This window comes from Lactuca virosa, chromosome 4, assembly GCF_052849685.1.
Source record: "Lactuca virosa cultivar CGN04683 chromosome 4, Lactuca_virosa_CGN04683_v6, whole genome shotgun sequence".
NCBI lineage: Eukaryota > Viridiplantae > Streptophyta > Magnoliopsida > Asterales > Asteraceae > Lactuca > Lactuca virosa.
In genome coordinates, this window is record NC_136429.1 from 40,606,601 (window position 1) to 40,678,689 (window position 72,089).

General features: G+C 39.6%; 1 long non-coding RNA gene and 2 pseudogenes across 6 annotated transcripts; all 3 read right to left on the minus strand.

Annotated features, from left to right (window-relative positions):
- Positions 1-7,582: 7,582 nt before the first annotated feature.
- Positions 7,583-17,871, minus strand: LOC145104324 (F-box/FBD/LRR-repeat protein At1g13570-like; annotated as a pseudogene). The gene is made up of 11 exons (XR_013707064.1): positions 17,796-17,871; positions 17,077-17,278; positions 16,668-16,933; positions 16,481-16,591; positions 16,244-16,399; positions 15,856-16,161; positions 12,086-12,139; positions 11,890-12,007; positions 10,007-10,084; positions 8,813-8,884; positions 7,583-7,695 (listed from the first exon to the last, which is right to left on the minus strand). The product of XR_013707064.1 is annotated as an F-box/FBD/LRR-repeat protein At1g13570-like (transcript).
- Positions 17,872-18,822: 951 nt separating this feature from the next.
- On the minus strand, positions 18,823-21,515 carry LOC145104325 (uncharacterized; annotated as a pseudogene).
- Positions 21,516-25,832: 4,317 nt separating this feature from the next.
- LOC145109686 (uncharacterized) lies at positions 25,833-47,929 on the minus strand. 5 transcript variants are annotated; one of them, XR_013709143.1, is made up of 8 exons: positions 47,579-47,929; positions 47,275-47,445; positions 47,129-47,187; positions 46,962-47,033; positions 46,713-46,794; positions 46,305-46,397; positions 45,746-45,823; positions 25,833-25,992 (listed from the first exon to the last, which is right to left on the minus strand). It is a non-coding gene; the product is annotated as an uncharacterized LOC145109686 (long non-coding RNA). The 5 variants fall into 5 exon arrangements; XR_013709142.1 differs by lacking the exon at positions 25,833-25,992 and adding an exon at positions 26,113-26,637; XR_013709141.1 differs by lacking the exon at positions 25,833-25,992 and adding an exon at positions 45,066-45,613.
- Positions 47,930-72,089: the final 24,160 nt, after the last annotated feature.

Below are 72,089 nucleotides of genomic sequence, written 5' to 3' on the forward strand. Positions count from 1 at the left end.
GTAGCATCACAACACCCTACTGCGTCCACTAACTCATGCTCCGCGGACCAACATAGATAGGTGCTCACACTTATCCAAATTATGCATCACAATTCCTGACGGCAACCGTCATGACCAAACCCCTTTTCTCACTGCAATCCATTTCCTTAAATAACCTCACTTGCTGCCATTAGCCGAAGGGCTCCCACTGGAACCATAGATACTTGATACACCACTTGCCGTCTCAAACTCAAGACCCAAAATAATCCGAAATTCAAGGCATAAAACTCGGATACCTCGGTACACCATCACAGAACCTCACGATGTCTTGCCTCAGCCACTGATCTCCTATTTACGACATCATACTCTGATACGCAGCGCATCCCTGCAGAATTCCTTTCACCACCGATCTTCCTGTCACACAACCCGAAATTTCGGAATATTCCAATTCTCAATTTGAAACACGGAGAAATGGTCAATGACTCAGAAAATGTTGACGACAATCCGAAACTCCCTCCTATAATGCTCAGAACTCATGCAAGCATACTCATAACGATCCGGAAGTTGGTTGCCTAATCAACTTTTGCCCTTCCCAACTGCAAATACCAGCCCATACATTGCACCATAAATTCTCAACCGCCGAACTAACCTTACGGGTCAACCCCCTCGAATTCACCATTATAACCTTGAAGAATTCCTAACCACCACAAGGTCTTCGACCAATAGCCACCTGCCGTGGAGACACTCATCCTTTCTCGAACACGTACAACATGCATTACCTTGCTCTGCACCTTGCTTCGACCACCAATAACCCTGGTCTCATGAATCCGTTCCGCAGGTCTCTATATCCAGTTCTCCAACCGCTCTTGAAAATCTCTGATCCCTTCAATAAAATACCCGGTTCTCCCCTACTTAGGGTTCGACCCAACACCGATTGGTGCATTAACATTCTATCCCACAGACTGTTTCTACCAGTAACATCGCACCTACCCTAGGAAGGTGCTGCACAACGCTCGATGATCTCCCCACTAGAGATCAAGCAACTCCAAATACCCCGAATCTCAGATGAAATCCTCAGAAACTTCTCATCATGACTGCCTTTAGCCATTCAGAATCTCTTACCATCCCATTACCGGACATCTCAACTGTCCAGTAGTAACCATGACTCTCAGTATGGAAATAATGAACTATCATACTCCTCATCCTCGACTCCTCAACCAACTTTCCATCACATGAGTTATCATAAGAGCGGAGACCTCATTACCACACTCGATACCCATCATGGACAATAAGAGCCACCGCCCCGATATACTCCTCTTGATCGTCCGACGCTGCAGCTAATACATGCCCTACTTTACTCATATATAGTGCATCCTTGTCCTTGACTATCTCAGTCCCCACTGACAACCTGCTCATGCTATATCGTTACCTCGCGGCAGACATACTGCCCAAATACTCTGGTGGAAGATCACCATCAATGCTAACCCTCAGGGGTTACCCCCAAGCTCAGAAACCGAAATCTCAACACCTCTTATGTTTTCCCACAGGAAACGGAAATAGCACCACTCAGGTCACAGAAGGTGACTTCTCCACTATCGGCTGATTGCTCAACTCAGACCGCAATCCTCCATAAACGCCATCACTACTCATCCTTGAGTCTTACGACTTTATCTGACATCTCACCAAAAATACCTTGGAATCATCTCGACTTCCCTCACAAAGGATGCTTCATGGAAACTCGTTCAACATGGCCCTCTGACCTCATACTCTATCGCATCCGATTTCCACCTAATCAATCACGACGGAATAACTGGAAAAATACAAGCATTATCTGTTACAAATCATAGTACTCGAACCACGACATCACCTCTCAATCTGCTACAAAGCATGGTACTCGAACCATGACATCACTTCTCAATCTGCTACTTAGCATGGTACTCGAACCATGACATCACTTCTCAATCTGCTACTTAGCATGGTACTCGAACCATGACATCACTTCGCAATCTGCTACTTAGCATGGTACTCAAACCATGACATCACTTCTCAATCTACTACTTAGAATCTCCGGAATACCCCCTATTTCGAGTATGGGTCCTCTGCTTTCGGTCGTACGGGCCCATACTACTTGCCACATCTACCCATACTTTCTACACGGACCATCCCAGAGTTTCTAAGTAGCTGCTCAACCTTCTCGACCACCAATCCCATCACGCGTGCTCGCTCCCCAGCGAAATGCTCTACTCTGTCAGCGTACTCATCTGACTAAGGTCACTCCCTAGGCTCTTCCTAGGTTCTCACACTTCTCCGCCATCAGCTGCTGAGAAACTCCTATGATGCCAGTCATCTACCTCCTGAATATCGTCACATTCACTTGGTAGATGACTCCTATCATCGGGAGTTCCACAAAGCACAAAGCAAGCAACATTCGGGCATCGAATAAACACGTAAAACCCACTCTAGGTTACAACTCTATTGCTCTACTCATACTTAACAGGTGTCACCGAACTCAAGCAACTCTACCCCACGCGGGCATCTAACTACTCTCTCAGTAGGCTCTTCCAATGCTCATCTAGGTGTCTCACCTAGATTACTCCTCTACTCGAAACTCTATCTCTGTAATATTCCTGCCTGATACTCTTACTCAGCACATACTCGATAGCACATAACAGATAACAGCAACTCCTAGGCTAAGGCATCACAAATCAAGCCACTCTAGTCCTAAAATATGAAATACCTAGCCTATCCTCTAGCATGCAGAATATCACAAAATATCTCATAACACAAAAATAGGGTATTTTGGGAAATAGGGATGAGTTATAAAACCGGAAAACCGGACCGGAACCAGAATCGGACCGGAACCGGTATAACCGGAAAATGCTTAAACGGTCCGGGTATTGGGTTTCAAATTTACTCTTATCCGGGTTTCGGGTATTTCGGGTATGGGTCCAACGGGTCCGGTTAATCCGGGTTTTTGAACCGGTTTTGTTTAAAAAACCGGAACCGGGTTTAATAGATCGGGTCCGGGTTTAGTGGGCCAAGGAACCGGTTTAGGTTTATTGTCCAAGGAACCGGTATAGGATCAAGAACTGGAATACGACTGGTTGCTTTTCTCTTCCCGTGTTGTACTTGCACGACGACGACAATCCCCAAAACATCAACGAATCGTTTTTTAGTCTCTAGACTCTCTACCTCACGTGAAAAAATTTAGTCTCTACCTCCTGTGACAAAATTTATATCATTTGGTATCTGAATAACATATTGATTTTTTATTACTTTTATTTTAATCAATGACGGATGTTTATAACTTTTACATAATAATAATTTTTGACTTAGTCAACTTGTTCTTGTTACTTTCGCATGCATGTTATCAATGCCTTTGGTCATTTTAATAATCATTTTAATGAATGTTTCTTTTTGATCCATGTTGTGGTAAAATAAGAGTAAAAAGAACATAACACAAGCGAAGAAAGGGACAATGGTTGGGTCCAAGTTCACGTACAGTACATACTCTCAATTCTCATTACATTATTTCTTTAAAAAAAAAGGAATTAATGGTAGATATAACTCATCCCTATTATGAAATATAAACGTACACTACATATTACATAACCTTTTAATTCTCATTATGCATTCCACATTCCACAATAACATTAAACCAACTTTGATATTACATTACTTTTTTTAAAAAAAAAATCAATGTCGTCAGTAACGTAAATGTAATTTTTTGTTTATTAATTTTTTTATAACGGTTGAAAGATTATGCGATTGAGGTAATTACAAAAAAAAAATCCGGGTTTTCCGGTTCTAAACTCATTTTACTCTCTTCCACATTACCCACTTTGCTATTTCCGGGTTTTTCGGTTCTAGACCCACTTTACCCGTATCGGAACCGGAACCGGTTCTTATATACCGGTCCGGTTTCCGGTTCTAAAAAATCCCTTTAACCGGTTTCGGGTTTTCCGGGTCCGGGTTTGGACCCACTTTCATCCCTATTGGGAAATCACCGTTCAGGCTCTGGCTGATTGTACACACTACTCCTTCTCGTTTTCTCTCAGAAACTCTTGCTCGTTTTAGAAAAATCATTTCTTTGAAAAATTTTCTCAATTCCTCAGTTTGAGTCCAAATTTACCCGAAGGTGCATCCGAATCCCTCAAACCAAGGCTCTGATACCAACTTGTAACGACGTGAACTTTCAAAACAAAATTTTCATTTTTAATCATATAATCTTCATAACACATTTCTTAAAACATCATTTATTTAGTTACATAACATAACTTCGAGTTTAATCAGTTCATAATTCAGGATCCTCGAAACATAATTCTTTCTCTGGTGTGTACAATCAAGTCGGTGCCGTCCCGCGATCCTGAGAAAACCTGAAACACATAACACATAACACGGTAAGCACGAAGCTTAGTGAGTTCCCCTAAATACCACGCACAAGTAATTAGCCACTCGAGGCTATAACTCTGTAAGACCTTCCGGTCAATGTGTCTCAGTGGAACCCTCCAGTCCCATAGCTCGTTGGACCCTCTGGTCCGGTCATAGCTCGTTGGACCCTCCGGTCCGGTCTAGCTCGTTGGACCCTCTGGTCCGGTCTGTTTGAGAGCCTTCCGGCCTCATAGTTCGTTGGACCCTCCGGTCCGGTCTATATAGCACATAGCATAAAATCACACATACAAAATGCATAACTCAAGCAAGCACATAAGACCCTCTGGTCACACATAATTACCACTCTAGGTAAAGTATAGTGAGAAGACTCACCTGGTGGCTAGTAGGTAATAGACAACACTCGAAAATCTTGGACTAGCCTCCGCCTACACATTAGACAAGAATCTCAATCATTATTCGCCTTATTATTCATTTACTCCATAAGTCCTCTTTTCCCTTTTTACCCTCGGGATGGGTAAAAGTCTATTTTACCCCTCCTTGGTCCCTCCTACCCCATATTGACTCACCCAGGAAGTCAACAGAAAGCCAGACCAAGTCAACAGCCAAGATTGACCTGACTCGCCGAGTGCACACCTGTGACTCGCCGAGTCCACTCGTATTCTACACGTTCTTCCTAGGGTCCACTCAGCTCACTGAGTTGACTCCCAACTCGATGAGTTAACACTGGGTCAAGGCTACGAGGTCAAACCCACTATGACTCGTCGAGTCACCCCATGGACTCGGCGAGTTGGCTCCATCGGGTTTCTCATTCAGTCACCTGAGGTCAGATCTATAACTCTAACTCATAGATCTAACCTCCTAATACTCAAAAGTCATGTAAAGGTCCGATCTTGATATCCATGCATGGTATATTACACTCTATATGCCATTGAGACTCCATTAAAGCTTCATGGTTTCAAAACCCCATGGTTGCACAACAATGGCTTCCTACTTTCTGACTCTCTGGACCTTACAAGGTCCGGATCTATGGCATACTCAGAAGAGGGGGTTTGATGCGCCCAAAACCCCACACAAATGATATGAGCCCTAACTTCTTATACTCAAGGGATCTATTCAATAAATTAGAAAAGGTAAAGACTTCATACCTAGATTTGATGCTGAAGATGGAGATGAAGTACATCCACAGGCTCTCTTCTTGATCCTTACAACACCCTTGATCTTCTTCCCAAGGAATGACCTCAAATGAGCCCCTTTCCCTCTCTTGCTCACCAATGACTCTAGGGTTTCTCTCAAGTGACGAAAGGCACTTATAGGAGAAAATATGGAGGCTATAAGTGCCTTTAAATAGGCCCAGGCCCGAGAAAATTAGGGTTTCTGCCAACAGCGCTGACTCGGCGAGTCATCCCTCCGACTCGTCGAGTCCATTCATTTTCCATGTCACCAAGTCGCGACCCTACTCGACGAGTTGAGGCACCAACTCGTCGAGTCACCCAAGCCAACTCATACTTACATATAGAAATGTTATACCTCGGAAATCAGGATGTTACAGTTCCTTTGGGGAGGTGACGAAGAGAAAAGGAAAATTAATTGGGTGCCTTCGGATTTAGTAACTAAACCGAAGGAGATAGGAGGTCTCAGAGTTGGATGCCTTGATTCATCTAATTTAGCCCTTCTCGCGAAGTGGTGGTGGTGTTTAAAAAATGAGCGTGATTCGTTTTGGTTTTCCTGCATTAAAGCAATCCATAACCCTTTTCTTATTGATGGTAAGTTAATGGCTAAAAAGTCTATTAAAGGTGTGTGGCTGGATATTTCACAGATTAGCATGGATCCTGATCTTTATGATATCTATCTTTGTAGTCTTTTTAAGCGGGTCGTTGGGAAAGGAGACTACACATTCTACTGGAAAGACTCTTGGTGCGGAGATGGTGTTCTAAAATACATTTTTCCTAATCTCTATTCCGTTGAAAACAATAAGAATTGCTTGGTGATGGACAAGATCATCACTGAGGTTGATATGAATGTTCAGTATTGTTGGGATTGGAAAAGAAACCTGAAAAGGGGTCTTGAATCTAATCAATTCTCACTTATGTACAATCGTCTTGCTAACTTTCGTTTTACTGTGAATTGTGAATGGTGACAGATGGCTGTAGAAAGATGATAATGGTGATATTTTCTCTGTCAAATCTCTTAGAGATCTGATTGTTGTGAGATCGAACACTGATAATTATGAGGTTTTTAAGTGGGTTAAGTGGATTCTAAAAAAGGTTAATTGCTTTATTGGCGTTCATTTAAAGATCGAATTGCCATTGCTTCAAACCTAATTAAGAGGGGTATTATCGTCACTTCTACCTGCTGTTCGTTTTGTTGTGAGGTGGAGGAAGATATCGATCATTTTTTTCACTTGCAAGTCCTTCTCTATGGTGTTATGGAGGTGGCTGTTTGACTGGTTTTCAATCCTTGTTAATCAGCCATGTTCAAAGGTTGACCTGTTGGAGATTATCAATTCGTGTACCAGCAGCAAAAAAATGCATAAACTTAGATTGTCTTTGGTATACACCACTCTCTGGTTAATTTGGAAGGAGCGTAATGCAGTTGTCTTTAGTAACGTCATGCATGCTACCACGGTCACAACAGATGATATTAGTTTATTTACTTTCAATTGGATTAAGCATAGATCTAAATGTACTTCTTTAGATTGGGCTATTTGGAGCCCTTCTCCCATTCTAAATTGTTTCTTGTATTTTTTCTCGATCTTCTCGCTTGAGTTGCTTCTTCTTTTTCTAATATATTGCTTTTCGTTCCAAAAAAAAACATATATATTGGTGTTTTTCTGGATTAAATTTCAACTTTATTTTTTCCCAAAAAATCCATATATTTTTACTATTTTTCCCAATTTGGCCCTTACTATCGACTTAGCCCTTACATTTTCAGTTTTTTTTCTTTCAATTTGGCCCTTATATATTTCTATTTTTTGGGATTAAACTTCAACTTTGTTTTTTTTCTAAAATAACCCTTACATCTTTGTTATCTTGGAAGATTTCGACATTTGGTTCCATAATTTCATGGCAGATGCTCCCAGCTTCACTTCATGATGGTTTGGAGTAAATCTAGAGAGATTGTGTTGTAAATCTATTGTTTGAAGATTTCATAAATTTATCTTTCTTGTGGCATCATCGATGTAGTGAAGAACATTGTAGGCGCATGTAATGATCTAGAAAATTTCAACACCAGATACGTAACAATCACCAGTTTCATCAAGGGTTATCGGCAATGAGTTTTTGAAGTTGGTTATAGAGAAGAAATGGTGAGAGTTGTTATTGTTAGCTTCATTATTTCATTAGGAGACATAGTGTTCAATGATAAAAGAAGAACAACCCATCCCATCTTCTTCTTCTCGTCAATGGCTGATATCCTTTTTCCCTTCTAGTTTTTCTCATCTTCTATCACAAAAACCTATGACTCCCTAACGATATTAAAAAAAGCCAATAAGAACAACTTTCACCATTCCTTCTCTATAACCAACATAAAAAAAACCCATCAATGTCGATAACCCTTCATTGGGTTGAATTTTTCCATATCATTACATGCGCCTACAATGTTCTTGACCAATCATCAAGCCATAGATTTACATGACCATCTCTCTAGATTTACTCCAAACCATCATGAAGTTGGGAGTATTTACCATGGAATTGCTAGAAATCTTCCAAGATAACAAATATGTAAGAGTTTTTTTAGAAAAAAAAAAGTTGAGGTTTAATCTGAAAAAATGTATGGGCCAAATTGAAAAAAATGAAAATTATAAGGGCCAAATCGAGAAAAAAAGGACTATATATATATATATATATATATATAGGCTTATGTTATTTTGTTTTTACTAACTATTGTGTGCCAGAATACACAGATCTGGACCACTGGATGAATAGAATCAACAATCATGATCTGAGGGTCTATGATATTATCATAGGGTAGCATGTATCATATAATCACACAAATTTTAGCAAAAAGGTATTTTGGTCAATTAACCTATTTTAAAAAAGGAAATTTTCGGATTTTAAGGGATCATTAATTCTCTTATTTTTTAAAAATATGAATTTTTTAAATTAATTCTAATTAAATTTTAATATTATTTTTAATAATAACCGATTTTATTCTGTCAGAATGACAAAAAGTCAACAATAAACTAGTAAATATATTTGCGGTTTTATTCTTGCAGAATATTGATTCATTCAAGATACTTTTTATACTAAACATGCTTAAAGAATTATACAACATATTATCAAGAATAACGTGTTCTAAAGAATACGTATTACATTTATTCTTAAAGATTAAAACTAAAAATGGCTAAAAAAGAAAAAAAAAACATCAAAATCTAACAAAAACACTAATCTATTCCAAAAGAATATTATTGTTAAGAAACACTTTATACATTTTAGCATAATACATTTTGCAAGAATACACTCTAGTTCTCCATGTTTTTCCTCTTTTTCCACATCAATGACAGTCTCTTCAAAACCTAAATCCACAAAAAAAACATAATCAACTTTCAAATATTAAAAAACTCGGAGCATTCTAAAAGAATAACAACTATAAATTCTGATAGAATGTAGTAGACATCAAACAATTGTAATTTATTCTAACAACATGCATTACTAGTTATTCTGCTAGAATATACTATCGTTATTCTAATAACATGCATTACTCGTAATTCTGCTAGAATGCATTACCAGTTAAACAAATATACTTGTTGTTAATAAAACATTCTTAAAGACTTTAGAATGCATTTATATAAATAAATTCTGACAGAATACACACAAGTTTTAACTTATATTCTAATAGAATTTACAACATCTTTTTTTTTATAAAATAAAAACATCAAAATAACATAACTACACATATTAACATCAATTCTAAAAAATATTTCATTTCTATTTGTTGCTTAAACTTCAATTCCTTAAGAAATCTAACAAAATATTATCTACTTTACTTCTAACAGAATATTTCAACACAAGTATAAACATGTTACCTTAACATATTCTGACAGAATCTTCCCAATAAGTCCAACATATCAAACTTGTCTCTTTTACACAAAACTTTCTCTTCTTGACATTATATCAAACACTTGGAAGGCATGTTTTATTATCAAACTATATCACACTATTAATTTAATTTGGTACCAATAGCTTGGTCTTTAGGTGCTAGAGAGGGAATGTCTTCAAGAACTAGTGGCTTTCTATAACCTAAGGAAATTAAAGGGTTAACCCAAGAAAATACCAATTTGCTTAAAAAAACTAGGCTCTTTTAGTTAAGTGACAAGTTCTTTGCCATTTCTCAGAGCACAGAAGAAAAGAGAGAAGCTTGCTATCCATTCTATAACCTCCAACAGTAAGATGTTGTGTTTCTCTACTAAATTCTCAATTTATGTGGTGGATATAAACACAAATAGTAACATCAACCAAACAGAGACTAAAGTTTTGATGAATTTTGATCTTTCTACAAGCAATGAAACTGTCAAAGTTAACCATATAAGTACCCTACCAATGTTCATTACCTAATTTGAACAATTGAAGCTCCTGGTTCTAGCAATCACTTCTAATAAACAATGGCCAAGATACGCATCGCTGGTTAAAAAACCAACAGATAGCGACTGATACAGAAATTCTGTCGCTTCTCCTGTATCGATTCTCTCCTACTCCACATTTCTTCAGATAAACAACTAAAAAAAATCGAACAAAACAGTATGACAAACAACAAGTTCAACAAATCTAAGAAGATTCGTTGACTTCCTGGTGATTCCAAACCCAACGAGTTCATATAACTTCAAAACTGATCAAAAATTATTTTTTAGAGGAAAATTTCATTTAGGGTTTCCGGTGAATAACAAAAACAGGAATGGAGTAACAAGAAGACGAAAAACTCAAAATCGGATTTGAAAATCTCACAGACGGGGTGTGTTGGCGGATGACAGCGCATGAGGTCGGTGTCACTGGCGAAAAGGGGAGGGAAGCACCGACCATATGACGATTGTGCTGATTTTCTGGGTGCTCGGGCAATGGTGAGAACAATTGGTTGATCGATGATAGGTTTATGGAGAGGATTCCCGATGAATTTTGGTGGATGTTGCAATGAATTTTGGTGGAGGCTGCAATGGGAATGAATTGAGGAATGAAATAAATTAAGGTATCGATTAATGAGTTGAAAACGAGATCGGCGAGGAGAGGAAGTGGGCAGCGGTGATGGTGATGATGTTGATGCCGATGATGAACGTGTTCTACCACACACACGACTAGGTAAAATATATTTACTTTATTTCCTTAATTGCAGGATTTCAATTAAATGATTTCCTTAATTGAAAGTACAAAATGTCCACAATACCCTTAAATGATTTATTTAATTATTTGTTATTTCTTGAATTCTCATTGGTGCATTTAGGCACACAATAGTTGCTAGAAACATTCGAACCTATATATATATATATGTATATATATATATATATATATATATATATATATATATATATATATATATATATATATATATATATATATATATATATATATATATATTAGTTTAGGCTTGCGAGCCCACTACTTGAAGCTCGGCTCAAACTCGTTTAATAAACGAGCCTCATATTTAGGCTCGAGCTCGTTTAATTCGATCTCGAGTCGAGATTTTAACGAGTCGATCCCGAGTAGGTCACGAGTAGCTCGGCTCACTTACACCGTAGATACGAGAGAGAGAGAGAGAGAGAGAGAGAGGAAGTATTATATGGTCGATCTCATTAACAATATATGTCTCAGTGATTCAGTGATACATATACAAAGTTCTGATATCGGACCCTGACCCTGTATAGCAACAAAAAATGGAATATGGCAATGACAAGCTTATATTTTTTGACAACTCCCATATCAGATGATACATTAATGAGCCTGTCATCAAATACAAGTTTTGGCTTGCTTGTCGAGGAATACCTCCATTTTTTTTTTGACAAAATGATTATCTTCAATGCATCTCTGATTGGCATAAAAGTCAAAAAAAAAAAAAAAATTCAATTATATCTTGATGGAGAGTGCTGATTCTATCCAACTTTGCTGTGGATGAGCTTTCATGTCTTAACAAGGTTCGATACTTCACAAGGCTGTAAAGTAGAATTAAATATGAATATTTGCTTCAAATGTATATGAATTGGTTACTTCAAACCAAGATACAACTAAAAGAACGAAAAGACAAATATACAAATGAAAAACAAACATGCACATGATCAGTAATACTATCTTAGATATATTTCGTCTAACTACTAGAGTTCTAAATTCCTTATTATACCCATATGATATGGTCACCACAGTTTCAATATCTGTATTACAATACATAATTCCCAAATTACCTATCTATCCCTCAGAAGCATTATATAATTGCTATAGCATGTGATAGGGCTAAACTTTTGCGTTTTCTTTTAAATGGTCACTAAAGCTTTTTTTATTTGCAGTGTGGCTCCTTAAACTTTCAAATTTCGAGTTAAACAGGGAAATATCCCAAGTAAAGGGGTCGCCTGATAATCTTGGTGAGCTAGCTTTGAGATGGCTTTTTGGTTAACTAAAATGGTCCATGTGGCGCTGACATGACATCCATATGGATTTTTCTGTTAAATGTATTTTTTATATATTAAAAAATATTTTTTCTTGTTCTTTTCCCCGTTTGAAAAATAGTTTTTTAAAACCATAAGTCCCACCATCATCATCACCACCATTGTCCACCTCCCACCACCAGCTTCCTTTAATCCATCATGAACACACCAAAAAAACTCAGAAAAATATGAAGGAATTCAATGCATAAAAAAACCCACAAAGTAACTTGAAATGTGTTTACCAAATAAAACAAAATCAAAAACTTGGCACTTGATGAAGATGGAGGTTGAAAATGGAAGACCTCTACAAAACAAGTGAGCGCTTCTTATTCGGAACGATCCAACTTATTTTTATCCAAAATTTCTACCAATTTCAACATACAACATAAATCCCTACCTTATTCGAACCCTAGCTACACAATTTTATTTCCTACAGTAACCAAAAGAAAAACAATAGGTTTTACCTTCAATTTCGGTCTCGATATATCTTTCTCCATCTAAGACACTGCAGCCTCGATCTTCTCTATACTTCGTGTTTATGTTTGGCGACTAGACACCTAGACCTGGCAAAGCATGACATGACACGAGAGCCCGACACGAAATTAGCGGGTTAGGGTCAGAGATTTCGACACGTTTATGTAAACGGGTTGACACGACACGACACGATAATTAAACGGGTAGGGTTAGGGTCAAGACTTTTAACTCGAAGATGACTCGAATATGACCCATTTAACTATATATTATTTATTATAAATTTCATATTCTTATAAACATATTACTATATGTTATAGACTTGTAGTGGACCAAACTCAAGAATTAGAAATAATATTCAAATTTTCAAAGTTACTTAATTTTACTCATCCTCACCACATATCCTCTTTGCTGCCCAATTTTAGCTCTTTTCGTTTTGCCTTCTAAACTTACTAAATTTTTTGTCATTCCATCTCCTAACTCCATTGTTTCCCTTTTTCATTTTTGCATCCATAACTCCTACTTTCCAACCTTTAAAATGTTTCATGCGACATGACACAATATATTTACAAGGTCTAAACCTTAACCCGAAACTCGACACGAAAATAAATGGGTTGACACGACGCGACACGATAATTAAACGGGTCGGGTTAGGGTGAAGCCCTTTCAATCCGTTTAATGTATTGACACGACGCTATCCCGACACGACACGACACGTTTGCCAGGTCTATAGACACCCCAGAAACACCCAAATGCTCTCTTTTCTTCCGATCGACTACTCTCATGATCTCCTCCCTCTGTTCGATCTCTGTTCCATTTAAGTTTTCTTTTAATTTTTATTTTTTTTAGAAAAATGAAAAAGAAATAAAGAGATCTCTGTTCCATTTAAGTTTTCTTTTAATTTTTATTTTTTTTAGAAAAATGAAAAAGAAATAAAGAGATCTACGTGGATGTCCATGTGTATAAACGTATAATTATACCAACTAAATTCTTCTCAATCGCATATAAAATTCAGGTTATTATTAAATTGGGAAGAAAGAATTCATATTATTCTTTATTTTATTCTTTTCATATGTAATTTAAACAAAAAGACAAAAGTTGTTAGACTATACTAACAATTGCTCCAAATTATATGATGTCATTATTATCATGAACGTCTAACACACAATTACACAACTATAAAGAGGATAACGTTCCTCTCTCTTCATGATTAAAAATGTAAATGTTTGATAATATCTACCAATAAAAAGTGATGAAATTAGGTTCGGTAATATAGTAAATTCAGATATAATATTGAAGTGAACATGTTGGCTATATGCCTATATCATAGTAATAGAAACACAACATAGTTTGTCATCAAATGTGATAACAAAACCATGCAAAAGTTTTTTTTTTTAAGATCAATTGCTAATTTGATTTCGCTAACTCAAATCTTTATCATCTACCTTCACAAAAGACGAAAAACTTCATGTTTTTGGAACTGAGTTAAACGAAGAAGCATAAGAGGGGTGTATGTGAGACATCATGGAGATTGTCCGAAATGTTCATTGGTTCATCATCTCATGAATTTCTTTTTGCAAAGAATAAAAAACATACATAATAAATATCAATATAAATATTAAAATAAATATTTATAAACAAACAAATATAATATAATAAAAAAAATACCACATGCCAAATAAGCACCAAAATTGGTAGTTGTAGCCGGTAAAAATGGTATATCTAAATAAAAAAGTTGGTTACTCAAATTAACATATAACAACATACTTTTATGATATTAAACTTGCCATTTCGGGCAACTGCTTAGTAATTTTATTTACGAAAATTTGTATTCAGGGCATGTTTGGCAATGAGTTTTTTGGCTGCTTTTAGGAGCTAGAACCTTAACTTTTTTTTAAAAAGCTCGATTTACAGGAAAAAAAAATTTGTTTGAGAGTATGAGTTTAAAATTTAAATTTAGAACATAAACCTTTTAATTCAAAAGTTATTTCAAGTGACTTTTAAAGTAACGTTTCAGCCTATTATAACAATAGTACTATGTTACCCTATAACATCTTTAAATGTTATGTATCTTTTATTCGGATGTCATTTTATATAACTTTATATTTTTTTAAAAAAATTGCAAATATTTTTTGCTAAACATTTCTACACAAATAAAAATACAACTTCCCGTTAAAAATCAAAGCTACATATTCTAGCTTCCAACACTAGCTTCAACTTTAACTCCGGCTCCAACTTAAGCTTCATCTTCCTCCAACCATATTTTTACCGAACATATCATTAGTCTATCAGAATATTTATTAGATGATGAAAAATTCGAAAAAGAATCCTTGGTCATGTTGCAAATGGCATTGTAAACAATTTTCCGTTAACGGGGCCTTTTAGACAATATTTAAGGTCGCCGTGATAATAAAAGTTTTGTGTAGCCGATTAGCATTCATCTAAAAAGACATGTTTTGACTTCAGCTGGATGGATTTCCTTATTCTAAGGTGTTTTGTTTATATTTGAGACCAAGCATGCATATGCATTTTCATTATGGAGGAATTCTAATAAAACAGAAGAAACACAAGGTTGGGCCCCTATATGAGAAGCCTGGGATTGGCCTATTTTTTATAAGCTACACACGCAAAAGCAGAGTTGTCAGCAGCACGAAACGGCAAAACAAGGGACTGACATGTGCATTCATGGTTTGCCATTTTTGTAAATTTAAGATCAGAATCGAAATAACGACATTGTGTTTACTTGTTCAAAGCAACAAATGTATTATATTGAATATCAAACTCGACAAAATCATGACATAAAACAAAACAAAGCGAACAGGATCAATGAAAACTTCAACAAGTTGCATATTGTACTCCAAATTATTGTTTTACAATCAAGTTAACAGATATATTACAAGTATAAAAGGAATCATAATCAGAGGAAGTGCATGTAAGTTTTTGATTTTGAGAGAAATAAGACAAATAATTTACCTCCAATCTTCTTTTCATCTTCTTCGATTTGGGACAGACCAAACGGATTTGCAATAGGATAGAAAAGGTTTCTGGTTGGTTTCAGTAAATGGCTAATTTATAGTTTTGGTTCCATCATTTCAAATTTAGACTGCATTTACACTTAAATTCAGTTTTTGATTTTTAAAAAAGGGGGGGAGGGGGGGGGGGGGGTATATGACTTATATCATTAGAAAAAACAGTTTTATAGACATGTAAACTCTTGTGTTTATTGGTCGTCAAGCATCAAAATAGAGGGATACCATGAATTTGGGAATTTAAAAGTATTCATAATCAATCCAAAAGACATCTAAACAGGTTCAAAATAGATAATAAAGGCATTGTGTTTTAACAATCCTTATATTTTAACAATTAAACTTGTATCACTAAAACTTAATTGCCTTTGCAGGCAACGTTTTCGGGCGTTCGATAATTAGCTTGGCTTCTGGTGATGCACGTGGAAATTGCAAGTATACCAAATCTCGAAGCATCTTAACTTCTTCGTCAACAGAAACAGATGTACTGAGCTTGATTCGTGCTTTCTTAAGCAGAGGCGACTTACCCATTATGAGCTTTACAAATTCCATCTCAGAAGCATAGTTATGGAAACTTGTTATCACCAGTTCTTTAAGATGATCCAAGTTAAGCCCCAAATAATCTTGAGGATCAAGCAAAGTAGTGCAAGTTTGTGCAACATAACGAATCAACTAATCAGAAAACATGTCAAAATTGTCAATAAAATTATGAATATTCATTACCAACATGTGATAACATATAGTTTTCATTTACCCTCAAGTTAATTTTCTCTAAATTCGGGGAGCTGTTGATCACACATAGAGTGGAGGAAATCTGATCTTGTTCATGAAAACACACTTGAAGAACAAGTATCCTCAAGTAGACTAGTGAAGTGGGGAGCTTTTGTGATATAACACCTGCATAGAAGTCCTTTAACCAGATCCCAGAACATTAATGATTAAAACAAATATTCTTGCATGAGATAAAACAATCAAGTTAAGTATGTATTACCCTGTTGTCAAACCAAGAGATGTTCACAACTTGAACCGATGATAAACACGTAAACAACTCAATAAATGTACACTTGTTTCCTCCTGTAAAGTCTAAACAATCATATCCAATCTGCATAAATACATTTGTAAGAAGATATTTTACATTACGAAACTGCATGAGTCGTAGTTCTATGGACTTTATTTACCCATGTAAATTCCTCAAGTAGTGGGCAACTGATAAGGAATCGCTGCAGCATAGTGGCAGTGATGTCAACCTCATAAAATTTCAGGCTCTTCAACATACTAAATCCATTAAACGTTGATGGAACCTCAATTACACAATATTTGAGAGATAGGTGTTCTAATCCTTGCAATGAAAAGAATGAACACGGTAACTTGTAGTATTCATCGTATTGATAAGCTTCAAAAATAAATTTCTTGATATTTTTGCTCCATGAAAATGAAGTATTATCTGGTCAATCTCATTAAAAATTTCTTCATCTGAGATACAAATACAAAGTTCCAATATCGGACCCCTGTGTAGCAACAAAACATGAAATATGGTAATGACAAGCTTATATTTTTTGACTTCTTCCATATCAGATTATGCATTACTGAGCCTATCATCAAATACAAGTTTAGGCATGCCCTTCCAGCAATGCCTCCATTTTTTTTGACAAAATGCTCGTCTTCAATGCATCTCTGATTGGCATAAAAGTCAGAATTTTTTCAATTATATCTTGAGGGAGATTGCTGATTCTATCCGAACTTTGCCGTTGAGCTTTCATAGTTCCTAAAGGTTGGATACTTCACAAGGCTGTAAAGTAGAATAAAATATGAATCTTAATTTGCTTCAAACGTATATGAACTGGTTACTTCAAAGCAAAATACAACTAATATATAGAAAGAGAAGACAAATATACAAATGAAAAACAAACATGCACATCATCAATAATACTATCTTAATATATTTTGTTTAACTACTACAGTTCTAAATTCCTTAGGTGATCACCAAATATATCTTATATCTATGTTACAATACATAATTCCCAGAGTTACCTGTGTCTATCCCTCCCAAAGCATTATATAATTGCTATAGCATGTTATATGACAATTAGACAATTAGACATCTATGAAGAGGATAACGTTCCCCTCTCTTCATGATTAAAATTTTAAATGTTTGATAATATCTACCAAATATATAAAAAGTGATGAAATTAGGTCCGATGTTTATAGTCAATAAAGATAATAACGAAAAGAACAACGTAGTTATATCAACTGTTAACACAACTAAACTTCATGAAGTTGAGATAATCAAAAGTTTGAAAGGAAACCTGAATGGTTTAGCTCTAGGCCCTAGGGTTCCGGTGGGTGGGACTTTGGGAGTTGAAGTCTTAAAAGACCGCCGATGACAAGAATGGAAGCAAAGATAAGGTTATATGGCGGGGTTTTTATAAATGTCTATTTTGTATATTTGATCCCTCCTTTTCCGATACTGAACTAAAAAGGTCCCTTTAAGTTTGCCCCTTTTTTGTATTTCTTTTAGAGTAAGACAAATTAAATTGTCTTCCATCTTTTAGCCTACAAATATTCCTACCCATTAAATTGAATGGATCATATAGTTTGGCCAAAATTTCACTTTTGGTCCTAGTATTGACTTTTTGTCATGGTGGTTCATGTAGAGGGTTTTGGTAACACAGTGCTCCGTTACCTTCTATATTCCACCATTAAGAGGGTATTTGGATAAATTAGCTTATAGCTTATAGCTTATTAGCTTATTGTTTATTAGCTTATTGCGGTGGGAATGAGTAGTTTTTGCAAAAGTATTTGGATTAGCTTATTGCGGTGGGAATAACCAATAAGCTGATAAACATTTTTAAGTGTTTGACAAACAAAATAGCTTATATGAGTAAAATGACCAAAATGAATTCCTCTTATATGTTGAAATATTTTTCTTATTAAAACAAAACAGTTTTGTTTTTGAAATAATAATAATAATAATTTTCTTATCCATAGGAACTAAAAAAACATTTACCACCCTATTTTTACACCTATTTTTTAATTGATCAATACATCTTTCGAAATAATCAAGAAACATGAGACCATAATTTTCTTATCCATAAGAACTAAAAAAAACATTTATCATGCAAACCTATATTAGACCACATATTTCATTCTAAATCCATATTATCCATCACACATAGTTATAACCCATTCCATATTATCCAAAATAGTTTCATGCTACTACATTAAATCATAAAATGAAAATATCAAAGAGTTTCAAAACAAATCATACGTCATTGCGTGCACGAGTGTTTGACTTTAAAAAAATCTGTCCCGCAATCATATTGCGTACTGCACTCATATACATATCGTCATATACATATCGTCATTTCTACGTTGTGCACTTAATAGTTCGTCATGTGGCTCAATACCATCATCGGGTTCTTCATCATTGCGTGGAATATAAGATTCTTCTTGCGCTATTTGAAATGTTGCATCACCACTACCGCTCATTTTAATGTAATTGTGAATCACCATTGAAGCTAGCAAAATTTTCACTTGGGTTTCGAAGTCGAAATTTACATGCATGTCTCTTAGTAACACCCGTCGAGCCTTCCAGACTCCAAAAGTTCGTTCAATTACATTGCGAAGTGACGAATGATAATAGTTAAAAAAAATTGAAGCCTTTCGGTTCCCGCGCAGCACGAGTCTGTCCACGTCTAAAATCAGGAATATGATAACAGATGTTTGAACCTTTGTAGGGAACAAGATAACCTTTTGTATTTGGATATCCGACGTCTACAAGGTAAAACTTACCTATAGAGGTACAAATAAAGCATATGATTGTTATTCATTTATACCGTTTGAAAATATAAAACTTCTATTAATAAATAATAATACTAACCATCGGCTGGAAATGTGAACTTAACTTCACGTCTCCTTCGCGCTTCATTTAAAATTCTCATGTCGTGTGCGCTCCCCTCCCATAAAGCCCATGCAAAGGTAAAGCACATTTTAAAATCACATGCTACCATAATATTTTGAGTAACACAATTCTTTCGTCCAATGTATTTGATTTGGTCACGTTGCGGAACAGAGGCCTTCATGTGTGTTCCATCGATAGCACCAATACAATCCTACAAATTCAAAAAATATAATAAGTTACCAATTATTTTTACAATTATACAAATTCACCAAATAACATAACTTTGCAATAAAATAAGTACCTTGAAGTATGGATAATACCGAGGGTTATTTAAAATATGTTCTGGTATAGTTTTGTTGTAGTTAGCATTTGGTTTGATGATGTCATTACTTAGGTTAACCACAACATCCAAGACTTTATGAAAATGCCTCTGGATTGTTTCCCCAAAATGGTTAAAGAACTCTTGAACTAACCGATTTCCACATCAATGCGCTAAGCACAACAAGAAAATACCAAGGGACTCTTGAATAGATATACGACGTGATTTCTTTAACCCATAATGTGCAACAAGATCCCTACATAACATGTTGAAAACCGGGACATGTAATCTGAAAAGTTCATAACATCGTCTCTCATGATCGTTAAGTATTTCATTGATAAGCATGCTTCCTGTGCGCGAAGATGAACGACGACGTCTACATACGTATTTCGATTTATGAGTCAATAGTAACCCTTTGACAGCAAGCCCACATAAAAGAAGCGTTTGAATCTCTTCATTTTCTTCAATTTCATCACAAGAGTCATCACTGTCATGAGTCGTCACTGGCCATGAAATAACCTGTTAATAAACGAAAAGGAAAAAAGGGTAATATGGAGATTTACCACCTACTACATAAAATCATGGAAAAGGAAACAAAAGCAAAATCATGGGGCAAGGGTAAAATTGACCCCAAAACAAACATGCAACATGATTGCATTAAAACAAACACAAAACAACCATTCAAAGTCAACGCAATAGATAAAAGGATAAGTCTAACACATGACAATCGTTTAAAGTCAACCTAATATATAAAAGGATAAGTCTAACACATGACATCAAAGTAGAGTATGTATTCAACTACTTCTCTTTCTCTATAAGCCTCTTGAGAAACTTCATCTTTGTTTCATCAGTCTTTGGAACCATAAAATTATGGCGATCTGGCTTCTTTAGAAAGACCTATAATGCTTCCAACTATCCTATTGAGCCTTCTTCAAAATCCGGGAAAGTAGACACAATTGTCATGCAATCTTCTATTGTCGGTGAGTGTGTGGTTTGTCTTGAGGTCTGAGTGCTCCTTGTTAACAAAACATCAAAAACAGTGTCCAGCTTCTCTTCATATAACGAGCTTACCATACTTTTTCCATCAAATTTTCTTTTGTTGTCATGCCTGGGAGTTAACTTCTTTCCCCTCCTTTTCTTACTAGAACTAAAAGGATCAACATCATCAAATAAGAGGACTTCGTCACTAGCTTCTTTTCCATCCGTAATATCCACAAATTATACATCATCCGGAGTGCTACTGTCGCCAAATTCGCAAGGTACCTTAGCCTTGTCTCCAACAGCTACGGTATCCCGAAATAAAGCCTCGCAATATGTCTCATATACCTCCAAATTCTTATCCTTAAACTTAGCATACTCTTTATCTTCCTATATGTAGAAAATGAGAATGTCACAAAAAAACACAATACAAATAATAAATTGCTAGATAAAATTTATAATTGTTACCTTTATTTTCTCATCCCACCATTCCTTTGATGCTGAGATTATATTTCTCACAGGATCAATTGAAATTCCCGTTTCTAGTCTTGTTAAACGGTCATAATATTTGAAGTCTTTCCACATAATGTCCCATTTGTTTTTCATTTGATTTTTGTCCAAATCTTTACCTGTTCATTCCAAAAGCCTCTTACATATATTTTGGCATGCGATCTTATTGAAATAAGTACCCGGTCTATTCCCATTTTTTAGCTCGTTCATACATTCCTCAAGAAACACCTTGAATGTATGAGGATCCCAATTAAATCTATTTGTAACTTTCAGTTTGGGTGTATCAATACCCACATCATGAACATTGACAACTTCCATTACCTATATTGAATCATGGTAACGAATGAAGAAAATTCTGAATTTTCACCCCTAATGTTGAATCAAAACACGTAGAGGAATTTGTAAATGCAAACAAGAATCACTAGCATCAATAGCAACAAATAACAATAAGAATCAAGGATGAAGAAAAAAAGAAGCATCACAAGGGCGAGTTTTCTGTAGCAGCAAACAGATAGAAGCAAAAGAAAAAAGAAACACACAGAGGAATTTGTAAATGCAAACAAGAATCACTAGCATCAATAGCAGCAAATAACAACAAGAATCAAGGATGAAGAAAACAAAGAAGCATCACAGGGGCGAGAAGGGAAGAAGCAAACAGGTAGAAGTAGAAGAAAAAAGAAAATCACAGGTGCGATTTATGCAAGATGAAATTTTTTTTTTTGATGAAAACACAAACCTGATCGTCGATGGTTTCCAGGTAAGGGTGAGCAAAAACCGCACCGCACTTAAAGATAACCGAAAAATCCGCATAAACCGCAACCACAACGATAACCGACGGTGAAGTTTTCTGTTTTTCAAATGCCACAAATTTGCGGTGCGGTGCGGTTATTAATTTTCAAAAACCGCAAGAAAACCGCACCACACCACGTATATTATAATATTATATACATTTTTTTACTTATTAATATATTAAAAAAAAATAACTAAAAGTTGAGTCTTTGAACTGAATGGGACTTCTCAAAAAAAAATTCCATAGTGTTTTCCCTAGCCTCACTCACGCACTCATACTCAAACAATAAATATTGCCTCCTGCTTAACTCGTACTTTAAGATATTTATTGTTAATTACTAATGATTTGACGTTTTTAAGATATTAGTTGTTTGTGATTTAAGTTAATTGTATTATACGGTATGTTTTTTTATTATTATTATTACAAGTAACATGTTTGAACTCTTAAAACCATTTAAAAAACTATTAATTATTCATACGAGTCATGCAAAATCATAAATGGTTAACTGCGGTTAAAATCACACAAAATAACCGCACTAAATAACCACACCAAATCCATGCGGTTAATAACCAAACCACAAATAAAAAAACGCACCTCAAAAATAACCACATAACCGCACAGCAAAAATGACCGCACCGATTGGTTTTGAAAATGAATTAACTGTATTTGTGGTTAGCGTTGAAGTTTTCGCCAATAACCACACCGAACCGCACCGCACTCACCCCTACTTCCAGGGTCGATGGCAGTTCTTGCGAGAAGGGAATAGCGAATGGCAGAAGATTGTGAAGGATTTGATCGAGAAAGGGTTTATGGGTTTACGTATCGTTATTTTAAAAGGATTCCTATCCAAACACTTTTGCTTATTAAAATCAGCTTATTTAGCTTATTCATACCAATATAAGCTGATTTTTAAGGATTCCTATCCAAACACTTAAACTTAGCTTATTGTGGTGGGAATAAGCAATAAGCACCCTCTTTTTTCCCTATCCAAACACCCTCTAAATAGATGATAAATAACAAAAATACCCTCACTTTTCGTTCTTAAACCCTAAAAATCGATTCAACGTCAGCGTCGATGCTGACTCCCTCCATCCGACGACAATTGCTCTCTCACATTTCACTATTGCTCTTGCACCACCATCCTCTCCGATTGGAACAAAGCTTCAACTATCGACTCCAACGCCTCCAGTCGGAATCCACCTCTCGCTCATGGAAACATTAAAAACCCCTTCTGCCATTGGTGGTGGTGATTAACCCCTTCTGCGATTAGTATTATTTTTAGATTACATTTTGTTGTTTTTCCGACATATCTAATGATGGTTGGTAACAGTGATGGTGTTGATTGGGGCTGGTAATATCGATGGGGCTAATGGTAATCGGTGATAGTGATGATGGTGATTACCAGTGGGGTTGATGGTGATTGGTGAGATAGTTGTGTGTTGGTTGTTAGTGGCGATGGTGGTGATTGGCGGTGGTGATGGTGATAGTTGGCGGTGTTAATGGTTGTGGTTCCCCCAAACCACGTACATACCCCTTCACGATTCTACATACCGAAATCGATTCATAAAGAATGGAATCAAAATTCATCACTTTTATTTTGAATTGATTAATATCGCAAGGAAGCTCACCACAATTTTAAGGATTGTACTTTTTTTCTTCTTGGCTATTTTATATATGTGTATCACATCCCCTTTATATAAATTTGAATTTTTGCATTCAGTTGATTGTTTTCAATTGGTTATCATCTAAAAATTTTAGGGATTTTTCTTGTCTATTAGATGTTTGATGAAATGGCACTATGAAGCATGTCCCGAGTCCATTAATTGTGTCAAAAAAAGAATTGGTCATTTGTTTCCACCACCTGTTATCTAAATGCAATACATTGATTGGATGAGAGAAAACATGAAAGCAACATTTGGGGACTGAGGGTGCTTTTTGTTGATTTGGGACGACGGCCAAATTGTCATTTTTAATAATCAACAGCCACAATGTTAATATGGTTAGGTTTAAAGATCAAAGGTGTTACCAAAACCCTGTATATATAACACTCATGACAAAAAGCTAATAGCCCAATACAAGGACTAAAAGTGCGATTTTGGCTAGACCTTACCATAATTGTATCTTACTCTATCTTTTATTATAATTATTAGACTAAATTCAAAAATGGTCCCTATGGTTTAGCGAATAGCACATTTTTGGTCCATGTTTCATTTTGTATCAATTTCGTCCATATAGTTTCTAATTATTTTAATGTTGGTCCAACCCACTAACCTCATCTAAATAGAACCGCATAAGGGGATCAATGTTTTGCACATGTGGGTTTCTTCGTCTGATTAGGTTATAACTTTGTAGATGTGTATAAAAATGTATATACATTTAGAGATCAAAGGGAATTCAATCCATCACATGCCCAAAAGGTTCAATCAGTACATCGTTACCATCAATTATCTCTAACCACATAAACACCATTTTTCTTCATAACCAAACATCAACACCACCAAGCCATCATCATCTTATCACAATCACTTTCACTTTCGGATCGACCACCACCGAGATCCATCTCCATCACCGCATTCACCACCCACTATCATCGGAGCCACACCAACACTACACTTCATCACCATAAAACACCACCTGCGATCACCTTATTCCTTACATCAAACAAACCCCCACATATTCGGGATCTTCAAGCTATGCTTAAAGATATAATAGAAAGGAATAATAAAAATAAAGAAATAAATTAGAAAGATATTTATACTTTGTGATATATATTTCAAATTGTTATTATTAAAATGAAATAAATAAAATATTTATCTTTTACTTTTGATTTTAACAGAGTTATTTAGGGGCAGGGTTTTGTATCATCCTAAAGTTATAAATATAAATTGTTTTCTGTATTTGTTATTTTTTTTTGTTTGAAATTTTCATATTGCAGTCAAACTAAACCCAATCCTCTAATCTAATCAATAAAACCATTTTCACCACGTGGCATTTACTCAGCCACTCCGGAACTTATTTTCTCGCTCACTTCCCTCAACTGCAATTACTAAACTACCCTTCTAAACTTCAAATTAGTCAACGATATTCATAATCAATCGCGTTAATTTTGCAACAAATTGATTGACTAAATATCATCTGCATAAAGAAGATACCCAGTTTAATTATCGGTTTAACCTATTAACTCCTTTATTTACGCTTAAATTTTCTCTGCTAATGAAACTTAATCCCAATATATCTTCTTAATTTTTCAAAACCACGATCCTACAAAATCAGGGACGTAATCGAAAGAAATCACATACATATCTTCTTCCTTTCTCTCTCTCTCGAACACCTGGATGGGGAGTTCTTCGTTTGTGTTCTATTGCTCATAATTTGATTTGATTTATTGTTGCAGGTCTAAGTAATTTGAAGAAGTTTGGTCCCGATGACATGAAACCGTCGTTAAAACAAACAAATTGTAAGGTCACAATTTTTCCTTCGTTCTCGGTACTTTATCGCAGCCCTATCTCCCTCTTTCTCGAATTCTGATTTCTTCTCCACATTCCTCTATTAAAGGAGGTAGGCGGTGGTTCGGTTATATGGTCGTCTTAGGATTCTGGTCTCATCAATTGGTTTAACCACATACAGATGTTAACAATGATGGATTCACTTTGAGAATTTATGGTTCGCGAATTCTTCTTATTAAGGTTCTTAATTCATGGTATTTTATTTTATTTTTTCTGTTCTATCTTTCTTATCATTACAAGGTCTTTCTACCAAAAATTTGCTCCTTCGTTGTTTGAATTATTGGCTAAAGGGTTGAATTATTGGGTAAAGGTTAGGGACAAACTGTAACATCCATAAAATTCATGAAAATTTAAAACTTTTTCAAGCATTCAAAAACCATTATTTATTACAAAAATGTTTTCAAAATAATTTCATATCAGAGTATCCCAGAAATCAAAATCATAAAATGTGAGGAGGTGCATGATCACGCCTTCGCCTTCCTGCGATCATCTGAAGTACCTGAAACAAAATCCAAAACTGTAAGCCCGAAGATTATGTGTGTCCCCCCAATATACCAACGCCATACAAACATAGCCATATCATAGCAAACAAACAACATGCATATTGAGCCATCAGCCTGACTGGACCGCCTTGTAGGGCATCAGCCTATCTGGACTGCTCTCCGAGCCATCAGCACATCTGGACCGCCTCGCAGGCCTTCAGCCTATCCGGACCGCACGCCAGGCCTCCGGTCCGACTAGTATGCCCTTACCGGGTCTACAGTCTATCTGGGCCGCCCTGGGTATGTTGGCCTAGAGCACAAAGCAGATTCCACCTCTACCCATCCCCAATCATACAATCAACACATAAATATCAAATGCTAACATATACAAACAGTCAGACTGATCTAGCAGATCACTAATCATAGCATCATCCTATATACCAGGATACCGACCTAACAGGTCACTAACACAACATCATCCTATATACCAGGATACCAACCTAACAGGTCACTAAACATATCAACATGCAATAAACTCGGATACAAATCCGAAAAGGGCCAGCATTGGTGCCTTCGACCCTGTTAGTATAGTCAGGACAACTCACCTGACACTGCTGAAGTCCCGCGGATAAACTCTAGCTGCTGGATGATAGATTCCCGAACTGTCAACATCAAAACGACACCCAATTAATAATTGGGTTCCAACACATAACCATAAGTCCATGCTTGGGGTAAAAGACTACTTTACCCCCAACCTAGCTTTATTCAAGCCTAAGGCGCAAGCTCACACTCCAATGGTCCAATATCTCATAATGATCATGGCCCAGTTATGGCCCACCTATGGCCTAATTTTCCAAATTGGGCCCAAGCCTTTCTAATGTGCCTTATCCTAAAGCCCAATCCAAATATTCTAGTCCATATACTTGTTATTGGATGGCCCATCAATAGCCCAATCACCAAAGCCCCGTAAAAGGCCCAACTTAAGGCCCAAACAAAATTAGGGTTTTCACATAAAATGACGATTAGGGTTAAGTGTTCTTACTTAACCCATTAAGGACTTAATCCATTACGTCCATCATCTTACTAGATATATCATACGGTATGATCGGGTGTAATTCATAACGCAATTCCAATGGCCCAAAATGTGGGTCCCAATAAGTCCAAAACAACAAATCCAAAAATTAGGGTTTTCTAAACCCTAATTAGGGTTTACAACCCAATCGCGTGCCCATTAGTCATATGGTTAGGTTTTTAGGTCAATTAGGGCTTCATTAGGTCAATTAGGGTCAAATAAGTCGGGCACCACCCACTACCACCTCGGGTAGTGGTGGTCAATGGCGGCTCATGGCGGTGGCCACCACCACGAGGTGGTGGTTATGATTTTTGGCTACATATGTCCAAGCATCCCAAAATAACAATCACACACACAAAAGCACACAGCCACCCAAGGTGGTGACTGAATGGTGGCGTGAGGTGGCAACCACCACCTCACGGCGGTGACGGGTTATTTTCCTAGAATAATCCAGCCATACAATGTACATACAAAGCAATATCCAAATGAACACACACACACACACCCCTTGTTGGATAAGGTGTCTAAGTCCATAACTATTTCTGGTATGTACTTGACCCGACCCGGCATGATCCATTTGGATTGCATGGCATCATGCATTTGGATAGACTAAATGAGAGAAATAACACTTGTGGTTTATTAATATATTATAAGTTCTAATATATTAATAATATTATTTAATTAGTATTGATCAATAATTAATTTAGAATTAATTAAGTGGTCAAAAGATGACTAATTAAATATATGGGTTGATTATGTACATCATCCATAACTTGTATAGTGGGCTAATGGCTCCATGGATTATTAAGTTGGGCTAAGACCCATAGGATGCTCCATGGATGTTTAAACCCATGGGTCATGGAAATGAAGAGCCATGTTATATTAGGGTTTATATGGTGTAACCCTAAGTGTAACACACTATATAAAGAACATGATATCATCTAAAATTGGCTACACTAAGAAAAGAAGAGGGCTAGGCCGATTTTACAAGTGTTACATATTCTCTCAAAGTTATTCCAAAGCATTTGGTGTAGTGTGAAACATTTGAGGCATCACACTTGGGGTGCTAGGCTCTCAAGGTTTTCAAGGAATCAAATCAACTACAAGGTATGTAATTCTAGCCATCTTTTATGTTAAAAGTTCCCCATGTATTCTAGATAGGATTATGAACCTTGGAAATCATATTTTGCATGTATTTTAGACAAACATAGATCCAAGGTTTTCTAGGGTTGCATGTACACTTAGGGGTGTTAGAATGCTCATAACACATCAGTGGTATCAGAGCCTAGGCTTGTTTGTTAATACTTGATGCAAAATAGTGGAAAAAAGTCGAATTTCTTGCTGTCTGCACAGGGGACTCGCCGAGTCCATGGGGGACTCGACGAGTCCAAGCACAAATTCAACCAACTCGGCGAGTCAGTTCGTGCACTCGACGAGTTGGTCAGGCAGAGTGCAGAATTTTGATTTTTGCTGCTGGAAAGGGACTAGAAACATTACCCTAAACTGTTTTGGTGTTTTAAAACTTGTTTTAGTTGGTGTAATGGTTGTTCTAATCCATTTTCAATGGCTAATATCAAAATTTCATGATTATATGTGTTCATATGTTCTTGAAACTTTGATATGAATATTCATGTTCTTATGAGTTTTTGATAGATCATAGGAATTACTTGTTTAAATGTTTAATTCATGATCTTTATGTGTTTTAATGGAGTCCATAAGTTGTCCTCAAGTTATGGATAACCAAAAGTCTCTTTGTGTTAGAAACCATTAAAAGAACACATAAGTTATAAAATGAAGAGTCTTCATTTTAATAACTCATAAGTTATGAATTTGAAAGGTTTTGTAAAGTTACAAAACTTGCCCTCAAGTTTTGGAACATGTAAAGTCACTTAATAAACTTTAGTTCCAACCCCTAGATTTTTAAAAGTTAAAAATCAACACTTATACTTTATAATATTATAAGATAATATATATATATATATATATATATATATATATATATATATATATATATATATATATATATATATATATGTATAAGAGCAAGTCGTCTTCCAATTAGTAGGCCTCATTCACGAAGCCGGTCTATAAGGGGGGTATAAGGTTGCTGCCTATAAAATGGCAGCTTAATGGGTGTCCACTCTCACCCACCGCTTCCTTGATCGGTGGAGGGTCGTTAGCCGAACGGGTAGGACAAGGACTTATAAAATTCTCATTAAAAGTATGATGAATATTATAAAGTAACTAAATGTTTTATTAAATTCTCAATCTTAGTTACTTTAGGAAAATGTGAATAAGGTGCTAATCCATGAAATTACACTTTACACTTTGTTTATGTCGTTATTGGAGCGTGTGTGGTTAACCGGCACACTAACTTGGACTTAACAAGGTAGGTAAAGGGTGACTTAAGGTTTATTATAGGTCGGTGGAGCGCGTGTGGTTAACCGGCACATCGATTGAGTGATAAACTTTAAGGATACCAAGTAATTTGCATGGTTACTTCACACCTCGTTTTGTGATCCTCGGTATCCCAGTCACAAAACTTGGAGGGCGCACTCGAGATTGAAACATGCCTTTGAAAAGTTCATTGAATCTCAAAAGAATCTAGGAATTTCTAAGAACCAATTAAAACCTAATAATTTATATTTCGGTTTTTGGTGGAAATTGGTGAATCGTCATTCACCTACCTTTCAAATATGTTATAGCTTAGATTACGGCATACCTCTTCTAAGTTATGATATATTGTGATTGGATCCTAGCCTTAATATTACATTTGGGTGTTTTATTAAGGACAATCTTTATATCTAAACTAAACTTGTTCTCTTCTTTTTCAGATGTCTTCCAACAGCACTGCTTCTGGCTCAAACCCTACTGGCTCCTTTTCCCTCATGAACCTATGTGGGAGGGTCATCTTCGATGGTTCCAACTTTATGGATTGGATCCGAAACATCAGGATGGTGACTCCCTACGAGGACAAGGAATATGTCCTCGATAAGGAGCTAAAGGAGATCGATGAGTCCACTGCTACTCCCCAGGAGATCGCTGACTTCCAGACTCATGAAAGAGATGCCACCAAAGTGGCCTGCATCATGATGGCCACCATGACAGCTGAACTCCAGAAGTCCTATGAGGACTACTACCCTTTTGAGATGCACCAAGATATGATGGAAAGATACCATCAGAGTGTTCGTCAAGAGCGGTATGAAATAATCTCCTCCATGATAACAACCAGGATGAAGGATGGAGAATCCGTCACGAGCCACATGCAGAAAATGCAAAGGTATGTGGATCGTTTGCTGAAGTTTAAGGTGAACTTCCCCGAGGAGCTTGCAATAGATATTATTTTGCACTCCTTACCCTCGTGTTACGATCAATTCCACATGACATACCACACGAATAAGGAAGAAGTCACACTCAGCAAACTTCAAGGACTCCTAAAGACCGCAGAAACAGGTCTTAAAGGTAAGTCGGTTGTTAACACTCCTACTCCTACTCCAAACTCCGCCCCTGTCCTGGCAATCAGGAAAGGTAGAGGGAAGAAGAGGAAGTGCTCTTCGAAGGGTACCAAGGGTAAGACCCTTGATGCCTCCTCTTCAAGTGGAAGCAAGAAAGGTTTCGTCACTCCTTCTTCTGACCCAAAAGAGGTACCAAGGCTGAATGCTTCTATTGCCATGAAAAGTCGCATTGGAAGCGGAACTTGTGAAGGATGGGAAAGTCAGACCCAACCATGCAGGTACTTACACTATTCTATCTAATAACTCACCCTATTCTAAGTCTTGGGTCCTTGATACTGGTTGTGGTATTCATATATGTTCTGATTTGTAGGGACTAAGAAGAAGTGAGAATGTGGAGCATGGAAAGATAAACTTGATCATGGGGAATAGGAAAGCTTCACCTGTCACCAAGATTGGAGTTTATTCTTTGTTGCTAAGTAGTTGGTTTACTTTAGATTTGAATAAATGTTGTTATTCGCCAGAAATGGCAAGAAATATTATTTCCTTTCATGCTTTGTATAAACAAGGGTTTACCTTTTCTTTTGATAATGAAATTGGTGGAATAAATGCTTTCTTTAATAATGTTCTTTATTTTAAAGCATTACCTTGTGATGGTGTGTATGAAGTTGTATCTGTTGTAGATAATCTAGGAAATAATGTGTTGTGTATTAATTCTTCTTATAATAATAACTTGGATAAAGCATCATTATGGCATTGTCGTCTTGGACATGTGAGCAAGAAACGCATAGGCCAACTCCAAAAGGATGGAGTCTTGGAGTCATTTGACCTAAAGTCAGATGATTGTTGTGAATCATGCTTACTTGGAAAAATGACAAAGTCACCATTCACTGGTTCTTGTGCTAGGGGTGAAGGTTTGTTGGATCTAGTACACACGGATGTGTGTGGACCCTTCAAATCTGCCACAAGGGATGCTAATCGTTTTTACTTGACTTTTACTGATGATTATAGTAGATATGGATATGTCTATTTAATCAAGCATAAGTCAGAGACTTTTGAAAGGTTTAAAGAGTTTAAACAGGAAGTCGAGAATCAATTGGGCAGGAACATTAAGATGCTTCGATCCGATCGTCGTGGTGAGTATCTTAGTACAGAGTTCCTCGACTATCTTAAGGAATGTGGGATTATCTCACAATTGACACCTCCCAGGACACCACAGCTTAATGGTGTGGCTGAGAGGCGCAATCGAACCTAGTTGGATATTGTTCGTTCCATGATGAGTCGAGCTTCGCTACCAATCTCATTTTGGGGGTATGCCTTAGAGACTGCAACCCATATCCTTAATCTGGTCCCTACAAAGAAAGTTGTCAAAACTCCTCATGAGATGTGGACTGATAAAGTTCCAAAACTAGACCACATCAAGATTTGGGGTTGCGAGGCTTTCGTGAGACGCGAGACTCATGATAAGCTCGAACCTCGAAGTGAGAGGTGTATTTTCATCGGCTACCCACAAAAATCCTTTGGTTACCTCTTCTACAGACCTAGTGACAATGTGGTCTTTGTAGCAAGGAGGGGTGTCTTTCGAGAGAGAGAGAGAGAGAGAGATAGAGAGAGAGAGAGAGTTCATAAGCCAAGGAAACAGTGGGAGGCAAATTGAACTTGAAGAAATTCAAGAGTCAAGTGGTGAAGGAACTTCAAACCCTAGCACTCAACCTGAGCAGGAAACTCCTGTTGAGCCAATGGACAAGTCTGTAACTCTGAGGCGTTCCACAAGGGTTAGGAATGCACCTGAGCACTACTATGGTTTCCATATTACTGCGGAAGGTGAGAAACTTATCAGTGATGAGACATTGGTAAGTCTGGATGAACCTAACAGCTACGCGGAAGCCATGGCAGGCCTCGAGTCTGCTAAATGGAAAGAGGCAATGGACAGCGAGATACAGTCCATGTATGACAATCAAGTTTGGAACTTGGTTGACAATGTACCAGGTCGTAAGACAGTTGGGTGCAAGTGGATCTTCAAGAAGAAGACCGACATGGATGGTAATGTACACACATATAAAGCGCGACTGGTTGCAAAGGGCTTCTCTCAAACTCCGGGAGTTGATTATGATGAGACCTTTTCACCAGTTGCAAAGATTAAGTCCATTAGGGTTCTGTTAGCCATCGCTGCATTTCATCATTATGAAATATGGCAAATGGATGTCAAAACCGTCTTCCTTAATGGAAGCTTGGCTGAGGATGTTTACATGAGTTAGCCAGAAGGTTTTGTCAGTACATAATACCCTAATAGAGTGTGTAAGCTCGAGAAATCCATTTATGGATTGAAACAGGCACCTCGCAGATGGAATCTTTGCTTCGATGAGAAAGTCAAAGAGTTTGGCTTTTCGAGGAGTGAAGATGAATCTTGTGTCTATGTCAAGGCTAGTGGGAGTATAGTTAGCTTTTTGGTATTGTATGTGGATGACATACTACTCATAGGAAATGACATCCCAACTCTGCAGGAAGTTAAGTCCTGGCTTGGGAAGTGTTTCTCTATGAAGGACCTAGGAGAAGCTGCCTATATTCTAGGGATAAGGATCTTGAGAGACCGAAGTAAAAGACTAATTGGACTTAGTCAGAGTACTTACTTGGATAAGGTGTTGAAGAGATTCGGCATGCAGGACTCCAAGAAAGGAGAGTTACCCATCTAGAGTAACGCCAGACTGAGTAAAACTCAGAGCCCGAGTACTGAGGCTGAGATAACAGAAATGAGTCGAGTACCTTATGCTTATGCAGTAGGCTCGATCATGTATGTTATGACCTGCACTCGTCCTGATGTGGCCTTTGCCTTGAGCATGGTCAGCAGATATCAGGGGAACCCTGGCAAGGCTCGCTGGACTGCGGTAAAGAATATCCTCAAGTACCTGCGGAGGACTAAGGACTGGGTCCTTACCCTCGGTGGGAGTGATGACTTGAGAGTTGTAGGGTATAGTGATGCTAGCTTTCAGACTGATAGGGATAATTTCCACGCTCAGTCAGGCTAGGTCTTTACCTTAAACGGAGGAGCAATCACTTGGAAGAGTTCCAAGCAGGAGACAGTAGCTGATTCAACTTGGGAATCAGAGTATATAGCAGCAAGCGAGGCAGCAAAGGAGGCGATATGGCTGAAGAACTTCATTGGAGACCTTGGAGTTGTTCCAGCTATAAAGGAGCCAATGGAAATTTTCTGTGATAGTGAAAGTGCAGTTGCCTTAGCAAAGGAACCAAGGGATCACGGGAGATCCAGACACATCGACAGAAAATACCATTTCATCAGACATCGAATAAAAGAAGTACTCCTCATGGCAAAGAGGGTATCATCGGATGAGAACCCAGCAGATCCCCTCACGAAGGGACTGAGTCGGGTTAAGCATCTACAGCATGCTTGGAGCATAGGGCTGAAGGATGATATTAGTTTTAGTAGTTAGATAATTTTGAAAATTTTAAAGTGTAATTGACATTTGATGATGAATAAAAGGTGTGTTCATTTATGAGTAAAGTGTTGCTATCTTTTGTCAATCGTTTACTATATTTCTTTTGCATGTTTTGACTTCCAGAATAATTATGTTTGGCATATCATATTATTCGAATTCTCCACAGTCGGTCATATGTTGGAAGTAGGTATGAATCAAGACTGTCATGAGTTGGTTGCAGAGGTCTAAGTTGTTGGACATGGCTACAACGCTCATGAGTGCTCATAAGTTCTGAGCATTGGATTCAACCCACGCTCACTGGTATCACTTCATGGAATTTATCTCGAGTGATCGTGAGACGGTAATATCATATAAGTCTTCAAACCTAGAGATATGAATTGTTGCCTATGAGTTGGTTATGCATTAATCGTACGAAACCGCATTGGTAACTCGATGTTATAAAACGTACTTTTGTGTGTGATTCAACAAGTAGTAGAACAAGCATATGAGTTGAAGTTTATATGTTCCTTCTTGGATTAGAAGCGATATCTGGGCCCCTCGATGATTTTGTTTTGACCTATGTACCGGGCCCGGTCAGAACTAAGTTGATGTGTTCAATTAAGTTCTTTGTCAAACAAATCGGAAATCGGGAAACAAACTGCTGGACAATAAGTAAGACATTGTTCCATGTATTTGTCCGGCTGATATCTAGAACAGAGGATTATATGATCACTTATCTTAAATGGCGTATCATCATCTTCTTAGTTCCGAGAGACCTTGAAAGAGCTACGATTGATGATCGGTTCCTGAAGTCATACTTGAAGTTATAGTTATTAGACTTATCCAAGTGGGAGACTATTAGATAAGGTGTCTAAGTCCATAACTATTTCTGGTATGTACTTGACCCGACCCGGCATGGTCCATTTGGGTTGCATGGCATCATGCATTTGGATAGACTAAATGAGAGAAATAACACTTGTGGTTTATTAATATATTATAAGTTCTAATATATTAATAACATTATTTAATTAGTATTGATCAAGAATTAATTTAGAATTAATTAAGTGGTCAAAAGATGACTAATTAAATATATGGGTTGATTATTTAAATCATCCATAACTTGTATAGTGGGCTAAAGGCTCCATGGATTATCAAGTTGGGCTAAGACCCATAGGATGCTCCATGGATGCTCCATGGAGGTTTAAACCCATGGGTCATGGAAATGAAGAGCCATGTTACATTAGGGTTTACATGGTGTAACCCTAAGTGTAACACACTATATAAAGAACATGATATCATCTAAAATCGGCTACACTAAGAAAAGAAGAGGGCTAGGCCGATTTTACAAGTGTTAGATATTCTCTCAAAGTTATTCCAAAGCATTTGGTGTTGTGTGAAACATTTGAGGCATCACACTTGGGGTGGTAGGCTCTCAAGGTTTTCAAGGAATCAAATCAACTACAAGGTATGTAATTCTAGCCATCTTTTATGTTAAAAGTTCCCCATGTATGCTAGATAGGATTATGAACCTTGGAAATCATATTTTGCATGTATTTTAGACAAACATAGATCCAAAGTTTTCTAGGGTTGCATGTACACTTAGGGGTGTTAGAATGCTCATAACCCATCACACCTAGCCAACCTTGTGGTGGCAGGCGGTGGTTGGAGGTGGCAGCCACCACCTCACAGTGGTGGTGGTGGCTTTTCTCGTGAAGTTCGGCCAAGCAAACCCATGAACATACATAACGCGATCTTAACAGCAACCCACGTAAACATATGTTAAAAACAAAACGAACACAACCACCCACCTGGTGGCGTGCAGCGGTTGGAGGGTAACTACGGGATGGAGCTGTCGCTGGAGCGTCGGCGGTGATCACGACTGAGGCATTGCAACAGGAGGAACGGGGGAAGAGAATAGGCGAGAACCATAGCGAACAACAATGACATTTGCAACCTCGAACCTCCGATCTTCTCGACTGACTCACGTCGGTTCGCAACTCCTCACCTTCGCCGGTTGTGAGACGGGGACGATGGTCGTTCCAGTGCTTCTTCGGTTGCTCACGATCAACTCACGACGAACACCGCATGTTCCACAGTCCTCGGTGGTCCTCCAGTTACCCACGACATCCAACAACAATGTTGTAGTGGTGGTGATCGAAGTCGACTAGGCGGCGGCGGCTGAGAGGTCCATATGGAAGGTGGCGGCTGCAAGATATATTAGGTTTAGGGTTTAGTTTAGAGAAGGTGACGGGTTTATACCCGATCACATGAGATCTTTGTTCACAAATACACTTTCAGCCCCTCCTTATCTCTTTCTTTCGAATCAACTCCATAAATTACCATATAACCACCATATTTAATAATTCATTACAACTCAAGTCCCAGAAGTTACCATTTAACCCTCAACATTCCAAAATCCTTTCTATTTAAGTCCAATAGTTACCAAACACCCCCTGACTTCTGAAAATCTTTAAAAAATAAATCCTGGAAATACACTTTAACCCTCGAAAATCCAAAATATATCATTTGGCTCCCCGAAACCAACGTCACACTAAATATTATGGATTTGAGGGCTATTATAAAATAATATAAAATATACATTTACATCTTGGATTACCGGGTTTATAATTTAATTACTCTATTTCAAATGGGGTGTTACAACTCTCCCCCACTTAAATTAGATTTTGTCCTCGAAATTATTCCTTACCAACCCCGACATGCCAAACAGCCTGAGCAACATGGCCACAGTCCCGAGCATACCATAGCCTTTCCAAGGAAACCAAAACCAACCCCGCAGGGTTCTAAAACCCGAAGATGAAATGAATTCCTTGCAACATGATCACATTTACTCAATCTGCAACCTAAAGCCTCGAGATGGTCTGTCTCCCTGACAGACCGCCCACACCGAATCATTGTCGAGTTCACTGTACTTATCTCCCAACTGGCTACTCAACTTCTGATAGCTTAAGGTTCCTACTAGAAAACAGAGTCATAGACCAAATATCCCTGCAGAACACTTGTACTTGACAGAAGCTCGGCTAATCCTTCGAGTAGGAGACTTATCCCTGCAACGGTTAGAATCAGACGAGAGCTGCACAACAGGGTCAAATCAACCACTCTGAGATTATTTAACCTAACTGCGAACAACTTAGTGTATACCCCGAATACGAGCAACTCCACGCATGAATCCCAAGTCACTGAACTCACTTCGACTCTTCTTGCTACCACTTGCTGCTTTTCGAAAGCAGCCGAGACCTCTTTGATCTCACCTTATCTGTCAACTACTCGAAACATCAGACATATAAACGATTGTTGGACCAAAAACACACGCAACAGTCCCACGCGACCTCCAAAGGAGACATCGTCTGACAATAACTACCCTATCTATAACACCACTCATGGTTCCTTCAATCCTTTGATCCATCCGATCATGATAGGCTGACAACCTGTCACCACTGAATCCGACACAAAAGGTGAATGCTACCAGAATAATTGTAGTCTTACATCATGCCTGGTTTCCTTCGACCTACCGTTTCTTGATTCCAATTATGTTGTGATCTACTTACAACCTTGCGAACTGGCCCACCCTGGCCTAAGTCATCTGATCGAATCCGTGAATGCCACGGCTACCATGTAGTCGTTTTGCACTTCCCATACTATCTAGCCGCTTGTGAATGCTACGTCTCCCCCGCAGTCTTACAACACTTTCCACACTATCTAACTACTAGTGAATGCTACGGCTCCCCGTAGTCTTACAACACTTTCACCCCAACTGACTACTAGTGAATGCTACGGCTCCCCCTTAGTCTTACAACACTTTCACCTCACCAGATTCGCAACCCTATGTCTTACCCTCAATCTATCAATCCAAATACCCTCAGAGTCGAGCACACACTCGACCGAACACCCGCACTGAACTCAATTCATGACTGGAGCCCCAAACTGATTCCCCAAAATCTGCTACCAAGCACCGAGAAGACGCGATTCACATGCTGTGGAGTTTTACTGAATTCCAACTCACACTATCCTCAATCCATAGAGCCGCTTGGGCCGTCTGTCTTCCTGACAAGGATGCAAAACTTATCCCAGTTTCGAAACCACTCTTGCTTCCGAATCCAGGAACGATTCTCCCCCACTTTGAATCGACTAAATTCTCAAGGCACAGAGAATATCAAGGATTCCCAATCCTTCTTACCTTACAATGATCGACTCGATGACAACTAGTGCCTACCAACTAGTGCTCCATCACTAGCCAATACCCACAGACCGTATAACTCCTAAAGAACAGATTAACACCTCCTGAATCCCAGTGAAACTGACAGTCTCTAATGCCTGAAATGATACCACACTCAGTTCTTGAAGACCAAAAGACAAATGCTCCCACAAATACCTCACTAACGAGCCACTTCCCTTGGCGCTTTCATCCGACAATCAATAACGGTAACTAAAACTACTGAATTTTGTCAATGCTGAATAACCATCCTGTGAGACCCTGTCTGCAGACCTCCCACATAATACCCCTGAACCGATCTCGACCATAAACCAAGTTAATACTGAACACTCCCAACCCGCAACTAGAGAAATGACCTTTCGTAAACCATTAATAATTCACGGCATGCACATGGCATATGTCGTCACTTGAAGATATAACCCAACACAAGCAGGGTAACAAACCCAGAGACACACTTACCCAAACCCTTGGAACGGAAAACTTTATCGTGCGGTTTTCCGCAAGTGCTGTACTGAATCTGGCCTTGCTGGCCTCTCAAACGCTGTTCACAAGTCTTGGGTCCCCTCTTGGGACCCTCAAATATAAGCATCTGATCTAATCCCCTCTTCCCAATGTGCTCCAAATCAATTTCCCGCTCTCGGGCCGTAGAAATCATATCATTTAGGATCTCGCACCCTGACACACTCACCAGCTCAATCATCCACGGCTGAACTGCAGTAGCTGAAACAACCTCTGCCCTAAACCAGGCTACAACTACTCCCAAGACATAGTCTCCAATCCCGATAGTGCAATAGATTGCACAATCAATCCTTGCTGCCCGATACAAGAGATCTAAGGCGAATCGGATCTTAGCTCCTATGGGTAGGGACGGTAATCGCATATGCCTCACAAGATACTCATGCCACATCGACCCACCCACGCTCATCAGCGCTGAAATACTATCGCCAACCCTTGCGACCAACTGACCCCGAGCTAGAATACACCCTAACCCTGGGATCACATGCCTGCTCACTCCCTCGAACTCGGAAAACTGAAAGGGCAATGCCCTAAAAAACGACATTCCAATCCATCAATCAACCATTCTACTTTCAGCTGCAAACTCAAGCTGATCATAATCATCACTCCCTTCTCGAGTCCTGCGAATCGCATCCCGGCCTCGAGCAAAACCCCCGAAGCCTCAAATCAAGACTCACTAGGTCTGCACCAAACAACCAAAACGATAACGCCACTGGGCTCACACCAAATACCAGGACCATCCTCATGTCTGAGCAGCCTCAACCAAAAGATCAACATGAATAGAACCACTGCCGCGAACCATGGCATCCAACCATGCTACCTTCCCTGACTAGCCCTTAGAATCCCCGATATCTTCCTGGATTCGAGTATGGATCCTGTACTTTCAGTAGTATGGGCTCAATACTACCTTCCACACCTATCCATACTTTCCTGAAGAATTATCTCAGGTCCTCTAAGTCCTAGTCACAAAATACTTCTGAAACCTGCTCCTTAGCGAAACAACTGCACTAAATACTCCCTAGGCTATCCTAGGACTCACAACACCTCCTCTGCCATCAGCTGCTGAAGAACCCCTACCGACACCAGCTAACCACCTCACAAATACAATTACATGCAACTAGGATTAAATAATCCTTCGGCTAAAGGACCCAGACCTACCGCGGTTGGACTCAGACGAGAGCTGCACAATAGGTCCAAGTCCTTTATCCTAAGATTATTTAACCCTCATAGCATGTAATTTTAATGTATTCAATCGATGGTTAGCTCTCATCAACATGGGTCCCACAAAGCACAAGCAAGCAACATTCGAGCAGAGAAGCCGACTAGCACTAAGATGCAATAAAATCAAACAAATCCTCGATCTCAGAATCCCAGCACCTTACGCGCATTTTCGCCCTGCCCTCACTCTCTCAAGAGTGGCTAATCCATCCTCATGCCGACCCGCTATGAACCGCCCTCAACCAAGGAAACCTCCTCTAACCCGTCCAATAACGCTGCTGGCCGGCTGACCCCATACGACTCATCCATACCACGCTTACCACACGACCCTCCATTGGTGACAGATGACTATCGCATGAGTACAATCACATACCCCACCGTTTAAACAACTTAGGGTAAAAGATTCAATCCCACAACAGTTGGACTCAGACAAGAGCTGCGCAGCAGGATCAAATCTCTCAGCCTAAGATCCTTTAAACCATGCGGCATGTGACTTAACGTATCCATTTAATAGTCAGTTCACACGCGAAAGAGTCACAAATCATCTCAACAAGAGAACTCTATAGGAACTAAGGCATCATATAATCAGACAATTCTACCATGCAATTCCTGAAGATCCCTAGCCTACCACTAGCATGTTGTTCTAACATCATAATATCAAATAACCGTATAGTACTTTGGGGTCCACTTACTGGCTCCGGCTGATCGTACACTTCGCATCCTCCTTTAGTATTTTGAAAACCATTTGAAAATCTTTTCCTTAGTTTGAGACTGGATTCACATGAGTGTTCCTCCAGTTCACTCAAACCAAGGGTCTAATACCAACTTGTAACATCCATAAAATTCATGAAAATTTAAAACTTTTTCAAGCATTCAAAAACCATTATTTATTACAAAAATGTTTTTAAAATAGTTTCATATCAGAGTATCCCAGAAATCAAAATCATAAAATTTGAGGTGGTGCACGATCACGCCTTTCCCTTCCCGCGATCATCTGAAGTACCTGAAACAAAATCCAAAACTGTAAGCCCGAAGCTTGGTGAGTTCCCCCAAAATACCAACGACATACAAACATAGCCATATCATAGCAAACAAAAAGCATGCATATTGAGCCATCAGCCTGACTGGACCGCCTCGCAGGGCCATCAACCTATCTGGACCGCTCTCCAAGCCATCGACACGTCTGGACCGCCTCGCGGGCCTTCAGCCTATCCGGACCGCTCGTTGGGCCTCCGGTCCGATTAGTATGCCCTTACCGGGTCTGCAGTCTATCCGGGCCGTCGTGGGTTTGTTGGCCTAGAGCACGAAGCAGAGACCGCCTCAACCCATCCCCAATCATACAATTAACACATAAATATCAAATGCTAGCATATACAAACAGCCAGACCGATCTAACAGATCACTAATCATAACATCATCCTATATACCAGGATACCGACCTAACAGGTCACTAACACAACATCATCCTATATACCAGGATACCGACCTAACACATCACTAAACCCGGATACAAATCCGAAAAGGGCCTGCATTGGTGCCTTCAACCTTGTTAGTATAGTTAGGACAAATCACCCCACACTGTTGAAGTCTCGCGGATAAACTCTAGCTGCTGGATGACAGATTCCCGAACTGTCAACATCAAAACAACACCCAATTAATAATTGGGTTCCAACACATAACCATAAGTTCATGCTTGGAATAAAAGACTACTTTACCCCCAACCTAGCTAGATTCAAGCCCAAGGCCCAAGCTCACACTCCAAAGGCCCAAAAAGTCAAACAATAGACTAAAGCCCAACATATGGCCCAATTTTCCAAATTGGGCCCAAACTCCTCACATGGTCTTACCTTAAGGCCCAACCATTTATTCTAGTCCAAACACTTGGCATTCCAATGGTCCAATATCTCATAATCATCAAGGCCCAATTATGGAAATTGGGCCCAAGCCTATCCAATGGGCCTTACCCTAAGGCTCAATCCAAATATTCTAGTCTATATACTTGTTCTTGGATGGCCCATCAATAGCCCAATCACCAAAGCCCAACAAAAGGCCCAACTTAAGGCCCAAGCAAAATTAGGGTTTTAACATAAAATGACGATTAGGGTTAAGTGTTCTTACTTAACCCATTAAGGACTTAATCCATTATGTCCATCATCTTACTAGATAAATCATACAGTGTAATCGGGTGTAATTCATAATTCAATTCCAATAGCCTAAAACGCCGGTCCCGATAAGTCCAAGCCAACAAATCTAAAAATTAGGGTTTTATAAACCGTAATTAGGGTTTCCAACCCAATCGCGTGCCCATTAGTCAAATGGTTAGGTTTGTAGGTCAATTAGGGCTTCATTAGGTCAATTAGGGTTAAATAAGGCAGGCACCACCCACTACCACCTCGGGTAGTGGTTGCAATGGCGGCTCACGGCGGCAGTCACCACCACGTGGTGGTGGTTATGATTTTTGGCTACATATTTCTAAGCATCCTAAAATAACAATCACACACACAACAGCACATAGCCACCCAAGGTGGCGGTTGGTGGCGGCAGAATGGCGGCGTGAGGTGGCAACCACCACCTCATGGCGGTGACGGGTTGTTTTCCTAAAATAATTCGACCATACAATGTACATACAAAGCAATATCCAAATGAACACACACACAAATAACACACACACACACACATAAAAGCCACCCTTGTGGTGGCAGGCGGTGGTTGGAAGTGACAGCCACCACCTCACGGTGGTGGTGGTGGCTTTTCTCGTGAAGTTCAGCCAAGAAAACCCATGCACATACACAAATCGATCTTAACACCAACCCACGTCAACATATGCTAAAAAAATGAACACGACCACCCACCTGGTGGCGTGCAGCGGTCGGAGGGTGACTACGGGATGGAGCTGTCGTTGGAGCGGCGGCGGTGATCGAGACTGTGGCATAGCAACAAGAGGAACGGGGGAAGAGAATAGGCGGGAACCATAGCGAACAACAACGGCATGCAACCCGAACCTCCGATCTTCTCGACGGATTCACATCGGTTCACGACTCCTCACCTTCATGGGCAGTGAGACGGGGACGATGGTCGTTTCAGTGCTTCTTCAGTGGCTCACAACCCACTCACGATGAACACCGCATGTTCCACAGTCCTCGGCGGTCCTCCGGTTACCTACAGCATTCGACAACAAGGTTGCAGTGGTGATGATCGAACTCGACTAGGCGGCGGCGGTTGAGAGGTCCATATAAAAGGTGGCGACTGCAAGATATATTAGGTTTAGGGTTTAGTTTGGAGAAAGTGACGGGTTTATACCCGATCGCATGAGATCTTTGTTCATAAATATACTTTCAGCCCCTCCTTATCTCTTTCTTTCGAATCAACTCCCTAAATTACGATATAACCCCCATCTTTAATAATTCATTACAACTCAAGTCCCCATAAGTTACCATTTAACCCTCAACATTCCAAAATCCTTTCTATTTAACTCCAATAATTACCGAACACCCCCTGACTTCTGAAAATCTTTACAAAATAAATCCCAGAAATACACTTTAACCCCCGAAAATCCAAATTATATCATTTGGCTCGCCGAAACCAACGCCCCACTAAATATTATGGATTTTAGGGCTATTATAAAATAATACAAAATATAAATTTACATCTTGGATTTCCGGGTTTATTATTTAATTACTCTATTTCAAACGGGATGTTACACAAACTCTAATTTAACCTAATTTCTTTCCAAGGGACATCTTCATGACATTCTCAAAATAAATGAGAAATTTTGTATGGAAGCATAATAGAATCTGCTGTATTCTCATTTACCCTCCACTAATTGCTGGTGAACTCATTTTTTTAACACCCTTGTCAGCACACCCATGAACAAGGTAATATATATATCATCCTTTCACATTCTTTTTGAAAAAATAATTCCAAACCCTTGTGTATGTTAATTTTTTTTATACAATTCTTTGTTTAAAGATGCATTATAGAAAAAGAATTTATTGGCTTGCCAGTGTAAAATGTTTTAAAAGAGAACTTATAGACACTAGAGAAGAAAACCTGAGTCAGATCAAATATTTATACGAACCTGAGTCTACTTTGGGCTATGTGGAGGTAAAAAATTTCTATATAAATCCAATAGCTATTCATATTGAAATTTTTGTTAATCTTTGATCGGATGGAATGGAATTATGAAGGATTGGAATGGACAATCTAATGAAAAAATGGGTCGTGTTTAATGAGGGATAAATTCTTTTCTAGACTAAATAAACCTTCTGAATAAGACTAAATGACCATTTTATCCTTCAATTTTGACAAACTATTTTCATAATGTTCATCAGTTTTTTTTTAACGTTATAGGAGTGATAAGGATAATAGAAGAAGAGGAAATAGGTAAAACTAAGCCAATTTTTTTGGCTTAAACAATAAATCACTAAACCCAAAATGGCATTCAAATTTTGTAGCCCAAAAAACACGGGCCGGAAAGGGTTTCTCGCATCAAATTATGATGCTTAGATATTAAAAGAATTTTGGGCATTTATGATTTATGATTTTCAATTATTGTTGTTATTAAGATGTAGGTTCACAATGAATGTACAATGAATGTACAATGAATGTACTGGAATCACTTGGTCTTCTTCTTGTTGTGGTAAAAGGTATTGGTTAACAGAAAAGGTTAAAGATATGTTTATGATTGATGTTTAATTGAAATGCAATTTGCATGCATTAAAATCTAGACTTATACTAAAATGCAAAATTGTTTAACTTTAACGTTATGTTATGTGTTTCCTTTAACAATGTTCTCTTTTTGGGTGCTGGTCAAAAGCTATGGTATCGTTGGGTTGGTGTTCTTGGTTATGATCATCTGTGCCTATGGAAGCTCTTATAAATATCATATGTTGGTGTTTTGATGATGATGTTTATAAAAAGGTGTATTTATGTTGTGTGCCTATGGAAACTCTTATAAATATCATATGTTGGTGTTTTGATGATGAAGTTTATAAAAAGGTGTATTTATGTTGTTTTTTACTATTTTGCCCTGGGATGTTGGGTTTTTAAAGTCTGTTCTGGTGGGCATCCGACTTTGGTTAAAGAATTTTCATTTCGACCTGGATTGATGGATTTTTTTTTTTTTTTGCTTTATGGTGTTGATTTCATTCTTTATTTTTCATTTATTTTTCTGTGGGAGATCCAATGTGCATTGTTAATTCTGAGAGTCGCTATAATGCATTGGTATTTTTGGTTTGTTGTTGTTGGTTCCCTCCTGATGCATCTATGTTGTGCAATCCTTTCAATAGTTTCTTCTTGGTGTGTTATTTTTATTCTTTGTAATCTTTGTACTTTGCAGCTGGCTGTTTTTGTATACATTTAATTTTTTTATTTGCCGTTCAAAAGAAAAAGAAGTTAAAATCTTATTGTCTTCATGATGAATGCTTTCTTAGGCACATGGCATTTATCTCGTGAATGATTAACTACAAAGCTAAATATTTTAATTTAAACTAGTGAAGGTTCCCCCGCTTTGCGGGGGTTGGAAGCCTTAGGTTGATTCCGGAATGACATTCTGTGTATTTATCCTTAGGCTCAAATCTAAGTTTCACATTTTTGGATGTCGGCTAATGAACGTACAAAAATATCTCTACAGCTGTTGATTTGACTGCAATTGAAATTGTAACAGCAATACATATGGCCATAATTGCGGGATCCACTCTAACAACCTCAAGTTTCCTACGTCAATTATCATTGTAAATATAAGCATCACACACTAGTTATTTTTTGTCTGCCATACAAACAAATCTAAAAAAATTAAGGGAAATTACTTTTCGACTTTAAACCATAAAACCAAACATTGCCACATACCTGTTTCCAGATGTTTTGTGATTGAGTTAGCCTTGCCTAGACTTTCACCAATTTTAGAAATTGGATTCCTTGAAAGGACTGCAGGTAGGGCACAGAAGCAAAAATCAGGTGGATTTTAAAATAGGATCATATCCACATAAAATTAAATCGGAAAAATGCATTACAATCTTTAAATAACAATCCAAGAATGGAAATGAATTCCTTCCATCGTCTCAAGTCTCAAGGAAGGGTGAAATCCACCAAGCATGGAATATGAAAAATGACAATAAAATTATATTTTGTCCATTCGGCAACCAAACATGTCATGGAATGGAATCTCAAATTCCATTTCCATTCAATTGAAGCAAGCTTGTAATTGTGGATATATATATATATATATATATATATATATATATATATATATATATATATATATATATATATATATATATAAAGGGATGAGTTATATGAGTTGTGCAAGAACATAGGGTACCATAGCACAGTAGTATGTCAATGGGGTACTTTTTTTCTTTGTGAATCATAATCTTCATGACAGAAAATTGAAACAAATGCAACTCACCGTAAGACAAACACACCCTTCTATCCCTTTTAAGCTTCAGATCTTGTTCCGCTTAACTGATAACCACTTCGGGTTCACACATTGTTTCAGCCCCTGGTTTATCAATCACATGAAACCCACATTACGTGATGTTTATCATTCTTATAAAAAAAAGGCAATATAAAAATAAAAAATAAACAAATATGCATTCTGAGATTGAACTGGTATCTTTCATGTTCATGATTGACAACAAAAATAATTATAATGTTATCAGGCGCCACAATTTCAACAAATTGTAGGACTCCTTGTGCGTTTTAATGTAGATGAATTTAACTTTCATTAGGAAATATAAAAATTCAAAATTAATTTTAGGATTTCAAAAATCCAAGGTGTTGGCATGTAGGTCAAAATAGATGAGTATAGCTTTACCTCAAGAGACGACAAATTGGTAAAGGTGAGGTCCAGTCTCTCCAATTTCTTGAATTCAGCCAATCACGAAACCTAAGAAGAACTTTCAGGAATGGAAACCATAAACATAAGCAGAGCAATAGATGGAAATGCTAATCTCTTATGTTCACATATAATATTTATGATTTTCATAAGGTCATTTTTTATCATATTCAGAATCTGCAATAGTAATAGTAAAGTCAGTAAGAACAGGGTAAGAAAAAATCATACCTCAGTTTCTAATACAACAAATTGAAGTTGTCTAATTCAAGCTTGAGGTAAGAGAAAAAATCATCGTTTAACCTGCGAATGACGATATTAATATGGCTTTAATGGTCAAAATAAGATGAATGTTTCGACACACAAGTAAAAAGTAAAGATGAAATGAAAGAATTTACTTGCGGCTGTTCTTGCAATCTCAAAACGAAGATTTTGACCTTCCAAATTGTCTCTTGGGCTGTTTTGATAAGAAAGTCAATTGGTAGATCTTGTATAACAGAATTAAGTATTAAATATACTATGATTAAAAGGAGAAAAATATTACCTTTTAGAATTGGCTATGAAAGGTTGAGGAGTCTATATCTAAGAAATTGATTTTGTTCCTCCCCAATTCATCGCTGGTCATCATGCATCCGTAACGGAAATCGAGGACCATCCCCCTCCCTTTTGTCGATCATTATCATCAACCCTAAGGCACATCGTTGAATAACATCGCCTGATTTAAAAAGAAACACAAAAAATAAACAAGAAGCAAAAGAAAAACATGGAGGACGATAGCGGCGAAATACAGGGGCATATTGAATCCTCTCAAAATCTCATAGGAAGGAGCAGAAGTTCAAAAAACTCACCAATTGCACTGTGTATTTCTACTTTGACGGACTCAAAGTCGGAGAAATCAACAATTGCACTGCGCCCGAAGGGGTCTACTCCTCGGTAGATCGAAAATGACATGAAGAAAGGGTGAAAGATCGCGTGGGAGAAAAAACAGATACAGATAAGAACGTGAGCCAGAAGCCGATGGTAAAAGTTTAAGCCGGTAAGGGGGTGAAGAAGAAGAATTATGATCGGAAGAAGCAATGGAAGAGTGGATTTAATATGGAATCGGTGTTTGTAGAAACCATGAGAGAAACATTGGATAGAAAAGAGGAGTGAGAAACGCAGGTAGGGAAGAGGAAGAGATCAAGACGTATCAAAAGACAGTGTGCATAGGCGGTGGGTTCACTGAGGAAATAACACGTATAAATCAAGCCGATCACAGTGCCATTGAGCAGCCAAAGAAAGAAATCAGCCACCATCAACCAGCCGCCGACCCATCGGCTCCAAACCAGCCAGCCAAAAAAGAGCTGGTTTGGCTAGCCTCTGACACCGATCAGAAAGGACCAAATTGTAATTTTAAAAAAGAAGTGGACCAATTGTGATATAGAGCTAATAGCTGGACCAAATATGTCAAAAAACCAACAGGTTTACTGTAGCTAAGTTAATAGAATTTTAATATATATATATATATATATATATATATATATATATATATATATATATATATATAATTTGATTATTTATAATTATTTTTTTCTTTAAAAAACCACATTAGCTAATAATAAAAGCGATGCTACAAGTAGAATATTTAAATTAAAAGACATTTACATATGATTTTTAAATTTTTTTTAAGAAACTACTAAAACGTTAATTAGTAAAATAAAGAAACTATGAAAAGATTAATTAGTAAAATGAACAAATTATCACAACACAAAGACTTAATTTCATAATATGTTATTAAGTGTAATCATGTTAAGTGCTAAGAACCGGTTTTGATGGGTATCAGTTCCAAAAATATGAACCGGAATAGGAACAACTCTTATTGGTTACGATTTTGGACTTACCAGTTAAAAACTGTTTCGGCTGCAGAAATAGATGTCCGTTCGTGAGGCATTTAGATTCATCGAGCAATTTGTTGTTTCATCGACGTTATAGTAAAATTTCATATGGATTTTTAAACATATTGATTTTAAATTTAATTTGATTATAACTTTAAACTTTCATTTTAATTTTATTATAGCATTTTAGTTTCATCTTTTCTCGGTTATAACAATCAACTTTAATGTTATTGTTGATTATAGAATTTTGTTTTCTTATTTTTTTAATTGTAGCATTTCACTTTCATTCTAATGTCAATTACAAAATTTTAATTTTATTTTTCTATCCAAGCATTCAACATTTATTTTAATGTATATCACTTTACTTTTATTTTTCCAATTATCACATTCAACTATGATGGTAATGTCGACTATAACATTTTACTTTCAATATTTTTCAATTATAACATTCAACTTACAAGTTGGTGTCAGTTATAACATTTACTTTCATCGTAATATGATAATTATAGCATTTATATGAATATTATAGCATTTTTTAGATTGCTTTAGGAAATTTGGTTTTGACTATGAAGGTTCAGAATTAATACTCTTAAAACTCATTTAGTTTTTATTATAAAAGTAATTATATTGTTCATTCTTGAAAGAAACGTGTTTGTTTAAAACTACAATGTCAAAGTTCAAAATTTTCACAATATGCTTTTTGGTTTGTTGTTTGGATATGATAGTTGATAGGAATTGAGGGGAAGGGTTTAGTTGGTTTTGAATTTAACTTTGGAGGCCCTACATTACAAGGATACAAGGTTAACAAAATTTGTATGTGTAAAAGGCTTTCTATTTTAATTAGTAAGAATTTATTATATTTGTTAAAATTAATAAACATAAGGGGTTTACATTTCCATAAGAGCAGTAAGGAATTTTTTAAATTTATTGTGTTTTGTTAATTTATTTTTATTACATTTTTGTTATATTAAAATTTTCGTATATCATATTTACATGATTGATTGTCTTTTTTTACACTCTATTCAAATTTATATCCCTTCTATCAAAATCATTAACTTAATTTAATAAAATTTTAATAAAAATTTGATGTTTCATAATTATTTTTAATTATCAATATTATTTTTTTATTACCCATGGTTTTCATGGGTTTTAACCTAGTTATATGGTAAAAATACTAATTTCTTTCTCGTATATCTACATCATTTAATCAAACATATTTTTTTTTCACGCATTAGTAACCTAACCCACCACAACGAAACCTAATCTTTTATATAATAAATATAAAACTATATATATCAACATTAGTACATTTTTTAGAGAAACTTTTAACATATTTTAATATATTTTACATATTATAAATTTAATTTTAATATTTCTATAAACATAACATTTTCTCTATCTACTCTAATAAATGAGGGTTTTTTTTGCCATATGTCACACTCTCATTCAATTTGTCAAATGTCATTTTGTAGTTATTTTAAAATAATTTCCTTTCCACATGTCATTTTATGGGTTTTGTATTTTAATAAATTTCACATAATACTTTAATGTAATAATTACAATAAATGTAATAATAAATTAATATTAATTTCATTAATGGACTTACCTTCTAATTTCAAAATTCTCAAATTAAAGCTCATTAGTTTATTTATTTAAATTTAAAAGATAAAAAAAATCAATTTTAATAATTCACTATTTTTCTTTTTTTTTATAAATCCAAAGTTTTTAAATATTTAGACATTTATATTTAATTAATTTAATTAACACATGGAATACATAGTTACGATAAAAGAATAGTTTTTTAGAACGCGTGACCGGATCTTGTTAGCTCTTATTTTGTTTTTCCCGCCACTTCTATTTTACTACAAAACGTGTATTAACTCTTATTTTGTTTTCTCGACCCACTTGTATTTCGCTACAAAACGTGGATTTTATCCTTCTCTGCATTCAAATATAGCAGTATATATCGATTATAAACCCGGCTAATTTTTCGGCATGGGGGGCTTTGAGGGGGGCAAAGTGGGCAGCTGCACAGGGCCCAATTTTTTTCATTATATATTTTTATTTAAAAATAAAAAATTATAATAAAGATAAGGGCATTTTTTTTCTTGTTCGTCCTGGGCCTTTGAGAATATTTACTTTTTCAGGACCGGCTCTGTTTTTCGGTAGTTTTAAATCTTAAATTGTAATCTCGATCCGCATTCAGCAGTTTCAATTTTCAAAAATTTGATTCCAACATTCTCGATCTGCATTCATCTTTCTCTCACCTTTTTTTTCGGTCGTCCTTCTTTCTACTCCCCATTTTCAGCTTTTGATTTTGATTATAATCAGGTTATTCACACAACTCTCACTTATCAACCCTATCTTACTTCTTGGTCGATTTTTCCATCCAAAGTTCTCCGGTATTTTTTCTATCCATGGTGATTTGATGAATGATGAAGTTTATGTTGTTGAATTTACGAAACAAGAGTTGAACGATATCAGAGAAAATATTTTGTAATCGTCTCCACATCTACCCATAAATCTGTTTTTCATTGCATGGTGGAATCACATTCCAAGTTTAGCCATCAGGAGTTTCCAATTTACACCGATAAATCAACTCCCTAATTATCAAGATTTTCATGTTGATTAGCAAGATCTTGTTCATGTTATTCTATACATGTTCTTCAGTTCTTATGCTTTAATCAATTGAACCCTAAAATTCTTGAAAATCAAAATCGTGGATTCTTATTATGTCTCCTTATTATTTTGTTTAATTTAGGGAACTCTTTAGTAAAGTCCCAAACTTTTGTGCCAATTTAAGTTTTAGTCCCAAATTATTTTTTTTAATATAAAAATGTCTTGAAAACAAGTAAAATGTTGCATTTTGGCCCTTTTTTACAAGCAGTTACCTGCTTAGGTGACAAGCCAAGATGGAAAAGTGGTTGACGTCGAATCAGAGTTTTTGGAGGGGTAGGCTTCGGTTGACGTGCCAGCTACGTGGCATACCCATATCAGCTCGTATCATTTGTTTGAAAAAATTAGAGTTTTTGGAGGTGTGGGCTTTGAACCATCAACCTCTAACATATAAATTTGACTCTTACCACTAAGCTACAGGGATTTTGTTGCAAATCTTGCTGAACAAATGTAAATAATGTATTAGTGCCTTACCTTAAAACATAATGAATAAATTAAGGTAGCACGAATCAAAACAGTAACCTTCTCCTTTTTAAGGATCTCCTATGAGCTATGCCTCACTTTGTTTGAATATCTTTAAATTAGGGGTGTTCATTAGTTCAAATCCAGTGGATTTTGATAGAATAGATCCAATCCAATCAACCATTGGATTTTGGATTTTTTTAACCTATCAAATCCAATTTAGTATAAAAATCCGAACCGAACCGATCAATTAGATATTTTTGATTGGTTTAATAAAATGGAGTTGCTGATGTGTAATTCTAAGAGAAAGAAGATTGTGGAATCGATATTGGATACTACTTTTTGGATCATTTGGATTTTTAGAAATGATAAGGTGTTCGGAAGAAATAAGTTTAGGAAAGAGTTGATTCTTAACTCTGTTAAGGAGTTTTCGTTCATTTGGTTCAAAAGTAGAAACCGAAAAATTGTAATTTCTTGGGTTGATTGGTTAAAAAATCCGATCAATGCCACTACTTTGTAATTTTAATTTTTTATGCTCTTGTTTCTTGTTAGAGTTTTTTAATGCATTAAGTTGTTTTAAAAAATACAATAATAAAAATAAAAAGAAAATCGCACATAATTAAGCTAAATAACACTAACAAAGTAACATTAACTTCACGTTTTCAACTTAATTTTTATTGAAAATATTTTAATAGTAATTGGATTTGGATAATAATATTATATGTTTATTGGATTAACCGATCAAATCCAATTGGATTTTAAAATTTTGCATCCGATCCAATCTAATTGTAATTGGATATCCAATCTAATTGGTCGGTTTGTAATTGGATCGGTCAGTTTCAATTGGTTCGGTTAATTTATGCACACCCCAATAAGTAGGTAACCTACTGAAAATGTAAAAAATGGCCAAAATGCAATATTTTACTGGTTTTTAGGACTTTTTTTTATAAAAAAATAATAATTTGGGACGATTTCCCTTTAATATTATGATCTCAAGGAAATACTTAACACAGAAGAAGGTGGAATAACGATTTCATGAAACTACTTTAGTGTATGAACGTTTGTACAAAGATACTAATGAAGTTCATATCTTTTATAGTCCTAGAAAAGGAAAACATGGTATATGAAGATGGTAATGTCGCCATTTTCGTGGTGATCTAGGGTCTTGCAAGCGATTTATGATTCTATTGTGAGTATCCTTACTGATAACTACATTTTAACTACAATACAAAGGGTTAATGTAATAAAATGACAAAAATGAGAAGCATATATTCCAGTTTTACCCTCCATATTACTGAACAGATACTTAAGTTATGTGTAGCATCCCAAGTTCAGAAGCAGGAGTTGTGGGGTGCTAGGTGTAAGTAAAGGAGTAGACTCGACGAGTAGGTGTCTTAACTCGTCGAGTCGGAGCGGGTGTTGGGCACGTATTAAGTGACCAACTCGACGAGTCGGCGGCTGGACTCGGCGAGTTGGTGCTGGAAAGAGAAACCCTAAAATTTAGGGTTTGCACCATATTTAAAGGATCTTATGTCCTCACCTCAGCCCCTTACTATCTCTTGACGGCTAGAAGCAACCCTAAACGACCCAAGCCCCATTTGTGAGTGAAAGAAGGGAGAAAGTGTGTTTTGAAGCAATTGTAAGAAGAAGGCTAGGAGGATTTGATCATTGAAGAGCTGGAGGTTCGAATCTTTTGCTGTGGGGCATCAGTTTAAAAGTAGCAAGTTGATACCTTGACTCTATTGCTTTTAGATCTATTCATGAATGAGATTTGGGGCCATTTTAGCATGTTTAGGATCCATTTCGGGTATTGAGTCCAGATCTGTGGTTGCAGCTCCAGATCTAGACTTGTCTTGGTCCAAGCAGTAATAAAGTATCAGCCTTTTGATTGGTTGTGAAGCATTCTTGTCTTAAACCCTATCCCTAGCTTGTTTTGGGCCATTAGCACTTTGTATTCACGTAAAGTTTGCAACTTTACGTGAGAATCAGGCCTTGGAAGGATGGATCTGTAAACTGGAGTCATTGCATGGCTTAAAAAGCCTCTGTATGGATAAAGGACCGAAGAGACTCGGCGAGTCGCATGGGTTGACTCGGCGAGTCATATGAAGATGGACATGGACTCGACGAGTTGATGAACAACTCGGCGAGTCTGATGAAGATTGCCGTGGACTCGGCGAGTCAAAACGCAAAACCCCCCAACCTCTTTTGGTTAAGACTCAGATCAGTGAGTTGAGTGGTGACTCAGTGAGTTGGTCAGGATAGGACTCGGAGATTGATGGACTCGACGAGTCATGGGGTGACTCGACGAGTCGAGTCGTGATATGAGAGTTTTTCTGAGTTTAAGAACTCGGCGAGTCAATGGGTTGACTCGGCGAGTAGGGTCAATCAGGAAGCTTGACTTTGACCAGGACTGTGACTTTGACCAAGAGTTTACCAATTTGACTTCAAAGGGGTATTTTGGTAATTTAGGCTCTGATGGTTATGGTTTCAATGAAGTTTTAGGCGGTGGTGTTCGTGGCGGTGATCGGGAGTTTTGATCTCATCTCTTCAGTTCGGCATTTGCAAGGTGAGTTATCCTCACTATACTCAAGGGTCTAAGGCACCAAGGCCGGCCCTTTGATTTGTTATTTGGGATAGTTACTATTGTGATATGATAGCTTGGTATCCTGGTAGATAGGATAGTTACATGTTAGTACGATCGGTTGAATCAGTATCTTGGTAGATCAGATGTGGTTATGTTTAGTGACCTATAGTTAGGTCTGGCTGTCTGTATGCTGGTAGGGGATTACCTGTTATATATGCACATGCTTGTTATGGTAGTTGAGGGTATTCCATCCCGAGGATGATAGGGCCCTAGTATGTTGTCTGGTAGACTGTTATATGATTATCTGATATAGGTGCACATGTTTGATTGGTTATGTGGGCAATCCAAGCCGATGGTTGTGGGTCGAGAGTATTCCATCCCTAGGATGATTGGACTTATAGTAGGTGGACATTCCAACCCGATGGTTATGGGCCGAGAGTATTCCATCCCAAGGATGATTGGACTCGTAGCATGCTGGCATTCCAACCCGATGGTTGAGGGCCTGGGGTATTCCATCCTGAGGGATGATTGGACCCATAGTAGTTATTGTATGCATAGGAGTGTGGGCATTCCAACCCGATGGTTGTGGGCCGGGAGTATTCCATCGCGTGGATGATTGGACTCGTAGTATGTTGGCATTCCAACCCGATGGTTGAGGGCCAGAGGTATTCCAACCCGATGGTTGACTGGACCCATAGTATGTTGATCATTTATGTATGTGTACGGTTGTATGTGTATGGTTATCTTGGGGGTAACTCACTAAGCTTTCAGTCTTACAGTTTTCAGTTATTGTTTCAGGTACATCAGGAGATCGTGGCAAGGCAAAGGCGTGATCGTACCGCTCCTCATTTTTATAATGTTGTTTCTGGGATACTCTGATAATATAATATTTGGAAACCTTTTTGTAACAACTAATGGAACATGGATTGTTTATGAAAAGTTTAAATTGGTTGGAAATTTTTGGGTGTTACAAGTTGGTATCAGAGCCTTGGTTTGAGTGAATTGGAGGAACAATCGTGTGAATCCAGTCTCAAATCAAGGAAAGGTTTTCAAAATGATTTCTAAAATGGTTTTCACAAATAAGTAAGGAGGATGCAGGGTGTACGATCAGCCGGACCCAGTAAGTAGACCCCAAAATACCATACAGTTACTTGATATTATGTGATATGATAGAGCAACATGCTAATACTAGGCTAGGGATCTTCAGGAATTGCATGATAGAATTTCTTGATTTCATGATGCCTGCTAGCCTAGGGTTCTCTTTATATGAAATTGACATCATTACTATAGTTATTTAGTGTATGCATCACGGTTATACATAACTAAGATCTTATAGCCTGAGAATGTTTGATTTGGCCTTATGTTCTGTTCTTGTCTGATTGGGAGCTTAGGGTAGGATTGGATATTCGAAAGTCTATAGGGTCCAACGTTATGTATGACTAGCATACACTAGTGCTGCAGGGTTGGTGGAAGTTTCATGGTTGGGTGAGTTGTGGGACCGGTAGGTCGGTATGAGATATTTAGCTTTCCTCTAGGAGTGAGGATTGAGCGCTCACTAGGTTTATTTGTGTTGTTAGGGTGTTGTGATGGTACTTGAGACAAATATGGGTAGGTGTGGAAGGTAGTATGGGCCTGTACTACTGAAAGCACAGGACCCATATGCGTATCAAGAAAGTCACAACCCCTAGGGTTTTGGTTGGGAGCTAGTTTCTGGGCTGTTATAAGGAATGTCTAATGTCCTTTTTGGATGTATTTCAGTATGGTGGTTACGAGACGCTTCGGGGCGGGATCCGGTTCGGGATCAGGGACAGGAGAGGGTGGTCAGGATGGACCAACGCCACCCGAGGTCATTGGTCAGATGAGGACGGATGAGTTGGATGCCAGGATTTGTGAGATCCTGCATGATGAGGTTGCTGCTATGTTCCGGGCGCAGTTACCGGAAATGTTTGGGTCGATCAAGACCGCCATCGTTGAGTACTTTGATGAGCGCTATGCAGCTCTTGCAGAGACGGCTGCCCCGGCAGCTACAACGGCTGTAGCAGCGGCAGGGGGAGGAGTCGGTCGGGGCTTTCAGTATCGGGACTTCGATAATACGAACCCCCTACTTTCGATGGGGTTCAGGATCCGATCGTTGCTATGAGATGGTTGTTGGATGTGGAGGGATGTTTCTTCACATGTTCATGCCTTACTGATCAGAGGGTGAGGTATGCTCTGAACCTGTTGAGGCTCGGGGCAAAGGATTGGTGGATATTGACTACGGGATCATACTCCGACGCGCAGCGGGCTGCGGTTACTTGGGACCAGTTCCGGGACATGTTCAGTACTCGTTATGTTCCGCGGGTTGAGCGGGAGAGGTTGGATCAGGAGTTTTTGGAGCTGAAGCAGGATTCAGAGTCGGTGACGGAGATCACCAGGATGTTCACGGAGAGGGCGATGTTTTGCCCTGAGTTTGCTTCGGAGCAGGCTCAGATGACCCGGTATCTGAGTATGCTCAAGAGGGATATCAGGCAGTTCGTGTCCACGCAGAGATGTGATACCTTGTTGGAACTGCAAGAGGCCGCCAGGCGGCGAGAGTTAGAGATCGAGCTCCAGTTGAGGGAGCAGAGGCAGGCCCCGGTGCAGTCTCAGCCTGCGCCGAAACGGTTGAGGGCCACTGATTACCGACAGGGAAGTCAGAGGAGTCGCACTTGTGGGAAGTGCGGCAAGGTGCATGATGGAGGTTGTTGGTCTTCTTCTGGGTGCCACAAGTGTGGCAAGGAGGGTCATATAGCCAGGGACTGCAGACAGCAGACTCCAGCTGCCGGAGTCCGACTCTGTTATCATTGCGATCAGGTGGGCCATATGAAGGCCCAATGTCCTCTTTTGGCTGCTAGGCCAGTGCAGGCCCCAACACCAGCCACTTTGAGGATTACTGACGGGGGTCAGGGTAGAGCAGATCCTCCGAGGGCACAAGGGCGTGCTTATCAGCTTATGGCCGAGGAGACCGGGACAGCGCCAGAGGTGACGGCCGGTATATCTTTTCTCATATCTTTTGTTCATATTTGTATTATGAGTTTCTGTTTCTCTCTGCGTGAGTTATTAGAGCATAGGAGATGCTAGGGGGATTGTATTGTTAAGGGATCTTAGATGGGTAGGATCCGGTGGTTCATTCAAGAGAAAGAGATATGATAGGAAAAATCGTTAGACCAGATCAAGCAGTCGTGATTCAGGAATTCAGAAATCACTAGCAGGAACTCGGATACTTTGAAGTTTGTTGCCTTGGATAGGGACAATTGAGTCGCGTACCAGTTTCGCCGCCAATAATCAATAGTTAGTGCTCTAAGTGGGGGAGAATTAGAAATTCTCGGATGGGGCGTTCGCTTTGGAAGATGCTGCCTGATGCAGTTTGGATGACAGTTACTAGGATGGTGCAATGAGGCAGCCCAGTTATACTGAAGACTCTGTATCAACGGGAGATCTATGTGCATGTATGATTTATACTGCTATGCTAATAGCAATCAGTGGGTCTGTCTTCAAGTGATGGATATGTTGAGGATGTGTGATGAGGACTTTGTATAGGTTATCAGTTGTGTGTTCAGGTTCTGAGTATATGTGTTATGGAATGGCATCGTGATCTACAAGTGGATAGTGTAGAGAGAAGTTTCGATGTTGTGGCAATGTTCGATGTTGCAAGGTTGTGGTTTAAGCCTCCTTGGAGGTGAAAGAGGTGAATATCTCCAGAATGGAGTTTTGGACAGCAGAAGTGGAGGTAGCGGGGTGAACAGACTCGAAAGCAATCCAAACCTATGCTGAGAACCCTGGGAGGGTATTCCAGTCATGGGTCGTGGGCGTAGAGATCGTGATAGTTATGTTCCATGCTATAGCGTATTTGGGATATGTATGTAGTGGTATTCCAATCTAGGGTATTCCATCCTAAGGATGATCGAACCCTATGATTGATTGGACCTGATGTGTTTGGTATTCCAACCCGAGGGTTGATTGGGCCAAACATGCGTGAGGATTCGAGGGTATACCATCCTAGGGATGACTGGACCCGTCATAGACGTACCTGGTATTCCAGCCCGAGGCTGATTGGGCCAGGTATGAGTGTTTACGTGATTAAGCTGGTTGTTCATGAGAGTTGTTCGGAAGCTGAAGGATGCATCATCCTGTCAGCACGGAAAGGGATTAGATTCAGGAGGGGAACTGGGTGAGTTTCCAATATTGCAAGTTACCCGAGTTGTCGTCAGTTTTGACAGGAGAAAGATAGCTTAGTGTTATGACAGAGCCTAGTGGATTATAGTAGTATTCATCTCTCACAATTCACAAAAGTAAGTGCGTGTCGGGAAGGTGACAGCATCATCGGGTGGTACTTAGATCGAGGTGTGCGAGTATTAAAGAGAAGCGGCCGGTGCGCGGTTTGGAGTGATAGGCAGGAATCCTGCACAGGAAGGAGTTGTTCTTAGTAGGGACGCGATAGTAGTGTCTGGAGAGGTCTGAGTTGGTTAGGGATATCGGAGTATGCAGTGTAGGGGTGTTATCCAAAATCGGCTGCTGCAGCAGGCTTTGAGGACGAAGCCTAATTTAAGTGGGGGAGAATTATAACATCCCAAGTTCAGAAGCAGGAGTTCAGGGGTGCTAGGTGTAAGTAAAGGAGTAGACTCGATGAGTAGGTGTCTTAACTCGTCGAGTCGGAGCGGGTGTTGGGCACGTATTAAGTGACCAACTCGACGAGTCGGCGGCTGGACTCGGCGAGTTGGTGCTGGAAAGAGAAAACCCTAAAATTTAGGGTTTGCACCCTATTTAAAGGATCTTATGTCCTCACCTCAGCCCCCTTACTATCTCTTGACGGCCAGAAGCAACCCTAAACGACCCAAGCCCCATTTGTGAGTGAAAGAAGGGAGAAAGTGTGTTTTGAAGCAATTGTAAGAAGAAGGCTAGGAGGATTTGATCATTGAAGAGCTGGAGGTTCGACTCTTTTGCTGTGGGCATCAGTTTGAAGGTAGCAAGTTGATACCTTCACTCTATTGCTTTTAGATCTATTCATGAATGAGATTTGGGGCCATTTTAGCATGTTTAGGATCCATTTCGGGTATTGAGTCCAGATCTGTGGTTGCAGCTCCAGATCTAGACTTGTCTTGGTCCAAGAAGTAATAAAGTATCAGCCTTTAGATTGGTTGTGAAGCATTCTTGTCTTAAACCCTAGCCCTAGCTTGTTTTGGGCCATTAGCACTTTGTATTCACGTAAAGTTTGCAACTTTACGTGAGAATCAGGCCTTGGAAGGATGGATCTGTAAACTGGAGTCATTACATGGCTTAAAAAGCCTCTGTATGGATAAAGGACCGAAGAGACTCGGCGAGTCGCATGGGTTGACTCGGCGAGTCATATGAAGATGGGACATGGACTCGACGAGTTGATGAACAACTCGGCGAGTCTGATGAAGACTGTCGTGGACTCGGCGAGTCAAAACGCAAAACCCCCCAACCTCTTTTGGTTAAGACTCAGATCAGTAAGTTGAGTGGTGACTCAGTGAGTTGGTCAGGATAGGACTTGGAGATTGATGGACTCGACGTGTCATGGGGTGACTCGGCGAGTCGAGTCGTGATATGAGAGTTTTTCTGAGTTTAAGAACTCGGCGAGTCAATGGGTTGACTCGGCGAGTAGGGTCAATCAGGAAGCTTGACTTTGACCAGGACTGTGACTTTGACCAAGAGTTTACCAGTTTGACTTCAAAGGGATATTTTGGTAATTTAGGCTCTGATGGTTATGGTTTCAATGAAGTTTTAGGCGGTGGTGTTCGTGGCGGTGATCGGGAGTTTTGATCTCATCTCTTCAGTTCGGCATTTGCAAGGTGAGTTATCCTCACTATACTCAAGGGTCTAAGGCACCAAGGCCGGCCCTTTGATTTGTTATTTGGGATAGTTACTATTGTGATATGATATCTTGGTATCCTGGTAGATAGGATGGTTACATGTTAGTACGATCGGTTGAATCAATATCTTGGTAGATCAGATGTGGTTATGTTTAGTGACCTATAGTTAGGTCTGGCTGTCTGTATGCTGGTAGGGGATTACCTGTTATATATGCACATGCTTGTTATGGTAGTTGAGGGTATTCCATCCCGAGGATGATAGGGCCCTAGTATGTTGTCTGGTAGACTGTTATATGATTATCTGATATAGGTGCACATGTTTGATTGGTTATGTGGGCAATCCAACCCGATGGTTGTGGGCCGAGAGTATTCCATCCTGAGGATGATTGGACTCATAGTAGGTGGGCATTCCAACCCGATGGTTGTGGGCCGAGAGTATTCCATCCCGAGGATGATTGGACTGGTAGCATGCTGGCATTCCAACCCGATGGTTGAGGGCATGGGGTATTCCATCCTGAGGGACGATTGGACCCATAGTAGTTATTGTATGCGTAGGAGTGTGGGCATTCCAACCCGATGGTTGTGGGCCGGGAGTATTCCATCCCGAGGATGATTGGACTCGTAGTATGTTGGCATTCCAACCCGTTGGTTAAGGGTCAGGGGTATTCCAACCCGATGGTTGACTGGACCCATAGTATGTTATTCATTTATGTATCTGTACGGTTGTATGTGTATGGGTATATTGGGGGTAACTCACTAAGCTTTCGGGCTTACAGTTTTCAGTTATTGTTTCAGGTACATCAGGAGATCATGGCAAGGCAAAGGCGTGATTGTAACACCCAAAAATTCAAGCCAAATTTAAACTTTCAAAACATGTCGAATTTATCAAAACATTACAACTTTGTTTTCCAAAATACATTTATATCAGAGTTTTCCCAGAAACATAACATAATAGGAGGAGCTGTACGATCATGCCTTCGCCTTGCCGCGATCCCCTGATGTACCTGAAACAATAAACTGAAACTGTAAGCCCGAAAGCTTAGTGAGTTACCCCCAAAATACAGATACACATACAGTCCACATAACCATGTCACACCATGACATATCATAACAAACTGAGCAGAACAGCACATAACGGGTCCACAGCTTTACAGACTGGAATACCCCTGGGCCCACAGTGTGAGTCTGGAATGCCTACCGGGCCCTCAGCTCACATCTGGATTGCCACCGAGCCCTCAGTACGAGTCTGGAATGCCTACCTGGCCCTCAGCTCGTATCTGGAATGCTCCCAAGTCCTCAGTATGAGTCTGGAATGCCTATCGGGCCCTCAGCTCATATCTGGAATACTCTAGGGTTTGTTGGCTACCGCACGGAGCAGTACAACCTCAACCCATCCCACATAACATATCAACATGTAACAGATAATGCACATACAGACAATCAATCAGTATCACAGGTAGTCCTACAGACCTACCCTCTAGCGTATCAAACTAGCATGCATAACTAACTCGTACTCAACATAATACAACTACTAGGATATCATATCCAATGGGCCGGCCTTGGTGCCTTAGACCCCTTAGTATAGTGAGGATAACTCACCTCGCAACTGTCGTCGGAAATAAGAAGGCTCAACTCCTGGGTCCAACACGAACTCCACCACCTATTGGTACCATACAAACCTTTTTCATAAATCTCCCAATTACCAGAAACCATCAGAAGTCAACTGGTCAACCCTTGGTCCAAGTCAAAGTCAACAGTCTATGTTGACTCGACTCGTCGAGTGCAGATCACCGACTCGTTGAGTCCTTCCTGAACTCGAGAAGTCATGAAATCCTTGATTGGCTCGTCGAGTTCCCTTTGTAACTCGTCGAGTTCATACGTGGCCAAGATTTGGAAGAAACCCTAGCCAACTCACTGAGTCTTCTAACAACTCGCCGAGTTCAAGGCAATCTTCAACTAACTCGCCGAGTTGCTCAACCAACTCGCCGAGTTCACGGCTATGTTTATAGGACTCGCCGAGTCCAGCGTTCTACTCGCCGAGTTCATTCAGTCCTTTTTCCATACAGACCTGTTTTGAGCCATGCAGCGGCCCCAAACCACAGATCTAGGCTTCTAGGGCATGCTTATCACGTAAAGTTGCAAACTTTACATGCATGCATAGCTTTAAGGGCTCCAAATATCAAAACTAAGCTCTTAATGGGGTTCTAAGCTCAAGAGGGACCTCAATCACGAACATAACTGAGACTTTACAACTCTAGAAGGTAATGAAGGTCCAGATCTGAAGTATAGCCCAACCATAAGGTTTCTCTACCAAGGATTTGGGGTTTTAGGGCTTAAATGCAACAATTTAGGGACAAACAAGATCTAATAGATCAATAATCAAGATGAAAACTTTATTACCAGAATGGGTGACCACAAATGAATGTGTTCTGGATCTAAGTCCCCTTCCTTGAGCTTTTCAACCCCTTCCTTCTTCCACTTGCTCCAATGTGCACCAAAAGTCCCTTCACAAGGCAACAATCACTCAAACTCACCAATGGAGACTAGGGTTTCGATAAGGAATGCTCTGAGGGTGATGGAGGCTGAGATGGGGCTATAAGGACGTTTAAATAGGGTGCAAACCCTAAGGATTAGGGTTTCCTCCTGACTGGCCTACTCGCCGAGTCCAGGCGTGGACTCGCCGAGTAGATCACTTAAAGCTCGCGTCCAATTCGACATCTACTCGGCGAGTTAGGGCTACAACTCGCCGAGTAGCTCTTACAAAAAGAAACATTTAATCAAATTAAATACGTACCAGGAACGAGGCGTTACAATTCTCCCCCACTTGTCTCAGACTTCGTCCTCGAAGTCTGCTGCTGCTGCATCTGAAAACAACTCCGGGTAATGCCCCCGCATCTCCTCTTCGGACTCCCACGTCCACTCTGAACCCTTTCGGTGCTGCCACTGCACCTTCACTAACTGAACCACCTTGTTCCTCAAGGTCTTCGCCTTTCGATCTAAGATCGCAACTGGTCTCTCGATATAATTCAGGCTGCTATCAACCTGAATATCCTTCATGGGTACTACTGCTGACTCGTCCCCCAAACACTTCCTCAACTGAGAAACATGGAAAGTGTTGTGGATCTGGCTAAGCTCTGCCGGGAGATCCAATCGATAGGCGACCCGACCCACCCGTGCCAAAACCCTAAAAGGACCAATGAACCTGGGGCCCAGCTTGCCCCTCTTTCGGAATCTGATGACACCCTTCCAAGGTGATACCTTCAGGAGGACCATGTCACCCACCTGAAACTCCAACTCGGATCGGCGTTTGTCGGCATAACTCTTCTGCCGACTCTGAGCGGTCTGCAAACGCTGTCTAACCTGCTGGATCTTTTCGGTAGTCTGCAAGACTACCTCCGTACTACCCATCACCCTGTGCCCAACTTCGCCCCAACAAACCGGGGTGCGACATCTCCGCCCGTACAACATCTCGAATGGGGGGGCGCCAAGGCTAGAATGATAGATGTTGTTGTAGGCGAACTCCGCAAGCGGTAGCTGAGAATCCCAGCTCCCACCGAAATCAATGACACATGCCCGCAACATGTCCTCGAGGGTCTGAATAGTCCGCTCGCTCTGGTCGTCTGTCTGCGGGTGGAATGCTGTGCTGAAGTGCAATCGCGTGCCCAGCTCCTCGTGAAACTTTTGCCAGAAGCGGGAGGTAAACCTGAAATCCCGATCAGAGACAATGGAGACATGAACCCCATGGCGAGACACGATCTCCCGAACGTACAATTCGGCCAATTTCTCGGCCGATGAGCCCTCTCGTATAGCCAAGAAATGGGCGCTCTTGGTCAATCGATCCACGATGACCCATATAGCATCAAACCCCCTTGCCGTCTTTGGCAATTTGGTAATAAAATCCATCGTGATCTGTTCCCATTTCCACATGGGAATCTCTAGGGGCTGCAGCTTTCCATGCGGCCACTGATGCTTGGCCTTGACCATCCTACAGGTCAAGCACCTCTCAACGTACCAAGCGATTTCCCGCTTCATGCACGGCCACCAATAGCTCAAACTCAAATCCCGATACATCTTGGTAGCCCCCGGGTGAATAGAGAAATGAGACTTATGAGCCTCCTCCATAACCGTCTGCCTAACCCCACCCGTCATTGGAACCCAAACCCGCCCGCATCGGGTTAATAGTCCCCGACTATCCTGCACAAACCGGGTGTTCTCGCCCTTGATCCTCTCCAGCTTCCAATTTTCTGGGCGGATGCCCTCAACCTGGGCATCTCTGATCAAACTCACCAGCGGAGAATCCACCGCTATCCTCATACATACCGCTGGGGTGGAAGACCCCGCTGACTTGCTGCTCAAAGCGTCCGCCACTACATTCGCTTTACCAGGATGGTAAAGGATCTCGCAATCGTAGTCCTTGACTACGTCCAGCCACCTGCGTTGCCTCATGTTCAGGTTCGGCTGATCCATGATATGTCTCAAGCTCTTGTGATCCGTGTAAATGGTACAACGGACCCCATAGAGGTAGTGTCTCCATATCTTGAGGGCGAACACCACCGCCCCCAATTCCAAGTCATGCGTAGGGTATCTCGTCTCATACGGCTTCAGCTCCCGCAATGCGTAGGCTATCACTCGTCCTCTCTGCATGAGGACCGCCCCTAAACCTGTGATGGATGCATCACAGAACACCACAAAATCCTCGACTCCCTCCGGGAGTGTCAATACTGGAGCCTCGCACAAATGCTGACGGAGGGTCTCAAACGCCCTCTGCTGCTCGGGACCCCATCGGAAATCCACTCCCTTCCTTGTCAGACGAGTGAGGGGCACTGCAATCTTGGAGAAGTCCCGTATGAACCTCTGGTAGTACCCTGCCAACCCCAGAAAGCTCCTAATATCTGAGGGAGATTTCGGAACCTCCCACTGCATAACCGCCTCGATTTTGGCCGGATCGACCAAAATCCCCTCCTGGTTATCGAGATGTCCGAGGAACTGGACCTCCCGTAACCAAAACTCACACTTCGAGAACTTGGCGTACAGCCGTTCCCGTCTCAGAACTCCCAACAGCTCTCGCAGATGTTCCTCATGCTGCTCTCGGGTCTTGGAATACACCAAGATATCATCTATAAACACTATGACCGAGCGATCAAGCATCGGTCTACAGACCCGATTCATCAGGTCCATGAACACCGCTGGCGCGTTGGTGAGCCCAAACGGCATCACCACGAACTCGTAATGTCCATAACGAGTTCGGAACGCGGTCTTCTCCACGTCCTCCTCTCTGACCCTGACCTGATGATACCCAGACCTCAAGTCTATCTTGGAAAACCAAGATGCACCCTGTAACTGGTCGAAGAGATCGTCTATCCTCGGGAGTGGATAACGGTTCTTCACCGTCAACTTATTCAACTCCCGGTAATCGATACACATCCGGTGCGAACCGTCCTTCTTCCGGACGAAAAGTATCAGTGCTCCCCATGGAGAACTGCTAGGTCGAATGAACTGCTTGCCCAGCAGTTCCTGCAGCTGCGATGACAGCTCCTGCATCTCTGGCGGTGCCAATCGGTACGGCGCCTTAGCAATAGGGGCCGCTCCTGGCACCAGGTCGATCCTGAACTCGACCTGCCTCTCCGGAGGTATCCCTGGTAACTCCTCCGGGAATACGTCTGCGAACTCCCTGACCACCGGTACGTCGGAAACCGAAATCTGATCCCTGGCTCGTGTATCTACCACATACGCTAGATAACCTGCACACCCGTGCTGAATGTACTGTCGTGCCCTGGCAGCTGAACAAAACCCTGATCCCACTCTTGTGCCCTCGCCATATACAATCAGTTCTCCCCCACTTGGGGTTCGAACTACTACTCGCTGCCCCTCACAGTCGATCATGGCACTGAATCGACTGAGCCAATCCATGCCTACAATCACGCATACCTCCCCCATTGGAATCGGAATCAAATCTATCGGAAATGACACCCCGAAAATCTCCAAGTCACACCCTCGATAAACAGAAGAAGCAGAAACCCCGTGTTCGTTGGCGATAGACACTCGCAACGGACACTCTAACTCGCCCACTGGCGCACTGAACTCCCTACTAAATGTCTGAGATACGAAGGACCGACTCGCCCCCGAGTCAAATAAGACCAAAGCAGGCAAGGAGTTCACTAAAAACGTACCTAACCACAGGTGCAACAGATAAGCATACAACAGATATAGGAAAACGAGATAAGGATAGAAACATACCAGCAACCACATCTGGTGCTGCTCTGGCCTCCTCTGTTGTAAGCTGGAAGGCACGACCCTGAGCCTTTGGAGGCTCTGCCCTGACTGGTCTCCCATCCGTGATCCTCAAAGTAGCCGGCGCTAGAGCCTGCGCCGGTTTGGCGGCGAGTAACGGGCAGTTGGCCTTCAAATGGCCAACCTGATCACAATGGTAACATAACCTCATACTCTGAACTGGAGCGGTCTGGCGACAGTCTTTCGCGTAATGCCCCTCCTTGCCACACTTATGGCATTCACTACCAGCTCGACACACACCAGAATGACCCTTGCCACACTTCCCACATGTGCGGCTCTACTGACCCCCGGTCCTAGTATCAGCGGTCTTAGACCGCTTCGGCGCTGGCTGAGAATGTGACGGGGCCTGCCGTTGCTCTCTCAACTGCTGCTCAATCTCCAACTCACGCCATCTGGCGGCCTCCTGCAACTCTAGAAGAGTATCACATCGCTGGGTAGACACAAACTGACGGATATCCGTCTTGAGCATGCTCAGATAACGGGTCATCTGGGCCTGCTCTGAAGCAAACTCCGGGCAAAACATCGCCCTCTCAGTGAACATCCGGGTGATCTCCGTCACCGACTCCCCATCCTGTCTCAAACTCAAAAACTCCTGTGCCAATTGCTCCCGCTCAACCCGTGGAATGTAACGGCGCGGAACATATTCTTGAACTGCTCCCAAGTAACAGCAGCTCTCTGATCATCAGAGTACGACCCAGTCGCAAGTCTCCACCAGTCCTTGGCCCCAGACCTAAGCAGGTTCAGAGCACACCTGACCTTCTGGTCAGCAGGACACGAGCAGGTGAAGAAACACCCATCCACATCTGAAATCCACCTCATAGCCTTGATGGGATCCTGGGTCCCATCAAAAGTAGGGGCTTCGTGTTATCGAAGTCCCTGTACTGAAAACCTCTACCAACTCCTCCTCACGTCGCTGATACAGCTGATGCAGCTGCTGCGGCGGCTGTCTCTGCAAGGGCTGCATAACGCTCATCAAAATACTCCACCATGGCGGTCTTGATCGACCCGAACATCTCCTGTAACTGAGCCCGGAATGCAGCAGCAACCTCATCATGCAGGATCTCTCGAATCCTGGCATCCAACTCCTCTGTACCCATCTGCACCACTGGCTCAGGTGCTGTCGGCCCCTCCTGGCTTCTGTCCCCTGATCCTGATCCCAAACCGGATCCAGCCACTAAGCGCCTCGTCATCACCATTCTGAAACATATCACCAGTTATCAGATAATTCATATAAATCACTAGGAGCCAACTCCCTACTAACCCTAGGGATTGCGACTTACTTGACACACGTATAGGTCCTGTGCTTTCAGTAGCATGGGCCCCCAATCAAACAAGAACAGAACATAAGGCCAAATCAAACATTCTCAGGCTATAAGATGTTAATTATGTACAACTGGGATGCATACATTAGACAACTACAGTAATGATGTCAATCTCACATAAAGGAAACCCTAGGCTAGCAGGCATCATTTATTCAGGCAATTCTATCATGCAATTCCTGAAGATCCCTAGTCTAGCACTAACATGCTGTTCTATCATATCGTATAATCAAATAACTTGTATGGTATTTTGGGGTCTACTTACTGGCTCCGGCTGATCGTACGCCCTGCATCCTCCTTTATTTATTTTGAAAACCTTTTTGAAAAATCATTTTGAAAATCCTTTCCTTGATTTGAGACTGGAGTCACACGAGAGTTCCTCCAATTCACTCAAACCAAGGCTCTGATACCAACTTGTAACACCCAAAAATTCAAGCCAAATTTAAACTTTCAAAACATGTCGAATTTATCAAAACATTACAACTTTGTTTTCCAAAATACATTTATATCAGAGTTTTCCCAGAAACATAACATAATAGGAGGAGCTGTACGATCATGCCTTCGCCTTGCCGCGATCCCCTGATGTACCTGAAACAATAAACTAAAACTGTAAGCCCGAAAGCTTAGTGAGTTACCCCCAAAATATCGATACACATACAGTCCACATAACCATGTCACACCATGACATATCATAACAAACTGAGCAGAACAGCACATAACGGGTCCACAACTTTACAGACTGGAATACCCCTGGGCCCACAGTGTGAGTCTGGAATGCCTACCGGGCCCTCAGCTCACATCTGGATTGCCACCGAGCCCTCAGTACGAGTCTGGAATGCCTACCGGGCCCTCAGCTCATATCTGGAATGCTCCCAAGTCCTCAGTATGAGTCTGGAATGCCTATCGGGCCCTCAGCTCATATCTGGAATACTCTAGGGTTTGTTGGCTACCGCACGGAGCAGTACAACCTCAACCCATCCCACATAACATATCAACATGTAACATATAATGCACATACAGACAATCAATCAGTATCACAGGTAGTCCTACAGACCTACCCTCTAGCGTATCAAACTAGCATGCATAACTAACTCGTACTCAACATAATACAACTACTAGGATATCATATCCAATGGGCCGGCCTTGGTGCCTTAGACCCCTTAGTATAGTGAGGATAACTCACCTCGCAACTGTCGTCGGAAATAAGAAGGCTCAACTCCTGGGTCCAACACGAACTCCACCACCTATAGGTACCATACAAACCTTTTTCATAAATCTCCCAAATACCAGAAACCATCAGAAGTCAACTGGTCAACCCTTGGTCCAAGTCAAAGTCCACAGTCAAAGTCAACAGTCTATGTTGACTCGACTCGTCGAGTGCAGATCACCGACTCGTCGAGTCCTTCCTGAACTCGAGAAGTCGTGAAATCCTTGATTGGCTTGTCGAGTTCCCTTTTTAACTCGTCGAGTTCATACGTGGCCAAGATTTGGAAGAAACCCTCGCCAACTCGCTGAGTCTTCTAACAACTCGCCGAGTTCAAGGCAATCTTCAACTAACTCGCCGAGTTGCTCAACCAACTCGCCGAGTTCACGGCTATGTTCATAGGACTCGCCGAGTCCAGCGTTCTACTCGCCGAGTTCATTCAGTCCTTTTTCCATACAGACCTGGTTTGAGCCATGCAGCGGCCCCAAACCACAGATCTAGGCTTCTAGGGCATGCTTATCACGTAAAGCTGCAAACTTTACATGCGTGCATAGCTTTAAGGGCTCCAAATGTCAAAACTAAGCTCTTAATGGGGTTCTAAGCTCAAGAGGGACCTCAATCACGAACATAACTGAGACTTTACAACTCTAGAAGGTAATGAAGGTCCAGATCTGAAGTATAGCCCAACCATAAGGTTTCTCTACCAAGGATTTGGGGTTTTAGGGCTTAAAAGCAACAATTTAGGGACAAACAAGATCTAATAGATCAATAATCAAGATGGAAACTTTATTACCAGAATGGGTGACCACAAATGAATGTGTTCTGGATCTAAGTCCCCTTCCTTGAGCTCTTCAACCCCTTCCTTCTTCCACTTGCTCCAATGTGCACCAAAAGTCCCTTCACAAGGCAACAATCACTCAAACTCACCAATGGAGACTAGGGTTTCGATAAGGAATGCTCTGAGGGTGATGGAGGCTGAGATGGGGCTATAAGGACGTTTAAATAGGGTGCAAACCCTAAGGATTAGGGTTTCCTCCTGACTGGCCTACTCGCCGAGTCCAGGCGTGGACTCGCCGAGTAGATCACTTAAAGCCCGCGTCCAATTCGACATCTACTCGGCGAGTTAGGGCTACAACTCGCCGAGTAGCTCTTACAAAAAGAAACATTTAATCAAATTAAATACGTACTAGGAACGGGGCGTTACAGTGATCGTACCGCTCCTCATTTTTATAATGTTGTTTCTGGGATACTCTGATAATATAAGATTTGGAAACCTTTTTGTAATAACTAATGGAACATGGATTGTTTATGAAAAGTTTAAATTGGTTGGAAATTTTTGGGTGTTACATTATGTAATTAAATTTCTAATTTTGTTCCACATATGGACAAAAGCTGAGAAAATCTATCCCTTTCCAAAGGCACCTTCCCCTGCAACCCACATTAGTTAGGTTCCATGTGAAGAGACGACATGTGGAAGCCAAGTCAGTAGTAGTAGTTACTAGTTAAACAGGTTTTGGGACAAATGACTAAATAATGGGAACAACAACAATAGTTTATTGGCCTTGAGTGTAAAATTGACATATTAAGTTCCCATTTGATTACATTAACCATAGTAAGAAAATATTGAGAAAGTGAAATCTAAACATGTATGTTTTTTTACGATTTTTCTGACATGACATTACATAAAACATCTTGTTTTCTATATAGCCAAAACTGGATGGAATGTTGTTGTAAGCAATCATCATTGACAAGTTGGTTCTTATGGAGATTACGAAAAAGATCAAACAATTTAAAAAAATCTAGAGACAGACTTCGATCCATGGAATTGGAAGAAACTAAGAATTCTCATGAGAAAATTGGTGCATTCATCAATGAAAAATTCGCCATTATCCGAGCAACTCAAACTATGTTCATCGAAGAACTTCAAGAAAATGTTGTAGGAATAAAGAAATTTGATCCATATAATGGTTTGGTTAATGCCCATCTTCCAATATGTTTAATTTAATTTTAAATTCTTTGGGATTATTTTGCTTTATCAAGTTTACAAATTTTCAGTTCATGACGAAGCAAAGGTTCACTACTAGAAAACATGGCGTTTTCCTACGGAAAATAGCTACGGAAAACTTCCGTAGCTAATTAGCTACGGAATCGCTGCGGATCGGCTACAGAATGGGATGCCCTAATTTAGTAACGGAATAGCTACGGAATAGCTACGGATGCTACTCCGTAGCTATTCCGTAGCTAATTAGCTACGGAATAGCTACAGAATAGCTACAGATGCTACTCCGTAGCTATTCTGTAGCTAATTAGCTACGGACTGACTACGGAATACCTATGGATTCTAATTACCTACGGATTATCTACGGAATATGCTTTCCGTTAGAATTTCGTAGCTAATCCGTAGCTAACTACGGATTTTTCTTATTTTCGATTTTTCGGGCACCAAACATCGTTTTTTTCGTTTTGTTTTTTTCACACATCTACTATACATGATTAAATATATTTTCACCAACTTATAGCTATTCATATCGTTCATAAAGTCGTGTGCCCATTCGGGATCATGTACTCGTTTCCCAGTTTAACATGGTAATGCATATACTTTTCACCAACTTGTGATGGATTATGTTTGTATATGTATATTTATATACATGAATGAGTTGTGGTATAAGTGTACGTGTATATGTGTATGTATACGTGTTTGTGAAATGTATGTGAACGTTATCATAAACATTATAGTGTTAAACCAGTAAACGAGTAATGGATCCCGTATGTGCACACGGCTTTATGAATGATATTAATAGCTATAATTTGGTGAAAATATAGATAATCATGTATAGTAGAGGTGTGAAAAAAACGGAGCGAAAAAAACAAAGTTTGTTGCCCGAAAAATCAAAAATAAAAAAATTCCGTAGCTATTCCGTAGCTAATCCGTAGCTAATTAGCTACGGATGTTTATTATTTTTTATTTTTCGGGCACCAAACTTCGTTTTTTTTCGTTCCTTTTTTTTCAGACCTCTACTATACATGATTATCTATATTTTCACCAACTTATAGATATTAATATCGTTTATAAAGTCATGTGCCCCTTTGCGATCAA